Raw genomic sequence first — 71,793 nt, 5'->3', positions numbered from 1 at the left:
GAGGATTCAGATTAAGACGAAGCCAATAATTAAATGTTCTCTGCCAGGTCCGAGTTTCCACAGATGGAAGGCAGGCCTCGAGTCGCAATGCTGCGTTTGGAACACAGGGGGGGACACCGAGTATTTGCCTTAGAAATTTGGACTGGACAGTTTCAAGACTGGAGCAATGGGTCCCCGTCCAGATTTGCGCCCCGTACAGTAACTGCGCCAGAGGTTTTGCTTGATAAACTTCCAGGGCTGCTGGGATGTATCTGCCCCCCTTCGTATAGAAGAAGCGGGACAGCATCTTGGTGCTTTGAGCAGCTTTTTCTTTGGCACATTTTTGGTGGACATCCCAGGACCCGGTCGACTGGAAAACGATACCCAGATATTTGAAGGCTTTGACTTGTTCAATTGTCTGGTTATCCATCCTCCAGCTGTACTGTCTGTGTTTCCTTGCAAAAACCATGATTTTGGTTTTCTGATAGTTTATTGCAAGTTGCTCTCTTCTACAGTATGCTGAGAATTCATCTATGAGCCTATTTAAACCTATTCTTGTTCGGGATAGGAGTATCGCATCGTCAGCGTACAAAAGCACTGATATTGCTTTGTCAGCCAGTTTGGGGGCGTGGAAGTCCGGAGATGACAAACAGTTAACCATATCATTGATGTAGATGTTGAATAGAACTGGAGCCAGGATACAGCCTTGCTTGACCCCCTTACTGACAGGAACTGGTCCTATAAGATGGCCATTTAACGAAGTTCTTACATGCAGCACCGTGTCTTTGTATAAACAGCTGATCAGAAATAATAGTCTTTTGTCTATGCTAGAGGTGCTCAATTTGTCCCAGAGTCTTACACGTGGAATTGAATCGAAAGCAGCCTTTAGATCAATAAAGGCTGCATATAACACCCCACGGGATTTTTTGGCATATTTGTCAATTAAATAGGCTAGGGTGAAGCAATGGTCTATGGTGGATCTGCCTTGCCTGAAACCCGCTTGCTCTTCCGCTAGAATAGCTTCAGTTTCCAGCCAGCTAGTTAGCTTGGTATAAAGATGTTTGGCATATAGTTTGCTGAGTATAGGCAGAAGGCTGATTGGTCTATAACTCGCCGGATCTGTCATGGGACCTTTTTTGTAGATTGGGATAATTATTGCCTCAGTCCAACCATCTGGGAGTAAACCCGTTGAGTCGATCCAAGAAAATAAAGACGCCAGCAGGGGGGCCCACCAGCTAATGTTGGACTTCAGAAGTTCGGCAGGGATGTAATCATTCCCTGGGGCCTTGTTGTTCTTTAATTGTACGATTAAGTTCTCAACTTCCTTCGGAGTTACTGCTGGCCAATGAGGTAGGTCCTCCAGTTGAATGCATAGTTTGTAATGTTGGGCTTCCTGGTCATAGAACAAAGATTGAAAATGGCGCAACCACTCCATTGGTTCCACTGTACAGATGGAATTAGTGCGCTCCTGGTCCAGTAGACCAGATATGGTTCGCCAAAAGCAAGTAGTATCTTTCTCGTGCGATGCCTTAACCAACCTGTGCCATGCGGCTCTTTCAGCTTCCAGTTTCTTTCTCCTTAATAATTGTTTATACGACCGTCTCAGATAAATATAAGCATTAAGTAGGAGAGCAGTCCCTGATTTCCTGTATCTCCGGTAGGCTGTTCTCATTTGTCTCCTTGTTTGCCTGCACTCCAGGTCAAACCAGCTAGCTCCGTCCTTTGCCCTCTTTGTAGCGGAGCTATGTATCACTGTTGTTAAATGGGGTTTCAATCTTTCCAAGAGTAATTTAAAGCGTTCCATAATCGCAGCTGCTGAATTTCCTGATACAATAGCGGAGCGAATAAGCTTTAACTCCACTGACTGAAGAAGGAGGGTTAGGTTTTCATTCAATATTGGGGACCATTTGAGTCTTTTGGGGGCTGGTATATCCAAATTTACAGAAGGTATATATTGTGGCTCGGCAATAGAATAGTCAAAAGGCCCGCCTGCAAGCTCTAAAATTAGAGGTAGGTGATCACTCAGAGTATTATGGCCCACTTGAAACTTCCTTATAAAGCTGTGAGCAAATCTTGAGATTAAGATATAGTCTATAACACTTCCCCCAGCCTTGGAGAAATGGGTATATTCCCCGGGGCGGTCCCCCTCTATATTGCCGTTTAATATCAGCAGTTCCCTCCGTCTAGCAGCCTGCACTAAGCAGAGACCTGGGAAATTACTTCTACTATCTTTGGACAGACGTGTCGCGCCAATATCCGTCTGTTCTTCAGTGTCCAAAAATTGGTTGAAATGAGTGTGTAGACTGTTGTCATCTGTTCCTATACGAGCGTTGAAATCTCCACACACAATGGTCAGGGCAGACGGGTAAGTAGATTCGAGTGGCTCTAAAAACGCCTCTAGCTCAGCCCATGTAGCCTTAACAACGGGTTTTTTTTGGCCTGGGGGGATATAGACATTGACCAGCAAGAGAATAGTTCTCTTGAAGCTAAGTAGGGCGGCTGTTGCTAAAGAGTTGCAGCTGGGTAGGGCTGTTAGGGAGTGCGCTAGCTCCGTGGAAATGAAGCAAGCTAGGCCACCACTAGATCTGCCGCCCCTTTGAGATGGAGAGGCAGGCAGGTAGTGGCAGTTATACCCATTAAGAAATATAGGGTCATTCTGCCATGTCTCCTGAAAGAAGATGATGTCAAATTGCTTAAGGTAACACAAAAATTGTTGATTATTTTTCTTGGCGTGCCAGCCCGCGATATTCCAGGACAGCACTTTTAGGCCCCGGGCCCTTCGGGGGGCTGGATCTATGTCACCACCATGTCCAGCAATTCTTTGGTGTCTAAAAAAACACACCCGTTGGTTCTTTTCGAGGCTGGCTGCTTGGAGAGAGTGTAGTGATCCTCTTTTCTTGGTGATTTGGGGCTAGATTTTGGAGTTGGGGGGGAAGCTAATTCATTCGGAGACAATTTAAGATAGCTGTGCCAGGAGCTTTGAGGTTTCACACCTTGCTTTGGTCTTACTTTATTGTACATCACAGGGGGCTCTGATTGTAATTCCACGTCCACACATTTAAAGGTGCCTCCCACTGTCTTCTTATCCACCAGACATTTGGGAGATATAGGCTGCACATAAGGGTCCTTCATTGTCTCACCTTGATCATCCTTTTTTTCTAGTCTGCTTCGAAGTAAATCAAATCTTTTCAGGATCTCAGTTTGAGCTGGAGAACGCAGTGACCAGAATCGCTTTATCAGCGAGAGTTCTTCCTCCCAAACGGAGTCCTCACTGTCCCACGTGGGAGGCTCGACGCCAGTTGGGTGTGAGGCTTCCTTTTTTTCATTTGGTGCTGTTTGGTGGGGATGATCCTGCTGGAACTTATGCTTTCTATTTCGATGGTTTTGGTGGTTGGTTTTTTCCCTTTTGTGAACTTCCACTCCTATGCTCTTGGGCCCTATCAGAGGGGTTGCAGGTGCTCTATTTTCAAATATTCTTAACAGAACTATTCTTTCTTTTTTGAATAGGTTTTTAGCTCTAAAAATGAAACTGGCCAGATTATGATCTAAAAAAGTAATCAGTGCTCGTACCGAGCAATCATCTTGATGTAGATACTCTATAGCGGCTATGTCAGTTGCTTTTACTACCCCCGGTAAAATGCCACTTATAATAGACAAAAAGTGGTCTGTACGGTCCAACCCTGCGTAAAATCTAGGCGGTTTAGGGTAATTAGCAAAGACAAGCTTTTGTGGGATTAGGACTAAACTCCATTCTCTTTTGGGACACAACATCTGTCGAACTTGAGAGGAGTGGTTCCCCTCGATAGTTTGGGTCGCCTGCTCACCTCTGTCTACTGATTCTGTGCTGGCCATGAGGGGACTCTGGGGCGATATGACTGCAGATGGATCAGTTCCTTTGTCCCAGCTCGGTGTTGATTCTTCAGAACTTGATTTAGATTCTTTTATGGGTGTATCTACTTTACGTGTCTCTTTGATGGCACTCGACTTGGATTTGTTTTTTCCACTTGTAGAAAGGGATGGAAGAAGGTTAAAGAGCTTCTGCCAATATTTTTTACAGGTACGGTGAGTTGTCTTAAGCCGCCTTAGGTTTTTCATGTTTTTGCTTTTCTTCCTCTTAGGCTCAGCTTTTTTCCTCCGAGGTTTACTGGGGAGTGGTGGATCCGGGCTGGCTAGGGGATTTGTATTCTGGTCTGAAGCGCTCACATGTTGTTTGAAGTTATCCACTAGGGTCAGGAGCAGCCCGTTTGTTATCGCTAGAAATTTTTTAACGTTAAGGAGATCCTTAGAGATCTGGTATATCTGCTCCTGAAGATGATCACCCCACATTTCTGTTCCACAGTCATTGGCTTTCACCCAGTGGGATGAAAGATTACCTCCAAGTTCCAGCGGTGACAAATGAGGGATACTCTCATTCAGAGTTCTCTTGCTCGAGTCTTTTTGGGGAAAGTAGCTGGTAATTTTACTTTGTCTCCTTCGTCGTTCCATCGGCCTCTGTGGTGAATTAGGCAGAATTCCTTGGTCCTTGTAATTTTTCCTGGTGAGGACCATAGTGGGTATATAGGTATATATGGATGTATAGTAGGGGGTGCTTGCTTACCGGCGGCTTATCTTTTGTTCTAAGCTGGAGTAAACAGTAGCAGAGGTGCCGATTTATGGAAGTTTATGGAAGTTGCCTCCTGAACCTCTCCAACCTCTCCAACCTGTTTAGTTCTCCAGCTATTTACATCGGGACTTGTGAGGTATCAATCATTTGAAATGTTAGAAAATATTACTGGTCTTAAGCTTCTATATTGTGCCTTGTTTCGTTTAAAGTTCAGCTAGGTCTTTCTCCCTCATTCAACATCCTCACGACGTAACCAATAAGGTAGCTAGGCAGTATAACGAAGCAGAAAAAAGAAAACAAAAGTCCCTTGTAATAATTATCGGGTTGAACTTGCCTTGTGTTTCTTGGGGTTATAGCAGCTTCAATTCCTTCCCTTTTTTTTTTATAGATAAAAAGCTCGGCGTCTTCCGAAGGAGTAGTTGGCCTCCCCCGTCTGCTAATTACCAGCTTCGTGAAGAATTCGTGTCCATGAGTAAAAGCAGAAACATTCCAGTGAACAAAATGGAACATGAAGCCTATGGACATAGAGAAGTAGCCATTCATAACTTGATCCTCCATGAACTTGTCTAATCCTCTTTGAAAGCCGAGTTGGTGGTATGCTACAACAGTGGCAAGAGTCTTGATAGCACAAGGATGGAAGAACGAGGAAATCCCAGCGAAAGAACAGTGGCGAGAAAAATTGATGAGCTATGCAGAGTTGGCTAAATTGACATACAAACTGCGGGACAAGGGCAACTGTGACTTTAAGGAAGAATGGGAGCTTTTTACAAATTATCTAAAAAGACAACAGAATGAACTGAAATCCTTGGCAGGTTTTGAATAAACATACACAGATTTATTGGTTGATAACATGGTAGATAGATAATGTAGGGATATGTATAATTTTGTAACATGCAGAGAGTAATATGTGCTGAGAAATCAGAGAGAGGAGCTGAGGGAAGTCTCTGGGGGAGGGAAGGAGGGTTTGATTGGGGGGGAAGGGGGAAAATAAGGAATATGATCTGTTTTTATACTTTGTTATGTTGAAATTGCTAATAAAAACTTTTATTTAAAAAAAGAAAGCCAAATTGGTGGACATCCTGTGGGAGTGAGTTCCACAGTTTAACTGTGCTGTGAGTAGTTGTTCTTGCTTTAGTCTGTCTTGAATCCTTCAACATTCAGCTTCATTCAACATCCTCAAGTTCTAGCGCTATGAGAAAGAAAGAAAAGCTTTCCACTGCCTATTTTCTCCATACCGTTTAATTATTTTATTCACTTCTATCATGTCACCTCTGTCGGTTTCAGTTTCTCTCGTTTCCTCATTTTCCTAATCTTCTGCTTGCCATGTTTTTGCATCCGTTTCAGACCCACACACACACTCACAAAAATCCCCCAGCATTTTAGCTAGTGCTTTTGATACATATTTTTTTCACAAGCATTTCCCCCTATTATAATACACATTTGCATTTATGCACATTTCCCCCTAATATATGCAGTTGGCGCACACTTTTTTGCTTGGAGAGCCGTGTTGCAAAATTCAGAGAAGTATGAATTTCAAAGAATACCTGCATTTTTGGCTTGCCGTGCCTGTTTTCCCGGATGTGCAAATGAGTTAGACTTGCATTAAAATGTGAAATGAATGAACTTTCTCCTTCCTATCTAGAGCAACAGGAGCTCTTAGTGTCCTTGGAGCTTATGGGGAAGAACTTCTTGGCAGATTTCCCCTTCCCCGGACCCTTTGGGGTGTGCTCAACTTTGACCACAATCCCCTTTGTCCCCTGGAAAAGCCACCTTCCCACCCCCCCAGCCCCTCTCCCAACCCTCTGTGGCTGATGCAAAGCATTCCCCAGGAGGGGGGTGGAACACATCTGCTTGGCACTTTGCACGACATCAATGGGGTTTGGTGCACAAGGGAGTCAGAGACACAGCATTAATGTTTAATTTGCTCTAAGCAGCTCATCTCTTGCTTAAGCGCCCGGCAGGCGATGCAGAAGGTCCCTCAGCAACAGCGGTGCAGAGGCAAAGGCGGAAGATTAGCACGCCTGCCTGGCGCTTTGATTGGGATAGACACAAACAGGGAGCCCAAAGGTGGCCTTCGCTCACCAACAGCAGGCCAGTCGCCCAGGAAGAGTGACAAGCCGATCCCAACCACAGCTGGAGGTTTATGCAGGTCCAGGCCAGCTCACCTCTTGAAAAAGAAGAAACATTTCACATTTTTTAAAAAATATCTCCTGCATCCTTAGGACAACATAAGAAGACTCCTGCTGCATATTCCTAGATTTCCATCAACCATTCTTCCTTCCATTTCTGTGCACAGAGAATCCTGGCTGCTGTAGTCCCCTACATAAATACTGTTGAAGCTTCCTTAGGGATTTCGCTGTCTAGTATCCCCGGCAAGGAGGATCTTGGAATATGCAGCGATGGCAAAAATTGACGGCACTGATAAAAGACATAAACTCCGAATCTTTTAAAGAAGACTGCAAACCCTTTCTAGGCTGTGAAAGAAAGTTATTTCCCTTATGCAAAGATCGCAGAGGGGTTTGAAGTATAAGAAAATAGCAGAATGTATTAAGAGGCACGCTAGAGAGGGTGAAATTAGATAAGATGGAACCTTAAAAAGCAATTGTATGTGATCTGAGTTATAAACATTGACGTCGGGTGAGCGGGAAGCCGCTAGTTTGTTGAATTGGAATATAATTGTTGAGTAGCAAATTTAACTTCCTATATGGAAAAAAAGAATAAAATATTATTATTAAAAAAGAAGAAGAGCCCCGCTGCTGGATCAGGCCAGTGGCCCATTGAACCCAGCATCCTGTTCTCACAGTGGCCAACCAGATGCCCCCATGGGAAGCTTGCAAGCAGGATTCGAGCACAAGAGCCCTCTCCCCTCCTGTGGTTTCCAGCAACTGGGATTTGGAACATTGCTGCCTCCCACTGTGGAGGTCACAAGGGACATGGGTGGCGCTGTGGGTTAAACCACAGAGCCTAGGACTTGCTAATCAGAAGGTCGGCGGTTTGAATCCCCATGATGGGGTGAGCTCCCGTTGCTCAGTCCCTGCTCCTGCCAACCTAGCTCCTGCCAACCTAGTTCGAAAGCACCTTAAAGTGCAAGTAGATAAATAGGTACCACTCCGGCGGGAAGGTAAACGGCGTTTCCGTGCACTGCTCTGGTTCGCCAGAAGCAGCTTAGTCATGCTGGCCACATGACCCGGAAGCTGTACACCAGCTCCCTCGGCCAATAAAGCGAGATGAGCGCCGCAACCCCAGTCATCCGCGATTGTGGAGGCCGAGCGCAGCCATCATGGGCTAGCCTTCTCCTCCAGGAATTTGTCAGCTTCTCTTCTAAAGCCACCCAGGTTGGTGGTCATCACTGCCTTCTGTGGGAGTTCGTTCCACAGTTCAACTATCTGCTGTGTAAAAGAAGCATTTTCCTTTCTCTGCATCTGGAATCTTCCAGCAAGAAGGTTCCCCTGAATTTGGTGAAAATGAGACAGCCATCTTCCTCCTCGTGCTGGAAAAATGCAACCTGTGCTGCTGAGAGAAGTAGTGTGACTCATGCAACACGTTGGTGATTAATATACACAGAACAATAATTATACATACTTTATCAACCTTCCGAGAAAAAGACAAAACTTTAAACAAAGCCACAAAGACTTGCGAACTACCCAGCCTAAAATAAACTCATAATGTCTGGTTCGCAAGACTTTGTGGCTTTGTTTAATGTTTTGTATTTTTCTCGGAAGGTTGATAAAGTATGTACATATAATTATTGTTCTGTGTATATTAATCGCCAACGTGTTGCAGGAATCCTCCTCCTTGTGGGCAGTGAAGCCCCCAGATTGGTTTGGCTCTTAACATTCCTTTTAAAAAAAAGTGAGACAAGCAACCAACAAGGGCCTATGAATACCCCCAATTGCCGTTTGCCAACAAACTCTTTGTCACGCTCAGAGTTTGCCAGAGATAGAAAGCTGAGGACAGGTTTGGTGGGAGGGGAGGTGTCAAAGATGGAGGACAGAACTATGGGAGGGTGGAGATTTGTCAAATGCACTGTGCCCCCACCCAGTCAGAAGCTTGGATTTTATTTTTTGGCTGGGGTTTGTGGGGCCAGAGGCAGGAAGCACTGAGCCAAAAAGACTGGGCATGCCAAGTATAGGAGTCAAAAACCTCTGAGGCTCTCCCCCCCCCCAACAAAAAAAATCAGGGGCCTTTTAAAAACAGATCCTTTCCTTTGCCTCAAATACTGAAACAGGAGCTGGTTTCTACATCAGGGACAGAGGGGTTGAGAACAACTCTCCCTCTTGGTTTTTGCCAAAGTTGGTTGGCCTGCGGGGGCCATTTTTGCTGCTGACTGCGTACCCAGATTGGCTGGGGGCTCTGGCATGGGCTAGTTCAAGATGTGCTGACCACAATTTGGGACACTGCCTTGTCTGAACATTTCTCCCAGGGTTCTAAGAGGGGTTACCAAATGAGACCATTTTGGTGTGGTATGGCCTCCATTTACATGAATTATATATACAGTGGTACCTCGGGTTAAGAACTTAATTCGTTCTGGAGGTCCGTTCTTAACCTGAAACTGTTCTTAACCTGAGGTACCACTTTAGCGAATGGGGCCTCCCGCTGCCGCGGCACGATTTCTGTTCTCATCCTGAGGTAAAGTTCTTAACCCGAGGTATTATTTCCGGGTTAGCGGAGTGTGTAACCTGAAGCGTCTGTAACCTGAGGTACCACTGTATATAAATTGGGGGCTGGATGGCCCCTGAAACACGCCTCTGCATGGCGAGGCAACCTTAGCGATGCCCCTGCCCTGAATCTATTCTATTATGATGCCTGCAAGAGTGTGCTGCAGCTTCTGCTTGTTTTATCCCAACTGCAGTAATATGCTGAATCTGGTTATAACATCATTGGAATGGGACCCAAAGCCTCATCCAGTCCAGCCCCCGGCAATGAAGGAATCCCAGCTAAGTTGTCTTGCTACTGTTTGTCTTGTTTGCATGTTGTTTTTTGAAAACTCAATAACCACAATTTTATTTTTTTAAGTGTGCTGACCACACCCATTCCTGACTTGAAGGTTTGAGCAGCAATGATATCCCCATGCTCCAGTTTTCCTTGGGTGGCTTCCAGGTCTGCTAGCTCAGAGAGTTCTGCCCTGTGGCATCTGCAGGGAAAGGGAATGGAACGCGGCCATTTAGGGCCAGACTGTCGGTTTGGGCAGTTTGTCTCTGTTGGGCCCTGAAGCATAAGCTGAAAGTGCATCACTTATGCTTTGAAGACAGGTGCTTAACTTAGAACAATGATCTGCGTGCACAGTGTCCCCCGGTCCTTGGAAGGCAGAACGTTGCAGCATTCAAGGCTTTTTAGTTTAGAGAAAAGGCGAGTGAGAGATGACACGAGAGTAAAACTTTAGGTGGCATTGGAGAAAGGGAAAGGTTTTTCTCCCTGTCTCCTAGAGGTTGTGGACAGCCAATGGAAGCTGAACACTTGAAGATTCAGGACAGAGAAGTCTTTCTTCACATAGTTAAACTGTGGAACTCCCTCCCACAGGCGGCTGCGATGCCTTGGCTTCTCCTTGCTGTCAAACTTTGGATTTCAAGCTCCTAAGTCCCATGGACTGCAAGAAGATCAAACCTCTCCATTCTGAAGGAAATCAGCCCTGAGTGCTCACTGGAAGGACAGATCCTGAAGCTGAGGCTCCAATACTTTGGCCACCTCATGAGAAGAGAAGACTCCCTGGAAAAGACCCTGATGTTGGGAAAGATGGAGGGCACTAGGAGAAGGGGATGACAGAGGATGAGATGGTTGGACAGTGTTCTCGAAGCTACCAGCATGAGTTTGACCAAGCTGCAGGAGGCAGTGGAAGACAGGAGTGCCTGGCGTGCTCTGGTCCATAGGGTCACGAAGAGTCGGACACGACTAAACGACAACAAAGAGTGCTTATTCAATGCCAGTCCTATTCAGAACAGACCCACTGAAGTTGCTAAACATGACCAATTTCGGATCATAAATTTCAACAGGCCTTAGATGGCCATCTGTCAGGGATTGTTTAGTTGTGATTCCTGTATGACGGGGGGTTGGACTAGATGGCCCCTGGGGTCCCTTCCAACTCTACAATTCCATAAATGCAACCCAAACCCATCTCTTTTGCTTGCACACATTGATGGTGACGCATTAAAAATATTATTGAAAGATGCATTTAATACATTTGGCTTCAGTCTGCCTGCACAGCTGTTTTAATCCAAGGCAGATGAGAGAGTTGGGGTGGGTGAGGGGAGAGAAGGAGTTGCTTCCCAAACTGGTTTTGTAAACTTCAAACAGCCTGGAAAGTCGCCAGTTATGTCAATCCCTTCTCTCCCCCCCCCAAAAAAAAGAAACCCACTGGTGTCCTCCATTCAAGATGTGGCAAACCTAAAAGATGCTAAATAAATAAATAAACCTCCCTGAGCTGGAAGTAAACAGAACACTGGTGGTTCTTTAATCCTATTCACGGTCCAAGCAAGATATACATTTTGAGCAACCAATAAAGAAAAAAAAACCCTGTGCTGCATTTCATCCAGCTGGGGAGCTGCAGGATCCCAGCTGGCAAAGTCGTGTCTGGTGCCAACAAGTCTTGAAGAGGTGCCATTCTTGAGGGGTGGGGTGGAGAACGACTCTACGCTGGCATGTCACCAGCACAACTCTGCCAGGGACAGGAGACCAAAGCAGGAAGCATCAAAGGTGAAGAAAGCTTGGCAAGGATGCTAAACGCTTGCAGCCCCTGGGTCCTGCCACCGATGGCAGAATAATATTATGCTGGCAAAAAGAAAAAGGGGCAATGCATTGCAAGGGTAGCCAGTGTGGCAGACTCCAGTAGGCCATGCCATGCTCCCACCAGCCATGGCACCATGCAGAGCTGATGGGAGCTGTAGTCCAACAAGATCTGGAAGACACCAGTTTGGGGAAGACTGGCCAAAAGGATGACCTGACCAGAAGCAACCAACATACATCATCCGGCTGTTCCTTGGAGGGGCTTGCTGTCCTCCCTGGTAAGAACTGGAGAGCCTGGCTGCTGGATGAGTTCCAAAGGGGCGCATCTAGCCCACCATCCTTCCCCCACAGTAGCCAACCAGATGCCCACAGTGCAACATCTCTCCCCTCTTGCGGTTCCCAGCAGCTTGCATTCCAAAGCATACTGCCTCCGACAGTGACTTCAAAGCAGACCCATTAGGGAAGGGCCACAGCTCACTGCCTTGAATGCAGAAGGTCCAGGTTCAATCCCCATCTCCAGGTAGGGCTGGGAGAGGCTCCTGTGCAAATCCCTGGAGAGCTGCTGCCAGCCAGTGTAGAAACTACTGAACTATATGGAATTAATTTCTGATTCAGTATAAGGGAAGCTTCCAATACAGTGGTACCTTGGGTTACATACGCTTCAGGTTGCAGACTCTGCTAACCCAGAAATATTACCTCAGGTTAAGAACTTTGCTTCAGAATGAGAAAAGCAGCAGGAGGCCCCATTAGCTAAAGTGGTGCTTCAGGTTAAGAACAGTTTCAGGTTAAGAATGGACCTCTGGAACGAATTAAGTTCTTAACCCGAGGTACCACTGTATTCCTTTTGCTGGCCTCTGCCACCAACATTGCAAGCCAGGTGTGCAAAGGTGAAGGGTGATTTAACGCTCAGGTCTACCCCCCCCCCGAAAAAAATCCCTGGGAACTATAGAATCATAGAATTGTTGAGTTGGAAGAGACCCTAAGGCTCATGTATCCCAACCCTCCTGTAGTTTCTCAAGAGCGATGGGAATTCCTAGAAATGGCAGAGTTGGAAGGGACCATGAGGGTCATCTAGTCCAACGCCCCACGATGCATGAATCTTTTTGACCAACGTAGGGCTCAAACCCACGAGTGTGAAATTAAGTGTTTCATGATCTCCAGGCTGAGCTGTTAGGTGATCTCCTCCTATCAACCTCACAGAAAATCTCCACTTCCTCAGGATCCCTTCCAGCTCTACAATTCTGACTCTATGATTTGCCCGCACTTCACTCTACATTGCAAATTTCCCACCCCAGTGGGAGACCTGGGTGGTTACAACATTTTTAGGGTACATCTGAATGAAATATGGACATATTGGGCAGATGTGTTGAAAACATGTGCATAAAACTAGCCGTGCCCAAATCCTAAGAATGAGGACTATTTTTTTCTTCTTCTCTCTCTCTCTGTTAAAAGAAGTCCTCCCATTTTTCCAGTTGGGGCAGCAATTCATTAAACAGGCAAGCTGCTTAACATGCTGACAGCACCAAAGCTAGTCATGGAAGCCATCAATCATTCCCAGCAGATGGCAAATGTATCTCCTTTCACCACAAATTGAGCAGCAAACATTCAGATTCATCACCAAGACAACATATTTAAATTCCCTTCAATTTTCCATGCAGACCTTCTTAACAAATTGCCAAGAGTGATGAAAATCAATATTGTCACCCAGAGAGGCAGAGACATTTGTGTTCTCGCCGTGGAGGCGGGTTTCAGACAAAGCGGAATGGCGGCCCCTCAAAAGTACAATGCTCACTTTGACAGCTCCCTTGTGCAGAGAGCAAAGAACTCCTAAATATTTAGGGTTTACATTTTTATCTGCACCCTTCCTCCAAAGAGTTCAGGGCAACCGGCATGCAATGGCTCTCTGCCATTTTATCTTCGAAACCACCCTGTGGAGCAGAGGTAGCCAACATTATTGGATCTGCCAGATGTTGCAGGCTACAAGTCCCATGATCCCTGACCATTGGCCATGCTGGCTGAGGCTGATGGGAATTGTAGTCCCAAGTAGCCTGACACCACTCTGGCTGCTCCTAGCTAAGCTAGGCTAAGCTAGATAAGGATAGTGACTGGCCTAAGGTCACTAAGTGAGTTTCAGGGCCAAATGCATGTTTCTGGTCATAGTCCAGCATCCAAGCAAATCCACAGTGTGGTGTAGTGGTTAAGAGCGGTAGTCTCGTAATCTGGGGAACCGGGTTCGCATCTCCGCTCCTCCACATGCAGCTGCTGGGTGACCTTGGGCTAGACACACTTCTCTGAAGTCTCTCAGCCCCACTCACCTCACAGAGTGTTTGTTGTGGGGGAGGAAGGGAAAGGAGAATGTTAGCCGCTTTGAGACTCCTTTGGGTAGTGGTAAAGCGGGATATTAAATCCAAACTCCTCTTCTTCTTCACGGTGCTACCTCAAGTACGATCCCGTGGCCAGTAGCCTAGTGGCGAGTTCCGAAATGCAGGGTTCCTTCACAATAGTCAGCCGCACACCCTCACTGCCATGCCCCCTTTATGAGATTATATGACCTTTTAAGATTACTGTATAATCTTTTAATTATACAATAATAATTAGGGTTGCACTGCATTGATCAACACAGATCTGCCTGTGTTGCCTTTCAGTTAGATCAATGATTTCCTCTGCACATACATGGGTAACTGATGGGGCGTGCTCAAATATCTTGCTTTGGAATGACTTGATGTGTTTTCCCTGAAGTTCCTCTGAACATAATAGAGCTTGTACGCCATTCTCTTGATTCGGAAGCACCTTGTTTTCAGTGTTCCTAAAGGCTTAGGTTTGGACCATGCACAACAACTGCTCAGTGATCTTCCCATGTGCTTTCTCCAGGGTGACCCTAGGAGTTGATCCTCAGACTTACCTCCTTTGACTGTGATTGGCAACCAAGGGCGAGAAGACTTCTCAGGGGCTAAAAAGCTCCCCTTTCATGAGACACTGGAGACAAGAGACCCTGCTGCAGACATAACAACACATATTAGAATCCCGGCAACCTCAGACTGCTACAAAGAACCAAGACCCAGTGTGTTAGAATCAGTTTCTGTGTCTACACAAGACATTCTCTTGAGTCCAGCAAAAGCCATTTTATGCTGCAAAATATGACGGGATTTTAAATCCGTCCTCTGATCCACCTTTTAAAAAGGTTGGAGCGACTGGTTCCGAAGTCCGCTTTCCCATTAAGACTCTATTCAGTGTGGGGATTTTACCTCTCTTGACACAACGAATGCACACCAAGTGACAGCGTAAGATTAAAAACTCTTTATTTTACAATTTTATAAAGCAGCTTTACATGAAGCACAAAGTTGATTGGTTTACTTTTTAATATATATATATATGTATATGTATATATAAACATAATAGGACCATTCCCACTGCAAAAAATCATGTCTTGCCCCATATAAAACTAACCTGTGCACATTGTGCTTAACCCACAAAGTCTGTACAGCTTTACAAAGGACTTGTTGCCCTCCAAAGGGCATCCTGTAAACAATTTATTGCATATTTAAACCCATGGTTCAAACCCCGCATGTAAAAAGGGAAGGAAAGAAATGAAAAAGAAAAAGGGGGGGTCAGAAATACAATTGCAAGGTGGACGAAAAGCAGCAATTTTCAGTGGAAGCCTCAAAAGGATGTAAAGAAAAACTCGACACCAGTTGTGCTTGTGTGTCGCACAATAGTGCAAAACGGGGGGAAAGGGTCGTGTCTACTCAGGAACAAAAGGCATTGGCTTCGCTCTGTGAACTTCAACACATTAGCCTCCATATTCATGACATCTCTTGTCCCCTACCTTTTTAAAATAAAAAAATAGAGAACTTGCAATACTAAACTTCGGTTTTGCCTCCTTGGAATTCCCTCATTGCTCATAGTTGGCCTCCAGACACAGCAACTTGGACATCCACCCCTCACACCCCATGTATACAAAGGAGGAAAAAAATTGCCCAGGGGCCCAATGTAGATGTGGCACCTGCAAAGGAAGGAAACTGGGAGTCTGCTGGGGCTCTTGTAATCCCCCTCCCTGCTCTCTTGTGAACTTCCCACCCTGATGCACGCACACTTTCCCCTTTTGGGAGCTAACCATGGTGCAATGTGTTGGATCGGCACCAAAACTAGCACATAATCTTGAATGAGTTTGCTGATCAGCTCCAAACTCTGGTTTGAAATAAATCTTTGTATGTTCAGAAGCCAAGCGGCTCGTGGCTCTGAAAAAGGAAATGAGGACCACTTTGCACTTTGAGGGGTTGGGGAGAGGTACAGGAGGATTGGGTTGTATCCAACTGAGCGACAAGAGGAGACCCACTGAAAGCAGCAGACATGATTCACTTAAGTTCACTGATTTTAACAGGTCTACTCTTGAGTATGACATAGTTGGATACAACCCGCTTTGTCCATATTGGGCCAAAGACAAGGTACTAAAATAATCAAGATCCCTATTTCTCAGAAGCCAATTCCCACTAAACACAGCCCACCTGAGATTCTGCTTCCCTGACCTCTATCACACCCGCCATGAGCAGCTAGTGAAAGGGTCACGTGGAGAGCAGCTGGTTGCCAATTTGAGCGCCAACTAGAACAGCACTCATTTCCCAAATACCAGCTTCCTCCGGTTGCCAATCTCGGGCCAACGAATATGACAAGCCTACACAAATCTGGAAGCCCTGGGAGTGCCACAGTGAGTCATAAGCACAGAACCATCAACCAGCCACAAATATACTCATTTCCTATTGCAAGAGGAAGTTATGGCCGCATGGTCAAGGCACTAACGCTCCACCTAAACAGTACCCCGAAAGTGTCTGTGCTGGCTGCTCCAAATCTGGTTGGCCACGGTCTCACTCTCACATCCAGAAGCAATTGCTAGAGAGGAAAGAGGCCCTGGAATCGACCACTTTGGTATCATCGCAACACAGACCAGCCCTTCCACAACTTGGTGCTCTCCAGAGGTTAGGGACTACAACTCCCATCAGCACAATATGCTAGCACAGTCATATGATGCTGAGGCTGTCTGTAGTCCAAAACATCTGGAGGCAACTGGCTTGGGGAGTGCAGTTCAATATGCTGGCTATCAGCACAGAAACCAACGTTCTCAAAGAGAACTGGAATTCTAAGGCTTCTCTCTTCTGGGACTTGAATTTACTCCCTCCCCACTTAACTCCTGACTCCTCAGATGCCCCTATTTTTCTCTTGGTAGTTTGCATACACTCCAGTCCCCCCCCCTTCAGAAACACATGCAGTCAGCAACAGCTGTACCCAAACTTTTGCTCTGGAAGAACCTGGGGGCCCCTCTAGAACAGCTTCTTACCAAGATCAGTGGAAGTGGAGGCCGACCTATGTAGGAGCCCTGGCTCGTACAACTGTGTTGCCAGCACCTAGGAATTCAAATGTTCTTCTAATGTACCAACAGACCAGCATGCCTCAGGGCAAGCTTCACCAACCTGGTGCCATGCAGATTATTTTTTTTGGGGGGGGGGAGTTATAGCCCAGAACATCTGAGAGTACCACGGCCCACATCTTTCCCCAGTAAAGCGATAGTGCAGGCTTCCGTGCTTCTGTATACACTGCAAGGCGAGCAAAGAAAAATGGCCAAGCTGAAATGCCTGGTTTCCTTGAAATGCACAAGTGTGGGATTTGAATATCTAAGGAATATCATTAGGAACAGAGGGGCAAGCTGCCAATGACATGGAATTCTGGGCAAGTTCAGGCAGCCTGCCAAAGCATCTACCAGCAGCAATTGTGCCTACTGAAAAGCCGCAGCAGGGTCATGGCCCCTCTGGATTCAGGGTAGCCAACATGGTGCCCTCTGAGTGTTGTTGAGACTCTGACTCCCATCATCACTGGCCATTGGGACATGCTGGCTGGGGCTGATGGGAACTGGAGTCCAATAATGGCTACCTCTGGTCTGGATTAGACCTCCCTAATCTGTAGGGTCCCCTGCTTGGATTTCTCCAACTACCAACTTCTCAGCAACTGGAAACGGGGAGTGTGGTTTGCCAAAGGCAGGGTATACCACACAGCACAAGACATTTGCGAGAGACGTAGTTTCTAAGCCTGGGAAGGGGATTTCCAAGCCAGAATCGAGCCACCACCTCATTAGCGCTCTTCCTGAGCCTTAATGGAAGCTCCACTGAACAAGCCTGGAAGATACAGTAGTATTGGAAAGAGAGGGCTGGTCCATGGAGAAAAAAAGGCATCTATTCCCATCTCTCTCAAGTGCAGCTTCCCAGCAGACTGTGCCCCTGGCTAGTTTTCACAATGGCGAAAAAAATGCCAAATGAATATCTGTGATCCCAATGAAAAAAAATTAATTTTTCGAAACAAGTGCTGTTGACCATGGTGCCGGCAGAAGTGGAATGACTTACAGAAAGACAAATATAAATACATACTCATTTCACTTCCCCAAAACAAAATAAACCATTTTAAAAAAACAAACCTCCCCTCCAACCACCAGTAGCAGTTTCAAGAGTGAGTTGCTGCAGAAAAACTTCCACAGTGTTCAAACATAATGATTATTTCCGGCCCCCTCACCCACATGAATTGTACCTCGTTTCAACAGTACCCTAGACTAGTTTTCTTCAGCTTGGTGCCCTCCAGATGTTTTGGGGGACAACTTCCAGCCAGCACAACCAGTGCTTGGAGATGGTAGGGGGTGGCACCCCAAACACCAAAAGGACAGGGCCTGAACCCCCAAGGGACAGAATGGCTTACATGGAAAGGAAACCCTGTAAAAACCAGATGTGGGGAACCTTTGGCCATCCAGATGTTGCTGAACGACAGCTTCCGTTGTCCCTGAGCCGCTGGCCATGCTTGCTGCGGCTGATGGGAGTTGTAGTTCGGCAGCACCCGGAGGGTCAAAGGTTCCCCACACCTGCTGTAAATGATCAGGAGGGAAAGAGCCTCCCGCTCTCACCGGAAGAGGTCTCAGCTCATCTGGAAGCAAGGAAAGGGCTTGGCCCAGCTTGAAAAGGTGGCGGCAGAACCAGTTTGAGAGAAGGTGACCACGTTTTTGTGCTGACAGCTGGTCCTGCTTGTGATGGTCGGTTGCTTATGGAACACAGTAAGAAAAACACCTTCGAACTTGCCCACTTGGAAGTCCCTGTGCAAGGAAATGGGAGTGGTACTTAGGCACAGACATCCCCTGCACCAGCTCTCCCGAGTAGCCACGCAGTTTTCACAGAAATTCCCAGTGAATCCTCACCACTAATAGTGTGTTGTTGTTGTTTTTTTAATCCCATTTGTACATCTTTAAAGAAACTGGACATTTGAAGTATTTCGCAATGTACAGAATTTCAACACAAACTGCTCTGAAATTTCCCACCAAAGGGAAATATATGTAGAATGAAATAAAGACGTCACCCACTCTCTGGGATAAGAGTTAAGAGAGATTTCTGGCATGGCACACTATTTTCCACTCCACCCCCAAGTGAAAATCCCATTTCTGCACCCATCAATTTTAAAAAAGAAAAAGAAAAAAAGAGAGAGGCCATATTCTACTTTTTCTGACCAATACTAGGCTATAAAACCATTATAGCTTTTGTGATTTCCCGCCACCCACCAGAAAACATTTTCTATTATGCACAAGTACCATAATGGACCGCTGTGGAAAAGTAAACAAGTTCGCTAAACTTTGTCCTTTGATCAGATGGCTGCTTTGTAATTTTACCTCCCCACTCTATAAAGGATTCATCCGCTGGAATGCAATCGTTTAAAAAAGATGAGTTTTAAGGATCACTTCTTTGAAAATAGAGTCTGTTCAAAAAAACAAAACACAAGTACGCACACACGCACACACACACACACGCACACACAGAGGGTTTGGGCACCACCTTCACTCTGCTTCAAAGATGGCGGCTGCCAAGCACCGCAGACGGGGGGAAACTCCATTTTGGTTGTGAGCTGGGCTCAATTGTGCTTCGCCCTGCCTCCTCGCAGGTAGCTCTTCCACCTCTTGACGAACTCTTTGAACAGGGGCGTCTCGTCGATGGTGCTGAGGAGCTGGAGCTGGTTGATGTGGGTGGTGTGATAGTCCCACCGGGCCAAGTTCGGGGCTGTCCCAAGCATGAAATGGCGGAGGTCATAGATGGTCCCTGAGCCCGTGTCGTAGAGAGGGAGCATGGCCTTGAGGGACTCCATGCCCCGCTCGTACAGGAGCTTGGCCTCCTTCCCCAGCTTCTCTCCCGCCGTCTCCTTCAAGTCGTACAGCCCAATGAGGGAATACATGAACCCGTTCAGGACAAAGGAGCTAGGCGACGTGGGGTACTCCTCGTACCAGTCGTGCTTGTTCATGAAGACGGCCTTCACGCCACGCTGCTCTGAGGAGAGCTTGTAAGGCGCCGTGGCCCGCAGAGCCGCACTGAGGAATGTGTGGTCTTTCGTCAGGAGGTAGGCCCGAACCAAGGTGGAAATGGCCTGGCCCTGTGCCATGGCAGAGTACCACCCGGGGTCCAGGGACTTGAAGCCTTCCCCCAGCTTCCGGGTCACCATGATCGGCCAACCACCCTTCTCATCCTGGTTCCTTACCAGCCAGTCGCTAGCGGCGAAAAAGGCCGCCATGTGGGCCGTGGCAGAGATGGTGATGTTGTCGATGAAGCCGTGCCCTTTCACCACCAAGCGGACCACCCTCTTGGGCATGATCTTAGTCTGCTTGACGGCCTTCGTGTTGGAGAGGCCGACCCCCTTCCTCAGGTCGGTCACAAGGTCTCGGGTGACCGTGCTCCAGCTAGTCCTGGGCCCGATGCCATAGTAAATGTCTCTATCCTTGAAAGCTATCAGCTGGGTGTTGGAGACGTAGTGCACGCGGAACAGCTGGTTCTTCTCTGTGGTCTCCAGGACCACCGAGATGCTCCCGTTGGTGATGAGCTTGAGGTCGAAGGAAATAATGAAGTCCCTCGTGTTCCCCAGCTGCAGAGAGGCGCCCTCGGAGTTTTCTGACGGGGAATACAAAGGGTAAGGGGTTGGTTATGGAGCAAAACTACAACACAGGACGGATCTTTCTTTCCCCCCTGAGTATTGACAGATAGGCATCAAGAAAGCAGCTTGCCAGCCACAACGCCTGTTCTCATGCACTGCCAAGGACATTCAAATCAATAGCATGAAATCAGCATTTCAACTTTGATTCTGTTCATTATTAATTAGTTACAAATGCAAGTATGGGCACCCTGGATCAAGCCAGAGCTCTGTCCAGTTCAAGGTTCTGTTCCCCACAACGGCCAGTTAGATGTTCCTGGTGAATAAGAACATAAGAAGAGCCTGCTGGATCAGGCCAGCGGTCCATCAAGTCCAGCTTGGTTGCTGGGCTGGATCAAAGCTCCACCCACCCCCAAGTCCAGCATCCTGCTCCCACACTGGCCTCTGAGAAGCCCAAGGATTACTCCGCGGCTGATGAAGCGGGAGAGGAGCACACCTTAGAGATCCAGCCTTCCTGGATGCTCCACTGACTACAAACGGAAGGGAGACTTTTACTGCTTTCGCCTTAGAGACCCCAGCCTAAGGCGCTGACTAAAATTACTTCGTTGCCTTTTAAAGTAATGGACTCATTAATTCTAATGGCTATTGATTAGTTGGGGAAAATACATTATGCCCCTATTAATGAGGCTGTCTTCATACAAAGCAAATTGGGGGGGGGTGTGGGAGAAAGAGAAGAAATGTTGCATATAATCATTAATTTTCTGGGTGTGGGGGAAAGAGAAGAAATGTTGCATATAATCATTAATTTTCTGGGCGGGTGGGGGAATGTTTCCCCCCGCACACACCTTTCAGCATGAAAAGAAATGGAATCATGGAGAAGTTAATGTGTGTGTTTATATAAAGCCACACCCTATGTCATGGGAATGTAAGGAAAGCCTTGCAGGATCCGGCCAGACCTACCGTCTCCCTTTGAACTGACCCACCTGGGACAACAAATTGCTTGACGTTTGTGAACCTGGACTTGTCCAGCACCGTCGTGACAGAGCTGCCTTTGGGTACCGTCCAGTCTGCAGTGTGGCTGTTTTGGTCCTTCTCCTCGGCCATCTCATACACCTCCACGTGAGGAGGCTTCTCGGTCAGGTTCTTGCTGTAGTGGCTGAGCCCATATTGGGCAATCTGGATGGGGTAGAAGTAGCCCTGTGGCCCCCACTGCGTCGAGAGTGGCACGCCTGTGAGACGGGGGCAGAAGACACAGCATAGGAATGTGAGCACAGCAGAAGAGCCCTGTGGGGTCAGACTAACCCCATGGCTCCCAATGTTTTTCAGGCCACCGCCCCCTTGGCTCCATAAGCTCATCCCCAGCAGGGCCAGCGATATCTGGTTTTCAACATTGTGATATATCAGCAGCTAAATACTACGGTATGCTGGTCTATCACAATGTTCTGGAATGTATCTCGGCTGCTTCTTCCTCCATCTGCCTGCCTGTGCCTTTGGCTGTCTGCAGGCAATCTGAGCTGGGAATACATCACGATCTGAACGCTATACCGGTTGCAGACAATTTACCAATATATCGCCCAGCTCTAATCCCCAGTGCCCCTCACCCTACTAAAAGCTTAATTCAGAGCCATGCTTTCCACGATCCACAAATGAATATAGAACTGCACCTAAGAATTGGGCAGTTCCGTACTAGTTCATCCAGCTTAGTATTGTCTACACTGACCAGCAGCAGCACTCCAGGATTTCAGGCGAGAGGCTCTCCCCAGCCCCACCTGGAGTTGCTGCCAGGGACTGAACCTGGGACCTTCTGCATGCAGAGCAGGTGGGTCTACCGCAGAGGTACGAAGGCCTTTCCCCTCGAGGCAGATCTAGTGTCACCCACTGTCAGCCCCACCAGCTGGACCCTCTTGCAGGCTTAGGCCTAACAACGGCTTCTCCCCTTAACACAGCAGTGTCTAGCTCGGAGAGTGGTTATGCCTCAAACCGAGCGTGACAGAAAGATTACCGAAACAAAATTAAAGAAAATGCATTTCCACGTATCATCCGCACTTCATAATGCCGATAAGTGTCTGTGATAGTCACTTGATGGATGTGTTTGCCTGAAGGGCAAAAGCGCCAGGGGAACTATTTAAAGAGCGCTATGTAATATCTCAAATGCTAAAAGATGCTTTGCTTATTAATGAAGAGGGGTCTCTGCGAGAGGCGCAGGCCTCGGGATCCGGGAGAGAGGCACCAGCCCTACGCCTGCTATAAAAGCTTCGCTTGCAGCTGTTAATTTAGAAAGATGACATGATTAAATTCTCCAGGTCACAGGACACCAGACAACACAATGACATTGTGGGAATGAGACAGGAGGAAACCTAAAATGAACTCCTTCACTGCCTTGCAATCTACTTGACAGGAGAGGCTCTCCGCTGAAGAAGTGATCCCACCAGACTAGGCTTGCAAGTAGTCGCCTGGGGTGAATAAGAAATCTCCTGCAGGCAACCAGGCCAGGAATATATATTTTTTTAGAAACGGTTGCTCTTTAGTTATTTATGGCTATATACATTAATAGTGATAATAAAAAAACTATATACTACTTCTAGTAGCTGGCTTCTAAGAGGTTTCCAGTGTAAAATCCTATCTATTTGCTATACAGTGGTACCTCGGGTTACATACGCTTCAGGTTACAGACTCCGCTAACCCAGAAATAGTACCTCGGGTTAAGAACTTTGCTTCAGGATGAGAACAGAAATGGTGTTCCGGTGGCACGGCAGCAGCAGGAGGCCCCATTAGCTAAAGTGGTGCTTCAGGTTAAGAACAGTTTCAGGTTAAGAATGGACCTCCGGAACGAATTAAGTACTTAACCTGAGGTACCACTGTACACTTAATGAGATATAACAGGCACACCCTATCTCTAATTTCCGGGGGGCGGGGGCGGGAATTGAAAACCTTTTGATTCAACAAGCTTTTTAAGATCAGGTGTTCATTCTGTGTAGTTTTTAAACCTGTTTCCAATATCATTTTATGATACTGGTACGAACCCTAGCTTAGCAATAGGAGCATCTGCTTTGCCTGAAGAAAACCCCATGTTCAGTTCTTGATGGCATTTCCAAGTGGGGCGGAAATAGAACCCTTAAACTCTGGAGAGCTGCTGCCAGTCAGTGTAGGCCGTACTGAGCTAAATGCACCAATGGTCTGGGCTCAGTATAAGGCAGCTTCCCAGGTCCCCAAGATATGTCTGCAAATTGCCTTGAGACATGTAAGCAAAAGGAGATTCATAATAATAAGCAGGACAGATAACAGGCTACATTGAAAAGGACATTCCCCCCAAAGGCAACAGATTTGGAAAATGATTTAAAATAGTTTACTAAAATGCAAGATAGGCTTTATCGTCTAGGAATGCTTGTAGGTAATAGAAAAGATAGATATTATCTGTTTTGTTTGCTTGTTTTCAGAAAAGCAACCCGAAAGCACACAAACGGAATCATGTGAATTCCGTGGCCAAGTTGAATCATGTCCTGAAATGTCAGGTTCTACTACTCACAGATATGTAGTAACTGTGGAGTATATCCCAAAAGCCCCAGCCAGCCGAGTCAACCATCAAGAATGATGGAAATTGCAGTATCTATAGGGCCACAAGCTCCCCTTCCTCCCCTGCAAAGAAGAAGAGCAACGAAAGACCCACCTTCGACGCCACTGATGCACTTCACTCTGTCCCGGACCTCCACATTGTAGCCCTCAAAAGACATGAAGACGCCATCCGGGTGGTAAGGTGCCCTCTGCGCGTACACTTTGGAGTAGCTGTGGGAGAACTCGAACCTGTCATACCCATCGTACTGGGCGACCTTCCCGTAGACCTCAAAGTACTTCTCCACCCAGGAGAAAGGCAGGAAGACCTCGTTCCCTTCCCTCCTGCCTTTGATGGTGTGCTCATCGTTGATCAGGCAGTCGATCTCCTCGTATTTCAGCCCCAGCGCCTTGTTCCCGTGGAAGCCCCCGACCACAGGGGGCGCCTTCTGCTGCTCTTGCGGGGAGGCCTCTTCGCTCTGCTGCTGCTGCTGCTGCTGCTGCTTGGCCGGGCCGTTCACATCCTTGTTGCTCTCCGAAGCGGCCACTCGCTTCTCCAGTCCGTCCGCTCGGAAGGCACTGCTAGGGCTACGCAGGAAGGGTGGGGCTGCCCTGTTGCTGGAGCATCTATTCCACAGCAGGACCGTGACCAGGGTGAACAGAACGCAGATGACGATCAAAGTCTTATAGTTGACCCGGGTCGCCAAGCAGCGCATATTCACACCATACCTGAAACAAACAAAGAAGGGCCAGAGGTTTCATTCCGATAGGCTTGCCTGTTTTCAGTTTTCCTGACGCATAACTCCTGACATGTCCTGGTTTTGGGGTTTAAAAATGGCGTTGGGGGGAATTTTGTCGAACCGGCAAAATGTCAGGGGAAACCCGGGTGTATGGCAACATGATGGAAAAAGCAGCGGAAACAGCTTAAAACCTACTATTTTGGGGTTAGATTTCCCACAAAAGTTCAACACTTTTGGTGTTTTCAACAACTTTCAACATTCGGAGGACTTGCCAGTGGGGAACTGGACACCTGGAAGAAAAATGCACAGATGTTCCATGGCTAACAAAGATGGCAGGTGCATCAAGGCAGAAAAGGTTCCTCAAGCACAGGGAATCTGAAAAGCACCAATACACACCGTAACCGGCTGAACCAAACGCTAGCATGCCCAGAAAAGCTCCCTCTCTTTGGCAAACGAGAAGGCTGCTTAGACAGAAAAGCCATTGTCCTTAATGCTATTCCCGCAATGAAAATAGTTTCTCCAGCCTTTAGTTTTCACAGTCATCTGGGGGGAGGGGTGGAACTTAGCTGGCTTGCGCTTTTGCCAATTCACACCAAGGGTGCTGGGCAGGTCAAGAGGGACTCTTGTGCTGGTGGCCTTGAATTGGGAAAGGAACCAAAGCCCCTTGGATGGAGCCCTGTTTGAGCTCTGCCATGCCGACAACTACATCTCCCCACTTGACCCTTCATTTGGCCTGTCTCAGTGACTTAAATAGGTACTTAAGGTTCAATTGGACATCTTCAACTCAACACAAGCTATAAAATATGTACTTGGGACGCAACTTGGCAAGCTATTTTGGAAAGGGTGACGAAGGAGGTGTTGGAAGAAAATGCACTGCTTCAGGCAAGCTAACCATTGCATAATTTGCTGTGTGTGTGTCTGCCTCACAGCTGTCCTGGAAAGACCCAGAGTTGCTTCCATTCCCACACAGAGCAAGATGATATCCAGAGCACATAGAAGGGGCAAGATAAACTCTCATCAGAGGCTCTTGACCTCTAGGGCTGGTCCACACATTGCTAAAGCACAGCAAGAAATACCTGACCCATTTCAAGCACACAGTGGGTCTTAGACTAGCGGCCCTCTATGCTGGGATCTTGCTCACCACACTAACAGTGTGCCCTACACTTGCTTGCTTGCTAATCTGAGCTTTATCTATTACGTACATTTACATCCCACCTCACACCCCTGCCCCCCCCCAAAGCAGTTGATAGATTATTCTCCCTATTTTATGCTCACAACAACCCTGCGAGATAGGTTTTAGGCTGAGATGGTTTGCTTGGCCCAAGGTCATAGCTTCATGGCTATGCAGAGATCTGAACCCTGGTCTTCCAGTTCCTAGTCCAACAAGGGCAGAGGTTCGCAAACGTTTTCAGGCCACTGCCCTCTTGGTTCCATAGTGCCCCCTCCCTTCCCCCGTAAAAGGCATTATTTATAATAGCAGTTTGCACAGCCCACTAAGGAAGACAGTAACAATCAGATTCAAAATAGTAAGAGTTAATTGCACATTTATTCAAAACCCAATTAAAATTGCTTAGTATAATCAATTCAACAAAACTGATGAACTTGTTCCAGTGATACCGGCTTTACAAAGCCTGATAGTCATATACACCTCCAGAGCCCCACTGCCATCCCCTTGCGTCTTACTGCCCCCTTAACCCATTGCCTGCCAGGGCCAGGGGGCAGTACCACCCACTTTGGGTTCTAACCACTACTCTACACTGTCCCAGCTAGGACACTGAGGCGGATTTGATACCACCTGCTACCCAAGACAGAAAGTGATGAAAGCAACCATCTACATGCTATCCTTTCACCTCAAAGGAAGAGAAGTTCGGGCTATGACATCAGTGGATATATACCTGCCCCCATCAGAGAGGTAACATCTCGCCAGTCTCAAGTTGATGGGACATTTGTTTATCCTTCATTCATTTCACAATTCCACACTGTGTTGGCTCCCACCCGGCTGTTTCACACTTAACAAGGAAAACATCCCATATTGTTGAAGAATACGGGGTATATCTAATTCTTTAAACAAAAAAAAACCACCAATTTCACTCTTACGGAAATACCAACAAGAATAAAAACATTTTCTGCAAAACTAAAAACACTCAAAAAATTTGCTGCTGTCTCTCATCCCACCTCCAGAGAAGGAAAAGAAAATATAAAACACATTTTGAATTTAGTTACATGAGCTACATTATAGGAGATAACACTGCCAGATTTCTATGTATCGTTATGTGCCTACACATCTTGCCTTGAGTGCAATTCTCTATAACCTTGTTGCTCACATGAGAAGATAAAAAAAAAGCGAGATGGGAAGCAGAAAAAACTTTGACAAAGCTTCCCTAAGTTGATTCCCTCATGATTTCTCCTTTAGAGCTGGCCTGTTCTCCCTCTCACTCTGTCTCCCACCCTGCTCTTTTTTCCTAGGGCTTGCTTTTAAAATATTGAAGACTGCTTGGGTTGTTGTTTTTGTTACTTATCCCACTTAGAGGCCCGGGCTTCAGGGATTTTGTTTGTTTTCCAGCATCCAGCTGTGATGGCTGCCGATGAGAGATGAGAAATCTTCTTGTTTGGAAGTGTGTGGTGTGGCGCTCAAAGGAGGAGAAGGAAGAACAGATCCTCTTTAACTATTCTGTTTGCAGGAAACAGCTACACGCAGGCAACAAACAGCCCACTGTTTCTCCACTGGCTTCGCTCCACCCCTAAATAAGTTAAGACCCTTGCAGTGAAAACACAGATGAAGAACTGAAGGAACAGGAAAAGCACTCAGAGAGACAGGCATCAGAATAGCACTTTCAGAGTCATCTCTTTTAATTTATAATATATAAGGGCAATGGATGTGCTTCCACATTCATGTGACTGTATGCTCACCTATAAAAAAAAATTCAGACACTCAAGGAGTAAGAAATATGACTTCTAGGTTTCCTGGAGGAGCCTGGAAGGGTTCTGAGCAGGCTTCCCCAAACTGGCACCCTCCATATGTTTTGGACCATAATTCCCATCAGCCAGGCAAGGCTATCCTAATACGTTCCAGGCATCAGCAGCCTTTAATCAAGAAGAAAAAAAAACCTCAGAATGCATTGACAGCATGGTTAGCTCAGTTGATAAAGCATAAGACTCTTAATCTCAGGGCTGTGGGTTTGAGCCCCACGTTGGGGGGAAAGATTTATGCATTGCAGGGGGTTGGGCTAGATGACCCTCATGGTCCCTTCCATCTCTACGGTTCTGTGGCCAGTGCATTTCCCTGGAACTCAAGATCAACTGGTTTAGACATAGAACTCGGTGGACCCATCCACTGAAGCTGAATGTTGGAAGGTTTGAGACCAGGGGCTGGATGCGGCCCAACCACCTTCTCAATCCGGCTCACGGACGGTCCAGGAATCAGCATGTTTTTACATGAGTAGAATGTGTGCTTTTATTTAAAATGCATCTCTGGGTTATTTGTGGGGCATAGGACTTCATTTTTATCTAAAAAAAAAAATTTAAAAATAGTCTGGCCCACCACATGGTCTGAGGGACAGTGGACCGGCCCATGGCTGAAAAAGGTTGCTGACCCCTGTTCGAGACAGATAAACAAGAAAGCCCATCTTCACACAGCACGTAGCTAACCTATGGAACTCACTCCCACAGGAGGCAGTGATGGCCACCAAGCTAGATGGCTTTAAAAGAGGGTTATACAAATGGAAGAGGGGGCTATTGATGGCTACATTCTGCCTCCACAGTTGGAGCCATAAATGCTTTTGAATGCCAGTCGCTGGAAACCGCAGGAGGGGAGAGGGCTTGCAGACTTCCCATTGAGGCCTCTGGTTGGCCCCTGCGAGAACAGGATGCTGGCCTAGATGGGCCATTGGCCTGATCCAGCAGGCTCATCTTAGGTTCTTATGCAGACTGCATGCCCTTTAGGATAGAATGCCTTATTCTAATTGTGTACAGAGTAATGTGCATGGACGGTCCTATATAAATGAACAACAAGGAGGAGAAGAACTAGGACTCCTTTGGCAGGAAGGGTCATCACTGGGTAGCTGCATACACAAGGTCCCCAGGTTCAGCTTCCATCATCTCAAGGTGCAGCTGGGAGAGACTTCCTGTCTGAAATGCAGGACAGGTGCTGCCCTTCAGAGTAGGAGACACTAGTCAATGGACCAACATTCTGCAGGTACAAGGCTGCTACAACGCAGGGGCACAGGGCACAGGGAGGGAGAGGAGCCCCTACCACACCTCTGTGTTTCACTGTTGCAGCTGGCTTTCTGCTCTCATCTAGATCCAGATCCAACATCGGCAGGCTTATTGCCACCATCCCACGCCGGTGACAATTCACCCTGCTTTTTCCCTTTTTTTTTTAAGGCTCATTCACCTGCATCCTTAATGGCAAATGAGATGGTGAACAGCTTGTACAATGTGTGGCCACTGTCAGAATTACATTAGCACTTCAAAGAAGTAGGCAATTGCCCTCCTTAGCATATATCAGAGACAGAGAGCGAGGGAGCTGAATTTATGAGTTCATCACCGGGTTGTGTGTGTGTCACAGCCATGCCAGAATCGTAGGCAAAGGTGTTTGGTCAGCAAAAGCTGTGCAAGGGTTCTGGGGATTTTTATGCTGAATTTACCAGAAATTAACTTAGAAATAGAGATACTCGCCTTTGGGTGATGTGCCTGGTTATAGCCGAACCAGAGCCTCCATTTGCAAAATCAACTTGCAGACTTGTTTTTCCTGAAAGAGTGCAATGAAGACACTTGATGTCAACAAGCAGGGAGTTCCAAGGTCTTTGAGCTGTCACAATAACAAAATTGGTTTCTTACAAATGCGGAACCAATATTATGAGATACCCAGAACAGTGACAGTTCCCTATATCAGAGTGGTCAAGTGAGCCTATCTGGGGTAAGGAGATCTTGGCTCCAAGTTAAGGACTCTGTATACTAATAGTAACACCCTGAACATGGCTGGGTAGCAAACAGGTAACCAGTGCAGATCTCTGAGCAGAGGTGTTACATGCTGACGGGGTCACACTCCTAACTTAGGTCTGTTAACTTCAATAGGCCTACTGTGAGTAGAATGAATGTTAGATGCTCCCTGCCTTGTAAAGCTCTTCTGCTCCCCTACAGATCACAGTGGGCTATATGGATCGGGCAAAAAGATTCCATTCCACTTATTTACCTATCAGTGATCCACTGGAGGCAATTCAGGTGGTGCAAAACACCAGAGCAGCTTCTTAAGGCTTAAAATAAAGCATGTTTCCAAAATGAACAGCCAAATGAGTCCATGTTTCTGCAGGCGCCTCACCACAATGTTCTTTTGGATGCAAGGAGGAGGGGGGAACAGCCTTTAAATGCAAAGATCAGGGATTTCTGCTACACCTAGATAAGGCCCTTGTTTACTCTCAAGAATCTGGGCCAGTCTAATCTGGCTCTGAAATGAACACAGAGGCCACCAAGCCCGGGGCTTGGCAAAGGAGAGATACATGCAGAAGCAGTGTTTTTATAAGCCCCAGGAACGGGAGATTGGCACTTGGAGGGTCCGTCCAAAGCAGCATTTCCTTCCTCATCCTCCCACTATCTGCACTGCTCTTAGCAAGCCTGAGTATTAAGGGATTCGCCAAGCAACTAGCACATGCATGGATGCTTTTTTAAAAAAACACACCCCACAACCGAGTACAGAAAGAGACTCATTTTACCCCAGCACACAGAAATGCTCCCAAGTTATTGTGGAAGCACCACAATGCAGGGCTCCTTCCATCAGCTCTGCCGAAAGCCCAGCTCCATCAGGCACCTCCTACCCATGAACTGTGCCAGCTGGTCATTGTAAGAATAGCTGTTTAAGAATTGGTGTCTGAGTTTGCATTTTTCCTCTTCCCTCCCTGTCCTTTTCCCCGTGTGTGTGTGTGTGTGTGTGTGTGTGTGTGTGTGTGTGTTTTCACACGTAGAGAGCCAATGCAACATCATGATTAGAGTGTTGCACCAGGACTTGGGAGATCAGGGTTCAAATCCCCACCTAGCCACGAAGCTCTCAGGTTGGTCACTGCTATCTCAACCAACCTCACAGGGTTGTTGTGGGGATTAAATGAGAAGTGGGGGAACCTTGTACACCACCCTTGAGCTCCTTGGAGGAAATGCTGGGATATAAATGCAATAAAGAAATGCTAACTCAGTAGAACTGTCTATACCAGGGGTGGGAAATCTTTGGCTTCCTGGGGGTTGCTGTATTACAAAACACATCATCCCTGGCCACAATTGTAATTCAGCAGCATCAGGCAGGCCAAGCATTCCCCACGCCTGGTTCACACTAACTGGAAGCAGTGCCCTAGGGCAGGGACCAACCCAACCATGAGGCAAGGTGAGACCAACGCCCCCAGCAGCAGATTTTTCTGTCCCCTTGTTCCTGATGTAGCTCTTCCCTGCCTCCTTCTTCCCTGGTAGGGAGGGGAGCACTATTTTGGGGTCCTCCTCAGGTACCAAAGCATCTTGGGGCAGCTTTGCCCAGAGCTTGAGACAGGAGGCAAGATTATGTAATGATTTCGCATGAACTCCTGGGGCATTAAAATATCCAAATAGTGTTCAGCTGTTTCTCTCTGGAAAGGAAAAAACGCTGATTTGAATGCAAATGCCTAATTAATGGCTTATTTACAATTAATCTGCCTTTTAATCTTTCTGCAGCTAGCATTTTAAATGCATCTTGACTTGATAAAGACCCAGAGCAGAATTTTAAACAATGCACTGATTTTCTTTGTGCAGTGGAGGAAGAAAAAAAGTTATAATACCATACAAATACAAATGAACAGTGTTACGATAATTGAATCTACGTAGGGGCTTTCTGTGCTGGCTGACTCTTTAGAACAGATTTACTATTTAATTACGGCTGTTAGCCATATTCCATCTGTGTAGCATTTGAAAGAAACACCCATAAGTTGTTTAGCAGAATGACAGAGTGCCCAGGAATGGTTCTGCAATTTTGTGATGGCAATCCAACGCAGTCGTTAGCAAGAGGTCCCTTCGAGCACCTAATTTAAAAGTGAAACATCAGCAGATCTCTACCAAATATTGAATTTTTTCCCTTAATAGAAATCATTGTGAATTTCAATACTGAGTCCCTACATCACAAGTTATCAACAAGCAGCAGGCAAGACATTTATTCAGGTTTCTTCCTTTGGTGTGCATGAGGGGTTGTGTTGTTGTTTTTTTGCTATGTACCCAGACTTAGTTGTTGGTGACCTAGCCATACACACAGCTTCCTAAAGTCATATGCTGATTTGTCAGAAAAATCTTTGCTTTCTCTAAACCTCATGGCTGCCTCTGCTAAAGGCTAGGAAACCCAAGAAGAGCAACTCATCTGGTCTCTTTTCACAAGCTGTGGGGATGGACTGATGGGCACAGAAGGGGCTGCAGGAAGAGAAATGTGACCAGGGCTGCTGTACCTGGCACTCAGTGTGGAAGGACTAACCTCAGAAAACTGAACTGGAACATGCCACTTTCCCAACCTGGTGCCCTCCAGATGTTTTGGCTGCAACTCTTATCAGCTCCCCCGCCCCAGCCAACACACTTCGTTGATGCTGGCGCTGCTAGGAGTTGTAGTCCTAAACATCTGGAGGGCAGAAGATTGGCAAATGGAACCATAGATCTAAGACTGAACTGAGACTGCTTTGCCAGAAACAGAGTACAGTACGATCGCCTCTAACATGCATTTAACTTGCGCACTTTCAACCACATGTGGTGGAAGGCTGGCTGAAATTCTGCAAGTTAAATGCAAGCGAGGCAGAAAGCTTAAAAGCTATTTTTGTGCCAGGGCTACCCAGTGCAAAAAAAGAAAGAAAAAGGGAGCTTTTAAACTCTCTGCCTTGCTTGGGGGGGGGGCAAGGCCCACTCAGTGGCTGGCTCCAGAAGGCGAGAGATGCTTCCCAGGAGCGGTTTGATTATACTAATTTTTACATATATGCAGAACCCTGGGAACGGAGTGCCTGCGTAAGATGCAAAACTGCCTAACCCTGTTCCACAGCGAAAAATTCCCTCCTCCCAGGTAGACCCATTTTGCTCCTCTGGCAAACCTCCACCTGCTCTGTCAAAGCACTCTGCCGAACGCCCATTTCAAGCCCATTCATTCATTCACACACACAGAGCCAGCATGGGACACATTAACACTGCACTAAGATCGCACTCCAAAAGACATTAGGCCCGAGGTGTATAAATTCAGGGCCAGTGAAATGTTGCCAACTCCGGTCTGAGGCATCTTAAAAAAAATATAAAAAATCTGCAATGCTATTGAAATGCTCTTTTCCCAGCGTCTAGATCTCAAGGGGTGGTTTGAGCTATTGCTAAAACTGAACGTGAACAATTCCAAACCACCACAGCTAGAATCCACTCACCTTGAGAAACACAAAGTGCAAAACGGAGGTGCCCAACTCAAAACACTGGACCTCTGTGCAGACAGAGCCACAAAGTATTCAGACAAATGGGAGACTCCTTTCTTTGAACTCAGTCGCTGCCTATCTAACATGCTGTGAGATTTATTTATTTATGTTTGTAAGTTTTTCTTATTTCGTTTTATAACGTATAGAAAACAGAAGAGGACAGGGATAACAACAGGTGAAAATTAAAAGATGAAAAACAAAACTATAAGCACACAGAATGAGTACAGTTGCACATGGGTTAAAAGAACAAAGTTCAAGTAAAGAATACTGTATCAGTGTTATCTGGTTAGCAAATATGGTTCCAGATTTGCCAGGGCTGTCTTGAAAATGATGGTTCTGTTGTATGTGTCATTAAAAAAAAAATGCCAAATCATATAAAAAGTGGCTGGAGGTTCTAATCCTTGTCAAAATTGCAAATTATGTGCAATTTTCTCCTTGCTGTGAGATTCTGAACCATGTTGGTTCGTGTACTGGGGTGGGGTGGGGTGGGGAAATGGGAGTGAACGGAAATGGCTGTCGTAATTATGAGCCCATTTAGTGTGGAGCCTAATAAATCTACTTGCTCTCCAGATGGATTAGACTATTAAGCCCCCCACCCCGTTTTGCTAATGGCACAAACAAGAACCCCAAACTCTGCCAGCTGCTTGCAAATGCACTACGAGGCCCCCTTGAAGCCAGCAAAGCACCACATTGTTGCTTCGGAGATTGATGAAGGAAGTCTCCGCAACAGATGAAAGACTTTAGCGCTGTTTCGTCAGCTTCGCTGCACCCCTATTTATAGACCAGGCGCAAGTCCCCAAACAGCCGCCTTGGTAAACCTCATTAACTGCCCTCCAAGGGGTGCAAAGCTGCACCTATTATTGCTATTTATAAAGCTTATTCTGTGCTTTCTTCAATGTATACCATGCCACCTGCCTTTCAAGGTAGAACCCAAGGGGGCGTCACCATGACACCATGTGACTGTGTAAGGTGTTCCATTCGCCTGCCAAAATGGCCCATTGAGGGAGCTCAGATGCAAGCCCCCCAAGCCGTGGGGCAGCTTGGGTGACAGGAATGGTAAATCAAAACATCTCGAGGGCATTACACATTGATGTAGGTTCCTCTTCAGCAAGCGGCAAGGCTGGCTTCATTCCAGGTTTATCTAAACAGCTGATGGGAGAAATTCCTTTCACCACACCTCAAAAAGGATATTGTAGAGTTGGAAAAGGTTCAGGAAAGGGCAGCCAACACGATCAAGGGGGTGGAGCAACTTCCCTGTGAAGAAAGGTTGCAGCGTTGGGGACTGTTTGCATGAGAAAAGGGCAAGAGGCAACATGCAAGAAATTTATTAAAAATGTGCACTGCACAGAGAATGTGGATAGAGAAAAGATTTTCTCCTCTCATAACGCTGGAACTTGTGGATATCCAATGAAGCTGAATGTTTGAAGATTCAGGACAGATCAAAAAAGAGAAAGCCCTTCACGTAGTACAGTGGTACCTCAGGTTAAGAACTTAATTCGTTCTGGAGGTCCGTTCTTAACCTGAAACTGTTCTTAACCTGAAGCACCACTTTAGCTAATGGGGCCTCCCGCTGCCACCGCTGCACGATTTCTGTTCTCATCCTGAAACAAAGTTCTTAACCCGAGGTACTATTTCTGGGTTAGCGGAGTCTGTAACCTGAAGCATATGTAACCTAAACATATGTAACCTGAGGTACCACTGTATAGAGTTAAACAATGAAACTCACTCACACAGTGGCCACCAACCTAGATGGCTCTAAAAGAGGATTGGGTGAATTCAGGGGGGAGAAGGCAATCAATAGCTACTAGCCAGGATGGCTATGCTCTGCCTCCACAGGTGGGAGGCAGCAACGCCCCTAAATACCAGTTGTTGGAAACCAAAAGGAGGGGAGAGGGCTCTTGTGCTCGAATCCTGCTTGTGGGCTTCCCATTGGGGCATCTGGTTGGCCAGTATGATGCTGGACTAGATGGGCTACTGGCCTGACCCAGCAGGGCTCTTCTTACATTCTGGTTAAGTTCACCCCATGCTCTAAACACCTCTGTGCAGATCTACTCTCTTGCAAACAATATGGCCACCACGTTCTCTCTGCAGCAGCTGCCAAAGCACCAAGAATGACTCAAGGAGCAACAGCCAGCCGCTGGGGGGGGGGGGGATCAGCATAATGGCCTCAGGTAACCTCAACGAATGGGATTGCTTGGGATGGGCACACACACCCTGCAATGACAGCTGTCACTTAAACAGAAAGGAAGGGGAATGAATACATTACCGGAGGTTCCAGCCTGCCTCCAGGAATATCACAGGTGGCATTTATCGAATGTGTGGGAGTTACTTAGCAGCTCCATATCTTAACCTTGACGTTGCCTGGAAATCTCTGGAAACAAAAGGCTTGTTTACAGGCTGCTCAGAAGATGCTCAGCTGTGATACTGCAGCACGTCGTGCTGCATTTGAGTTGGGGGGGAGAGATACAGGCATCAAAAGCAATCAATAACCAGCCCCCTGTGCCTGAGGTTACAGAAGCCTCCTAAGAATGAGTAAACTACAGGGTGGAGTCACCTCCATTGTGGGAATCTCCTTTGCCATTGGAGAGAGATGGGGAGACAAACTCCTTGAAGAGCAGCTGGTCCTGCAAACCTCCAGCATTAAGGGCTGCTCTGAAATCCACTGAAAAATGACATTCAGATGAAGCTGCCTTCTACTGAACCTCTGTTCACCTAGCTCAGTACTGTCTACACCAGGGATCAGCAAACTTTTTCAGAGGGGGCCGGTTCACTGTCCCTCAGACCTTGTGGGGGCCGGACTATATTTTGGAGAAAAAAATGAACGAATTCCCATGCTCCACAAATAACCCAGAGATGCATTTTAAATAAAAGCACACATTCTACTCATATAAAAACACACTGATTCTCAGACTGTCCGCGGCCCGGATTTAGAAGGCAATTGGGCCAAATCCGGCCCCCAGGCCTTAGTTTGCCTAGCGATGGTCTACACTGAGTGGTGGCTGCTCTTCAGGGCTTCAGAAAAGGGGCTTTGGCAGGTCTACCTGGAGATGCTGTGGAGAAGGCTACAGACCTTTCGTATGCAAATCCCTCCTGAGTCAGAACAGGATCGGCTCTCTCCCAGGGTCTTGAGCAAAGTCTTCCCCTGCTAGCAATGTAGACAATTTTGCCTGGAACATTCTCTGTACAAATCCTGTACTCTGCCACCAAGGCACAGTACCTCCCCACCCACAGCTGTGCAAGCGTGAGAGCCACTGTGTTGTAGCGATTAGAGGGCTGGACCAAGACCAGGGAGAGACGAAGGTTCAAATCCCCCCTTGGCCATAAAGCTCACCTGGTGACCCTGGGTCATTCACTGCCTCTCAGTCGACCTACCTCACAGGGGTGTCATGGGGATTAAATGAGGAGGGGGAGAACCATGCACACAGCCTTGAGCTCCTTGGAGACCGTGGTGGGATATCAATGCATTAAGTAATAAAATAATAAAGTGGAGATTAAGAAGGGCAGGATCGCACAGAAGTAGTTCTGTTAGCACAAAGGAATGCCCCCTTCTCTCTCTTGCTGCAACCTCAAAATCTGTGCTGGGTTGTCCCACCAACAAATCTGAGGAAGGGCACACAGGGAGAGGAGAGGCAGTTCCACTACATAAACAGAAATGTTTGTGCTAAGAGAGGTACAGTAGGACCTTGGTTCTCAAATGCCGAAAACCCAGAGGTAAGTGTTCTGGTTTTTGAACGTTTTTCAGAAGCTGAACGTCCAACAAGGATTCTGTTTGAGAGCAGGAAGCTCCTGCAGCCAATCAGAAGCCACACCTTGGTTTTCGAACGTTTCAGAAGTCGAATTGACTTCCGGAATGGATTACATTTGAGAACCAAGGTACGGTTGTACTTTGCTGGATACTTCCTGAAATCACCTGTGTGCTATACCAATAAAATCACAATCAGATCCCTTTGCCAGCACCAGCCTGTGAGTGGCCCAGGAGGCAAAGCACAGAATCATAGGATTGTTGAGTAGAAGGGTCCAGAAAGGTCAATCTAATCCAACCCCCTGCAATGCAGGAATCACAACTAAAGAAGCCCTGATAGATAACCAGCCAATCTCTGTTTAGAAACCGCCAATGGAGAGGAATCCACCACCTTCCAAGGGAACAGGTCTTACTGTCAGAAAGGCTTGCCTTCCAGACCCCAGACCCTTTTGGTCAGCCTTCTCTGCACACATTCCAGCTTGTCAATAAACTGTGGAACGCAAAACTGAACACGGCATTCCAGATGTAGTCCGACCAAGATGGAATAGAGTGAAACCATTACTTCCCTTGATCTGGACACTAGACTGCCATTGATGCAGCCAAGGACTGCTTGCATGTAGTCTTTGAAGGGGGGGGGGAGAGAAGGAAGCAAGGCAGCACCTTTCAGGCCCACTCACAACACCTGCACATTTGGTACAATTTCAGAAAGCGGGGAGGCACTACACACAAGCAGCTATACACTTTCTGACATTGCACTGATGGGGGCAATCTTGTGTCCCACCCAATACGGGTTAGAGGGAAGGAGTGGTCATTTGAACAGGGATTGCCTCCCAAGTGTATCCTCCTGCCACCCAGAAGGATGGGGATAATGTTGGGCTACATTACAGGGCTGTAAGCATCCCTGAGAATATACTGTAGGAGAAGCATTTGTAATATCCTCTCCAAAATACTTTTAGCGGGTGAGCTAACACCACCCGGTCAATTTGTTATTACGGTCTGGTTAATTTTCAAATCTGATGTTTTAAAACCTTATTTTAGGCACTGTTACCCGCCGCGAGGATTTTGGAGAAGGAAGAGTTACGAAGCCTAAGCAAGCCAATCTTTTAAAAGAAAAATAATCCACGGTTTCATGCCAATGCATTTAATTATCTCTTTCTGCAGACTTCTTTACACTGTTTGCACACTGGGAGGTTTTTTTACAAAAAATTTTTTTGGCGGGGGGGGGGAGAGAAGAGGTATGAGAAAGATAACTGCTGTAAGAATTGATACATTTCAGGTCCCCCTTTCCTCCAAAGCCCATGGATTTCACTTAATTCAGAGCCCCGTGGCTGCTAGATCATGTGTAAGTGCTCTGCGCATCAAGAATTCTTAAAGCACTCCGCTCAGATACAAATTGCATTATTTTTATTGATTTTTACATTACGGTGAGATTTGCTTCTGCAGTAATCGCAGAGGTTTCGGGAACAATTAAAAGCGTTCCCAATTTTCCACCAGCAATGGAATGATTATTTTTCATGACTGAAGTGTCATTTTAATAAAAAGAGCTGCTATAATTCATACCGCTGGAACTTGCAAATAATTACCACTATCCGTTATAGGCCAATACATCCAGAAATTAGTAATAAGGCAGAGCATCCAAGAGCTGTCTCTCTTTGCCAGGCAGCACAGCCCACAGATCTTTTTAAATACTGTAGCTGTTTAAGAATTCTAAATACATATTTACAGCCAATATAAAGAACATTGTAAATCGTGGCTTGCTTTATTGCGCTGGGCAGGGATGGAGCGGGATAAGATCTGGTCCAGGAGTCTCTGCTAAAATGGGAGGGATGGTGTGGTTCCAGGTACCTTGAAGCAGGGGGCGCTGGGAGGCCATGCCTTGAAAGATCCATCTCTAGACCAGACCCAGAAGATTTTGAGAGGATCCCAATATCCTCTTTTTAGGGCAAGGTGCTGAAACAGATGGTAGGCATTCAGTTACTCCTGGATGACCACTGAGTATCCAGACACCTCAAGGGTGGAGAAAGGTATGGGCATCTACCATAATTTTTTGGTATGAGTGCCTTCCCAACCTTCTAACCATTTTAAATCATTGCAATAAAATCATGATCATTTGTTTCTGGGGCATTTTACAAAAATTCACACACTGTTGAAGGGTGAGTACAGTGGTACCTCGGGTTAAGTACTTAATTCGTTCCGGAGGTCCTTTCTTAACCTGAAACAGTTCCTAACCTGAAGCACCACTTTAGCTAATGGGGGCTCCTGCTGCCACCGTGCCGCCGGAGCACGATTTCTGTTCTCATCCTGAAGCAAAGTTCTTAACCTGAAGCACTATTTCTGGGTTAGCGGAGTCTGTAACCTGAAGTGCATGTAACCCGAGGTACCACTGTACAGAAATTCCATAAATGATACAGTAGGCAAGAGTTCACGTAGGTTAAGGTGCCGAGGTTAATGTAGAACGCAGGAAGCTGTTTTTTACTGAGTCAGGCCACTAGTCCATCTAGCTCAGTCAGTACTGTCTACACTGACCGGCAGCAGCTCTCCAGAGTCTTAGGCAAGGGCTCTCCCAGCCCTACCTGGAGACACTGGGGACATTCTGCATGCAAAGCAGGTGCTCTGTGCTACTGTATGGCCCTTCTCCAGCATCTCTGGCACCTGCAGGAACTCCAGTTGAAAGAGATTGAGTGCTATTTGTTACTGAATGCTTCTGTTACATAGTAGGGATGGGAGGGAAAAAACCCAGACTCAGTGTGCATTCACATTTTCTGAAATACTATGCAAACCTAAACACAGTCATCTTTCAGAATTCACACTTTCAATTTTTATTCAATATAGTTCAAAGATGCAAATAAACTGGGGGGGGGATGCAAATATTAGTGAAAATAACATGCAAAAATGTTTGGGTGGAAATTGCTTTGCAACAATGTGAATATTAGGCAAAACTGCATGTAAAACAATTATTAGGATAACCTGTACTGAAATGTTGATAGGGAAATTTTACTCGGGAAAATTGGCACTGACTGATGAATTTTTGTGAGTTTTTTTTAATGCAAACTGATGGGGCAGTATGGAGAACTGAACTTAGGACCGGCAAAATGGTGGAGAAAAAGCAAAATCCAGACGTGCCCCTCCCTATTACACAGCACATCCCACCCACCTGCATCCGCCAAGATCAGTGCCAAGCTAAGGTAGATTTCCTGTCAACGAAAGAAGGTAGTTTTATTCGTCTTGTGGGTTATCTATATTAAATGATGCAGAGAGGAGGAAGAACTCGAGAACTTGTGCCAACACACTTGCTCACAGTACAACGCCTCTTCCCAGAACAACTGGCACCCTGCTCCTGACTACCACTGCTTACTGGCAAAAAAGAAAAAGAGCTAACCTGATCACTTCCAAGCCTGCTGCCCTTTTCCCCTGGAGGAGGCAAAGTGTTGCACTGTATTTAGTACTCATCGATTTGCAAGCTTGGAGGGGATTGCAAGCGCGTCAGAAACCAATGCCTAACGACCGCTCTATATACAAGCCTATAGTCCCCCGTAAGAGCATCATTAGCCTAACAAAAATGCATGCAAAAATATGTGCTGGAACAGACAACGCGACGTCTCCATCCGTAATCTTGATCACATAAATATGAAAGAAAGAAAGAGGGAAATTATAAATGCGCCTGTTGGCAGGAGAGCCCGAAAACTTCTCAGAAATTATACAAGACTTTATCCATCGTGCATGCACCATATCCATCACTGTGTGCAGCTTTTTAATTAAAACTCCTCCAGCTAAGAAAGTTAGTAAAGAGACTTGCCTTGCCATTTAGCAAATATGCCCATGAGCGACACACATGGAGTTATGCAAACGCCGAAGGACTACTTCCAGGAATAACTTTGAAATGAAGCAAGGGTTGGGACACAGGCACACACATACACACACACAGAGAGAGAGGAGTCTTGATCAACTGCCAACTGGTTAAAAGGAGGATTTAGTCATGAACTCCACATTAGCACAACCATGACTAGGTGCACCGAACTTGGAGTAAGCTGAGCTCCAGCCCGCTGACACACCCAGACTTTGCAGGAACAACTCCTCTGTGCAGCTGAAAAGAATCTGGGAGCATTAAAATTTAGCAGTTTAAAGTTTAACCACTTGCTGAGAACAAGCCCTTTGGAGCTCAGATTGTTGTGGGCGAGGCTCAAACCACAGAGCCGCAGGCAGATCTCTGTGGCAGGAGGCATGAAGAAGGAGAAGGAAGTTCAGAAAAGGGCGACCTAAATGATCCAAGGGATGAAGGTTACAGCAAATGGGACCTGTTAGTTTGAGAAGAGGAGACACGGCAGAAGTTTGTAAAATTATGCACGGCATGGAGAAAGTGGATAAAGGCAAGGTTCCCCCACCCCCAAATAACACCAGAACTCAGAGACATCCAGTGAAGCTGAAGATTCAGAAAGGATAAAAGAAAGGACTTCATCATGCAACCCACAGTTAAACTATGGAACTCACTCCTGCAGGAGGCAGCAATGGCCACCAATTTTGACGGCTTTAAAAGAGGATTGGGCAAATTCCCAGAGGAGACGGCTATCAAAGGCTGCTGCTAGCCACAATGGCTCTGCTCTGCCTCCACAGTTGGAGACAGCAATGCTTCTGAATGCTAATTGCTGGAAAGCACAGGAGAGGAGACGGCCCTTGCACTCAGGTCCTGCTTGTGGGTTTCCCATTGGGGCATCTGGTTGGCCTCTGAGAACAGGATGCTGGACTAGATCTGCCATTGGTCTGTTCTAGCAGCCAACCTCACCTTATGTTCCTAAGAGAGAGAGAAGCCAGCTCCTGTCTACCAAACAGAACGTCGGCAGTTCCAGTATAGTTTCTTCTGTTGCTGCTGCTGCTGCTGCTATGAGATTGTTCAATGGCATCTGTATGTTTTTAACTATGGTTATTTGTGCAGCTGCTTTATTTTAATTTTTAAAAGTATTTTTAGGCCATCTGTGATTCTATCCCAGAAAGGGCGCGGTACAAATAAATATGCTATGTATGTATAAATAAATAAATGAAATGCTGAACACCACTACCTGCTTGCACTTGGGAGTCAATGGCAACTCCTATGGAAGATGCAGGATTTGGCTTGAGCTTTACTTGGTCCAGCAAAACAAGCTAGGTTTTCCAAAACGGGGCAGATAAGTTTCAAGTCCTCAGGGAAGTGTGAATAAATATGCTGGCCTGGATGACCTTTCCAAAAGAGAAAAATGCTGATTGTAAAAAGAAAAAGAAAAGAAAAGAACTGCATGGAGAGAGTTGCTGACAACTCAGAAAGCATAAATACATAAATATTTTCATTTCATAATGTACCGGGGGGGGGGGAACTACTTTGAAGAGCCAGCCTTGAAACGATATTGGGGTTGGGGAGTTAATATTAGCAGAGTTGCTTTCAAAATGTCTCCTGCCTTCCGACAAGTGACAACGAACCTGGAAAAGGCTGCTATGCAGAAAGTTAATAATAGCCTCCAGCCAAGGGAGCTTTTCATCAGTTGGTTCTCCCTCCCTCCTCTCCCCTTGGTTTTAGGAACCATCACCGCCATAGCTATGTGTGGGCGAACCTTTGGTCTTTCCATATTGGACCACCATCATAGCAAATGTTTGGTCTTTCCTAATAGGATCAGCTATATTTGGTTTCCTTTGAAATTATACAGCATTACAGCAGGGCCTCCATTCTTATAAGCGCCTGAACTATTAAAGGTAAAGGGACCCCTGACCATTAGGCCTAGTCGTGACCGACTCTGGGGTTGCGGCGCTCATCTCGCTTTATTGGCCGAGGGAGCCGGCGTACAGCTTCTGGGTCATGTGGCCAGCATGACTAAGCCACTTCTGGCAAACCAGAACAGCGCACGGAAACACCGTTTACCTTCCCGCCAGAGCGGTACCTATTTATCTACTTGCACTGGTGTGCTTTCGAACTGCTAGGTTGGCAGGAGCAGGGACCGAGCAATGGGAGCTCACCCCATCGCGGGGATTCGACTTTCTGATTGGCAGCCTGAACTATTAGGTGCCCCCATTATCTGGGCTGATAATGCACAGGACTTCGAGTCTCTGACTAACGGCAAGAGCTTCCATTCATCCCAGAGAAGCAGCACTGTCTTACATTACCAAGACAGGATTCTCCACCCCAATTCAAATACTGCTCTTTTCAGGGTCTTTGTGTTAAGAATCTCTCTCGTTCCTATAGCAGGGCCCAGAAATATAGCGGCGTGGCAGTTTCCAGAAGAACTGCAGGAGGAGCGTCAGCCTGGACGCTGCCCCTGCAAATCCAGATAGGCTCCCACCTTCCCAGGGAAACTGCTGAGCCAAAGCCATGAGGCAAGACAACGAGTTAGTCTCTGTGGAAATTTCCAGGCACACATGTTGGAACGGTCTTGCTTAGACTTGTTTTTTATGCCGAAGGAAAGAAAATGAGCGATGTGTTCTAAGCCGTTTGCAAAGAGTCGATCTGCAAGCCTGGAAAAGAAACAACAGTTTTTTAAGAGTGTGGCAGGGAGAGAAGCAGGAATTCCACAATGTAGGAAGAGGAAAGTGAGAAGAAGAGTGAGGGGTTGCTGGAAACAGAAGCTGAGCTCACGGATATGAGCCTCATCTTTGCAATTCTCTGGACCATCTTATGCTGAGAGTTGTTAGCAGGGCACTATTCCCCCTTCCCACAGCTACAGTTCTCAAGAGTTTTCTGGGGAAAAGGACTGATTGTTAAACCACTCTGGGAATTGTCACTCTTGTGAGGGGAACAGGGGCTTCACAACAACTCTCATCATCTTTACCAAACTACAGTTCCCAGGATCCTATATAGGGGGAAGCCATGGCTGTTTAGAGTGGTATGATACTGGTTTAAATTTATAGGGCTGGTGAGGTTGACAACTGCCAATTGCTTTTGCCCCATACAGCACACTTCCTCTTGGCACACAGCTAACTCCTTGGCCTGTGCTTGTTCAGACTGCTTCCTGCCCAAAATCTTGAAAAGCCGCTGTCCTTTAGTGTAGACCAGTGGTTCCCAAACTGTTAATGGCAACCCCGTCACCCTTGGTTCCATAAACAGCTCCTGCCCTTCGCTATAAAAACATCATTCATAATAGTGTTTGGCACAACCCATTAAGAAGATAATAACACAATACCATTCAGAACAGTAACAATTAATTGCACATTTATTTAAAATCCAGTTGAAAGTATTTGGTTTACTTAATTCAACAAAACTGATGAACTTGATCAAGAGATACCAGCATTTCCAAGTCTGACAGTTATTTAGCAAGAATATTAGATACCACATTTAGTAACTAATTCAGTAAATTCTTAATGTCCAGGATTGGCTTGTTGAAGTGATAAAGGTTTCCCTATGTCTGGTTTAAAGTAACTTAGCAGGAGTCTTAAATCACCATGTTTAGTAATTGGCAGCTGATTTCTTTGCTTGAAGAGAAGTCGGATGACCACATGAAAACCACATTTCATCAAATACGATGTTGGAAATGCAACAAGGAGCTTCTTAACCGCCGACCATAGTGCGGGATAGCATTCAGAAATTTCCTTTCTGCAACCAAAACTCTTAAACCTTGGCTTCAGCTCAATGTCATTTTGTAGCTCAATTAGTTCTTCCTCCACTACCCTATCTTGTGACCTCGCTGTGAATTGCAACAAACTCAGAATTGTGAATGGAAACAAATGTGACCAGAGGAGATACTGTAGCTTGGAAATTGCCAACAGCACTGAAACTTAAAATATGAAGCAAGGGAGGTGTTTCGCTCTAGGCTCTAGCTTGGTCAATTGTAAAAAAGTGAACAATGCACTAAGAGGGTCACACCTCCAGAGCCCCCCTGCTACCCACTTGCTTTTTCATGCCTCTCTGGGTGATCCCTGTGGGTCAGTACTGCTCACATGGGAACCACGGGTATAAGACAGATCTGATGAATCACTGGCATGATTTGGAATAAGGAAGCTTCCTATATTCCTATCTTTGTGAAATCCTTCCCTTTTAAGGAGGATTGTGCCGGACTCCTAGTCCAGAGTGCCAGTGTGGTGTAGTGGTTAAGAGGGGTGGACTCGTAATCTGGTGAACCGGGTTCGCGTTTCCGCTCCTTCACATGCAGCTGCTGGGTAACCTTGGGCCAGTCACACTTCTCTGAAGTCTCTCAGCCCCACTCACCTCACAGAGTGTTTGTTGTGGGGGAGGAAGGGAAAGGAGAATGTTAGCCGCTTTGAGACAACTTTGGGTAGTGATAAAGCGGGATATCAAATCCAAACTCCTCCTCCTCCTCTTCTTCTTCTTCCACCCCTTGGCTACCCGACTCAAAGCACAGCTTTCCCTGGTGAAACAGCCTCCCTATCCAGGCCAACTCCCCAGTTACCAGTCTGCTCGGCTCTCGTGACAGGTGGGCGAGCTTATTTAGAAACTGATGCCACCAATGCTAATAGGTTCTTCCAATAAATCTATTTTTAATTGGGACACCAAGATTGGAATCTCGGAACTCCAAAATGGGATCAAACAGGTCAAGTGCCAACCCAGCCAACCCACCCACAGGACGTTCCGGGCTTTGGAGCCAATCGGAAGGGATTTATACACCCCTTGCACACAAGCCTAAGCAAAGCATGGATTTCACAGTGCACGGGAAAGTGTGGATTAACCACTGAAATGCAACTAGAACTAAAAACATCCAGTGAAGATTCTTCACCACCCATCTGGGGGCAGAAGAAACGTCATTTGATAACCTTCCCTCCAGTGGCAATTCTAATGACAAGCTGCAAGCTGGCACATCAACTGCTGCTTGTTTCCTAAGCCCCATTTGACACAGAAGTCTCTGAATGGCACCCCACGCCATGAGAAGCCTCTGGCTGACTGTAGCAGCTGCAACATGAAGGCACCCAAGAGGCAAAGAGACCCATTTCTGAGCACTTGGATGCAACATCAAGGATGGAGGGCGTGGTACTCTGAAAACACAGGATCATATAGGGTCATCTAGCCCAACCCCTTGCAATGCAGGAATCTCAACTAAAGCACCCAGGACAGGTGGCCATCCAGCCTCTGCTTAAAAACATGCAGTGAAGGAAAGTCCACAACCTCCCAAAGGAGCTTGTTCCACTGACAAACAGCTCTTACTGTCAGAAAGTTCTTCCTGATGTTTCGTTGAAATCTTGGAAGCCAATGGTTTGAGTCCTACCCTCCAGAGTAGGAGAAAACAAGCTTGTTCCCTCTTCCATGTGAAAGCCCTTGATATACAGTGGTACCTCGGGTTACATACGCTTCAGGTTACAGACTCCGCTAACCCAGAAATAGTATCTCGGGTTAAGAACTTTGCTTCAGGATGAGAACAGAACTCGTGCTCCGCAGCATGGCAGCAGCAGGAGGCCCCATTAGCTAAAGTGGTGCTTCAGGTTAAGAACAGTTTCAGGTTAAGAACGGACCTCCGGAAAGAATTAAGTACTTAACCCGAGGTACCACTGTATTTGAAAATGGGTATCCTATCTCCTCTCAATCTCCTCTTCTCCAGGCTAAACATACCCAGCTCCTTCCACAGTTCCTCATAAGGCTTGGTTTCCAGACCTGTGATCTTCTTACCCTCATTTGCACACGGTTCCAGCTTGTCAATATCCTTCTTAAACCGTGGCATCCAGAACTGGACACAGTATTCCAGGTGTGGTCTGACCACATTGATAGGGACAGTGCTGACCCCCTCCCCAATCCATCAAGCACTTGTACCATCACATAAGACCAGGGACAGCCTGGGGTGCCTTCACAGTGCAGGCAAAATGCCCCGCCAGCCCCCTCATCCTGTAGATCTGGGCTCCCTCCCTGCTGCCAGCCCTGGAACTACAATTGCACCCTTGCCCACAGCTGTGCTCACACTGCTGCCATGCCAGCGGCAGGGGCTCAGCAGTAGCAGTGAGGGCAAGGGATCTGTGGCACAGGTAAAGTCCTGGCAGAGCTGGCAACAGCACAACAGCAGGGATGGAATCTGCCCCCTGAGGCAAATTTATTCACCTCGCCTCACTGAAGCACTGGTCTTACCTAAGACGAGGCCCGTCTAGTCCAGCATTCTGTTCTCACAGTGGCCACCCAGATGCCTTTGGAAAGCCATGAGTCAAACAGCACTTTGCCCATCTGCAGTTCTCAGCAGGTGGTATTCAGAAGCACAACCCTTCTGATCATAGAAGCAGAGCATTGTGGCTAGTAATCATGGGTAGCCTTGTCTTCCCATGAATCTCTCCAATTCTCTTTTAAAGCCATCCAAGTTGTCTGCTCAAAGCTTTCAAGAACAACACCCAATCTATCCTTTTGCTTGTGGCAAAAATATTAGGCATGCAGATATATCACACACACATATATAGTACATATTTATACCCTTTTCAGTTCAAGTCAACAACCCCTTCTTCCCTGCTGCTGCATGCTGGGCACAGATATTTTTAACTAGCCCGTGTTCTCGTCCTTCACCATATTAACAAATTCAGTGTCACTTAAGATGTATTAAATTCTGCAATATAGCAAGCAGTCTGATGCTTTGGGGTGGGGGTTAAATGAATAATTCATGAAGGCAAGAACAGTTTACACAAAGCATTGCGATTTTGCAATCATCCCTCCCCTCTCTCTTTCCCCCACCCTCAAAGATGCCCCGCAAGACTACACTTAAGGCAATCAAGTCTCTGATATGGTCCTTTTGACAGCAAAATGATTTTCAGCAAGCAACACGTTCATCATAATGTTGAGCATATCCATCAGGCTTTTTTATTTAAAAAAAAGCATGCCCAGGACAGGGGTCTATGAATAAGACTGCTTTCCCTCAGTGGGATTCAATCCAATCCGCTTCTAAATATGTATAATGCCATAACATTAAAGCTCTGTAGATTGCCATCAGTCCTCCTGCAGTTTAATTTCATCAACCTTCGAAATTCAGATCAGCAAGCACTTTCATCCACAAAAGACACCTCAGAATTGAGGCTCCATAAGCAGGCTGCAAAATGCACTTATAGGATGCATTTTAAACCTACAGCAGAAGGGAGGGGGGAGTTTGTCTGCAGATTAAATACACATACTGGAACTTCGTTTGTTGCAGGTTAATATGAAGCCCATGATCGGTTGATGTTTTGGAATTATGCTAAGTCTGAACCCAAACAGATTCTTCCGCAAAGAACATAGCAAGTACCTGATGAAAAATTCCAAAATACTGGCTGAATTGTTCAGGTATGGAATGCAAGTGAACACCACAATTCTAATTCTAACAACGATTTACTGGTTTTCCAGGAAAAAACTTCATTACTTTTTTAGCCAAGCAGTTAAGATGAACAAATGTATCACACTTTTCTCCTTTTGAAAATAAGGAATTTTGAACATTTAAAAACATAAGTTATTTGGCAATGCTATACAGCTTCACAGGGCACAGAAAGTGTGTTGATTCTGCCCACACAAGGTCACTATTTAAAATGCCCTGTTAAAGAATAATAATATCCAATTTTGAAAAGAAAAATAAACACATTGGAGATTTTAAACAGAAAATGACAAGGCTATCATATGGGACATTAGATTAAAGAGTTTCTTTGTCAGTCTTAATTCCTGCTTCCAACCCCATCCTCCTATTAAGCTATAAACATGGAAGGGAATTGAACTGACATCTGAAACCACACTGCCTAGGTTCAGTGTTTTAATTTCGCTTCCTAGACTCTTGTGGGGAAGGTTCCTCCACACCATTATAAGCAGTTCTCTCAAGTTAAGCACTGTGGTTAAAAAACTGCCAAAGACGACTAATTCTCTAGAAATGGTAATCACAGCTCATACGCTTTCAAGAATCTTCATGCTTTGTTATGTTTCATTTTGTTTAAATTTGGTGGTCTTGTAATACGGATGGCCCTATGAAATTTTCAACTTTTAAAAGGGAACATTACCTTGCAATCCCATTGCTAGCAGCAATTAAACTGAGATTTTGGACAGTTAACACTTATGAACCTGAACAAGTAGATTCACGTTTGGTTCAGGAAGGCTCTCAGGTCGCAAGAGGGAAATCAGTAATTGCATGTTGCAGCATACCTGTAATTGCTGCTTACCTGCCTAGACCGTCAATTTCACCAGTTAGCACGTGTTAAAAGGGGGGGGGGGCGTTTTGCAAACCGTGCTTCTCTCCCACCCTCCCTGCTGCAAATCTGCTTACGGAATTCTGAATTATATGCACAACAGACCCCCAACTCAATAGTATCATCACACTACTATAACTCCGTGTGGATTATCAGCCTGTCCTTGCTTCCACCACAAGCTCCTTCTCCACATGACCTAAGCAGCTGGAAAGTTTTATTAACACGGAATGAACATTAACTATTTAAATGCCAAGCAGCAGGAGGGGCCATCCTATGTGATTTCAGAGCATCTCCAGTCCAGTCTGGCGGGGGGGGGGGAGTTCAGACAAAAACCGAGACGGACAGAGGATGATTTGATTAAGACCATCTTACCTTAAGTCAAAAGGAGGCCTCTAAACACTAATGCATCTCTGAATCCAAGCTTTTAAGAAGGTTTCCAGTAACCATCTGGGGGAATAAAAATAAATAAAGATAGTTAAGATCCCCCGAATATGTGTTTTGCTGTCTGCAACTCCTCCTCCTCGGCAGCAGCGGCGGCTCCCTTCTGCTCTCAAAGGCAGCCCCGCTGATATGTTTCAAGGCTTGACACGGGAAACTCAAAAAGGGATCAAGCGCATAAATGTCATTTCCTCAAGGCAGCTGCTTCAGCTGCAAAGGAGTTTAATCTGCTTGGCCTGCCGCAATCCTACCTAATTGAAGATTTAATCCCAGCAGCTGCCCGGTGGTGTCATAAAAGGCAGGGCTTTCATTAAACGTTTTGGGATTCAAATCCCCCAACCATATTTAAAGGATTCTTGCTTTAAATAAACAGTTACAGATTTCTACTCAAAAGTCTACATTTTTTTAAAAGGGTGGGTGGTGGGGAAGAGAGATTTAAAAACCAAAGAAAAAACTAGCACAAGCCTGTCGGGCCAAGCTCTCTGCTCTTGGAACAAGTTATCCTCATCTCTTCTACTTCTGAGCACAGGAACAGATGGAGCCTGAAAAAGTTTGGCTTGCAGATCCCAAGTAAAGGAGAGGTCCTTCCTCTGCCCCTGCAATGGCCAAGATTTTCCATCATCTGCATATTTCTCAAGGCACAAGGGCAAAAAACTGAAGCGGGGTGTGCAAAGCAGAGAGGAAAAATTATTTGTCACAAAGTGGACTGCAAAAAGAGAATTCCATGCTCCAGTGTTGAAACTACAGAAAAATGAAGGCAGCCCAATGATCTAAGGTAGCACAGAACTGGAAAACAAACTTTCAGTAATGTCATTTTGTACTTATTAACCTCATTCCAAAAACCTGGATGGGTGTGTGCACATTTTTCACAAAACCTCTTTTTTAAAGTCTTTTTTCACCATCTTGCCCCACTCCAGGCGGCAAAATTGCTGCCATTTTCCAATATGCAAAATGCATTCTTCTCATCTTGTTGAAACATCCCTAAGGTAGTAATAGACACACACACACAAAAAAAATGTAACACCCATTAAAAATTATGCCCAATATAGTCAAAGTCTATGTGCCATTTCTCCGCTTTAACCCTTTTGCTAGAAGCTCAATTTAATAAACAAAGGCAGCTTTAATAATTCAGATCTCACTTTGCAAAAAGATGCAAGGGGGCTGTCAGGATCTTCCTGCAGCACAGTACATTTCTCCAGCCTCTCTGAGGCTTTGCATATATTTAAGTCTGTGTGTCTTGCTTTTGGAATGCTGATAACTTCAGTGTTCTTTTCTGCTCTTTAAAGGATTAAACGTAACCACGCAGGCATCTTTATTAGTGCATCAGGCACCATTAAATTGTTAAGGTTCTCTTCCAGGGCTGGAGAAAAGAAAAAGCTATAGCTATTAAAATTAAAATAAAAAAGTCCTCACAACCAAGTGTTTGGTGGTTTGTTTTTTGTATTTTTTTTACAGCATTTCTTATATAATTTGGAGCAAAGAAACAGAACCAAGGAAAAAGAGGCTTCAGCTGCTGTAAACACTGATATGTGGGTTTTTAATGATTACAGCCCAGCAGTATAACATCTTCCCCAAAGACACACAATTGTGATTGATGTTATTTTAAAAAAAGAGTCCTCTTTCCATTGCCTAAGAAAGCATTCCCCCAACATGCTCCCATTCTTTCAACCATCTTTAGCTTTCAGTGAAAAATTCATCACTAGAGAAGCACATCATCAATTGCTACCATCCCCAAAAACAGACACCTTAAGCCAAGATTACCTGAATTCCATAGCTAATCTGTGGCCCTCCAGATAGTGATGGACTCCAACTTCCAGCATTGCTGACCACTCACTAGTCTGGTTGGCCGGGAATGATAGGAGACTAAAAACCTCTGGCGGGCCACAGATATTCCCCACCTGAAGGCCCCCCCCTTTTTTGGGGGGGGAGCTCAGTCCTAGAGTGCCTGCATTGCATGCAAAATGTTCCCTGGCATCTCCAGGTAGGGAAATGCAAGAGAAGCTTGTCTGAAACCCTAGAGAGTTGCTGCCAGCCAGAGTTGACAATACTAAGCTAGATGTCTCCAATCAGCTAGAATCAAAACCTTTAGGCTCCCTCTGCCTTCAAGCAAATAATTCTTCAGGTGCCCTTGGACAGTTTCCATTAACGGCTCGGTGGAAGACTGGGAAAGGAAAGAGGACAATTTCCCCATGTTCAGCTAGATTCTGCCCATTCTATTTCTCCCTGAAAATGAGGGGAAAGGCAGCATTTCGGGTCTAATCCAATTTAGGATTTGCTTTGTCAGAACATACGCACACAGAGACCAGAAGAAACACAATTCGCTTTATGAAGCTCAAGCCATCAGAAGCAAAGAGTGACACAGTCTGCTGGTCCAGTCCCCAGCGTTTTTCTGTTAGAAGGAAGAAACTTTGCAAGAGAGAGAGGGAAAGCCTTTTATCCACAAGGCAAGGGACAGGACATGGAAAAACTCTGCCCCTAATCCGCCAGGAACATCTCCTGCACACGTCCCGTCCGTTTAAAAGGCCCTGCAAAGGACCCAAGTTCCCAATAAATTGTGCAGCTAAAGATTAAGATCTACTTATCAGATCACAGCATCGTAGATAAAGCCAGGAGGTTACTGGTTTTAGCTTACTTTGAAATACATTGGTTTTATTTTATTTTATTACACGGGCAACGATATGTTTCTTTTTAACTAGAGAGTTCAGTTTCAAGCAGTCTGTATGGACAGAATCCAATTAAATCTTCTAAGTAGAAGGTAGCTTTCACACCCATGAAAAATATATCAAAGGGAGAAGCAGAGTTCATAATTGCTTGGATATTCATCCAGCAAAGATGGCTTCTCTACCAAGAAGAACATTCATTTTCCTTGATCTTGTAAGCCCTGGTTTCATTTATGCCTCAGCTAGGCTCTTTATATTCTCATGTTAACAATGGGAGACTCGGGGGAAAATCTGAAGATAAATTCCATCTGGATCCCCAGTGCCCAAAGTAGGTAGCTCCTACGCATTGTTGGGAGAGTTAATATGATATGTTTCCACTGTTACAATACTCAGCTCTGGTTGACCAGCTGTAAGGCAGGGGTCAGAAACTCATAAGAGTAGACAAGACTTGTGGAAAGACAAGTTAAGCAGGCTTGGGTGGATTTGGACATAAGATAATAGAATGGTAGAGTTGGAAGGGTCACAAAGGGTCATCTAGACCAACCCCCTAAAATGCAGGAATTACAGACATGTGATAGGAAAAACTACTCCCCAATTTGTTTGCCTAAATTGGTACTAGTCACTGCTTAACCTTGGGCCAGATCGAACCCAGCAAACTTTTATTTATTTTAATATTTTAAAGCCATGCTTTCATATAAAACATCACAAGGCGGCATATAACCTGAAAACACAGTGCTATGATAAGAACGTTAAACGTATCAGTGGGAGCTGGTTTTCAAAGAATGTCTTCTTTCCATACATTAACAGCTCACCTTTCATCCATCATGGAACCCAATTTGGTACAGAGCCGGGGTGGAGAACCCCTGGACCCCCAGATGCTGCCAGCCAGACTACAACTCCCATCAGGCTTAGCAAGCACAGAAAATGGTCAGGGATCATGGGAGTTGTAGTCCAGCAACATCGGGAGGTCCAAAATGCCCCCAGCACCAGGGTAGAAAGCACAATAATTAAAAGACATTTTGTCTGAGTGCCTGAAATCAGCTGGAGTTGAAATGGAGGTCGTGCCTGTTACTGGTGTGAATGCCACGTTGCACAAGGCTTTTAAGAGAAGAGTTCACCGCATATATCACACTTAAGCGAGGCATTCCAAGATGTGTTAGAAATGGCTTTAAAAGCTGCACATACATCATTCTCAGAAACAGCCGACACTTTCCAGAAATCCAGCTCCTTTACTTTACTTTCTCGGAGGAGACATTCTCCAGCAACCTTCTTTCCCCCCAATCCAGAAACGTAGTTTTAAAAACAAATCACGGGTCGGTATTTATTTTAAGTCAGAAACTGAAGCGCCCCAAAGCCTCAACTAGTTTTTCCCACTTGCAACTTCATGCTGCAATTGACTCTCAACTTCGTACAGTCTATGAGATTTCAGAAACTGTAAACACGCTGACTTTTCAAACACTTTAGCTGTTAGTGAAATCATGAATTAATTAGCACCCTTCCAACCGTAAGAACCCAAAAAGCACTTTAAATTTTAATACAGTACAGCAAAATGCAACTGGAGTTGTTTTCCCTCCGCCTGCATTTCCCATCTAACCTAAAACCACTCCATTTGGAAGAGAAATGTCAAAGATCTTTAAAAGGGGGCCCAATCAGGAGGAGGAAGGGATCTTTTGAGAGTCAAAGGAGACATGATAGGAGTGCCAAAAAACAAAAACAAAAATTCATCTCTCTTTCATAATGCTAAAACTCAGGGCAATCCAATGAAGCTGAACGCTCTGCACAGTTAAACTCAGGAACTCTCTCCAAGAGTAAGCAGTCACAGACACCAACCTGGATGACTTTAGAAGAAGAAGAGACAAATTCAGGGTCCATATGGCTATTAGTGACTACTAGCCACAATGGCTATGTCCAGCCTCCAAGTTGGAGCCATTATGCCTCTACATGCCAGTTGCCACTGCCCTCTGATCCTTCCTGTAGGTTTCCCATAGTTGGCATTTGGTGAGCAGTGTCAGAAACTCAAGACACGGTGCCAAATAGCAGCTTAAATCTAGGTTATGGTTGCCAATGGAATGTCTATTCACCAGGGGGCTTGGGCCAGATGATTCCAACGCTACGTTTCTATGGTCTCAACTACATTGCTTGACTGTAGCTTGCTCTTACAACAATTCACTTGTCCGAGAATGCAAGGAGAAGAAACATATACAGTGGAAATGGAATTAACTATGGAGTAAGGAAGAGGTTTTTGAACTGTGGTTGCCAACCTGGTGCCCAGAAATTCGCAACTGGACCAGCACCAGAAACAAAATGCGCCTGGCTAATTTATATCACTGTGGTGGGCTACTGTAAGAACAGGACTGGATGGACCGCTGGTCTGATCCAGCACATTCATCTTATGTTCTTAGCGGAGAGACTCCTTGTCATCCCTTAATGGTTGAATCATATCAACCCCAAGGAGTTGTAATTATTGTTCCTCTTGAGCAGGGATCAGCAAACTTTTTCAGCAGGCGGCCAGTCCACTGTCCCTCAGACCTTGTGGGGGGGCAGGACTATATTGGGGGGGGTGAACGAATTCCTACGCCCCACAAATAACCCAGAAATGCATTTTCAATAAAAGCACACATTCTACTCATGTAAAAACACGCTGATTCCCGGACCGTCCGCAGGTCGGATTAGAAGGCGATTGGGCCGGATCTGGCCCCTGGGTCTTAGTTTGCCTACCCATGCTATTGAGGAATTCATGAATGGCCAATGAGTTTTCAGGGAGCATTAATTCTGCTTGGATTCCAGGCTAAGGCACGAGGAGAAACCTGCAGAATTGTTTAAATGACATACCCCTCCCTTTTTAGCGCTTATAAGAGCACAGAAGATGGCTTACAGGAAAGTTTAAATGGATGCAACTAATACCAAGGGCTCTGGAAAAAGGGCAACCAAAAGACCCATTCCTGTGCCCTGGAGCGGTGTTTCGCATTTTACCACTTCAACAAAAAGTGCTGCCACCCTCCTACTCCTGCCATTTCTGTGAGCCCTTGCTGCACCCAACACTGGAGAAGCAGCACTGCCATCGGAACACATTTTGGGTAAATTGCATAGATTTGGGGTGATACCTTGCCCCAAATGGACATGAACATGCCCAAAATGGGTGGCACTTCTTCACGATTGGTGGAGGTGGCAGAGCACCTATGGCTGGTCAGGCTCTGCCTGTGCCCCCCCCCCGCCCCACTGATCTTCAAAGTAAAACATTACATGAATAAGGGCCACACACAACAATGTGGGAGGAAGCAGGTGCTCCAAATTTCCTTGTCCTAATGCTTCTAATAGAACCCAGAAACGAACAGGAAGCCATTGCAAATGATACAGATCTGGAATGCAATGATCTATGAAGCAACTAGATTTTGCACCAGCTATAGTTTCTAGTGCGGGTCCAAAATTTGCTTCCCCATTTCTCAGGGCCATTGCGCCCCCCGCCCCCACTGCCAACCGAAGAGTCATTTAAAAAACAAGCTATCAAAGGGTCCAGCAGAAACCGGCACACTCCACCTGTCCAAGGCTGTCTAAGTCTCAAAATTGGGCCTGAACCCAGATTGGAAAGGCTCCAGAATTGTAACAGGGCAGTATAGCACAGCAGAGCTATCTGGTTGTTCAAGCAAACAACTGAAATACAACCTGCTTTAAATTAGTACGCGTGAGCTAACACTCAGTAATGACGTTAGCCATGAAAATGCATCTAGGCTATTTCTAGGAAGTAAAATGTAGAATCTACCAAGCTCCGTGCCAGCACGCAAGGGCACACAATGGATTATTTAGAATATTTATATCCTGCCATTCCAACATAAAATTCATCAAAAAACAAATATAGTAAGAATGCACCATAAAAAGCACTAACAAAAAACCCCCACAACTTCCTTCCTAGGACTGGAGACTTACTTTTTGAAATGGAAACTCGGGGTCTCAGTTAAGACTTAAAGAATGCACTTTTTTTTTGCAATTCAAAGTGTAAGACAATTAAGAAGAACTGGAGGAGCTAATACCTTCCAAACTTCTTAAAAGCTAGCAGAGGCTAAAGGCCAGCCCATTAATGTCTTCTAGAACAGAGGAGGCGGGGGCAGGGAGAGAGTTTACATCTGCAGCCCAGGATTATGCATTCAAATAAGCCATAAAGCCCATCTCCAGAATTTCCTACGAAAACCCTGTACAAATATTCGTGGCTCAGATCTAATACAACCCAATGCCACCTTTCCAGACGAAAATTCCTTTGAGGCAGCTTACGTATTAAAATAAAGAGGCCGCCAACAGAGTTAAAGAGGGTGTGCGTTTATGTGTGCGCTCCCAAAGAACACCAACAAATTCTGTACAACATAGTCGATAAAAGTCCGTGGAGAAAGAACCTCACAGCTGACAAACACTGCCTACTTAAAACCCACCCAAAACAGCTTTCCCCAAAGTTGGAAGACTCGGCACAGTTAAAAGGAAGTCCTTCTTCATGCAGCGCATAGCTAAACTATGGAACTCCCTCCCACAGGACGCAGTGATGGCTACCAACCTAAATGGGCTTTTAAAAAGGATTGGACAAATTCATAGAGGAGATGGCTATTGATGGCTACTAGCTATGATAGCTATGCTCTGCCTCCACAGCTGGGAAGCAGTAATGCGTCTAAATACCAGCTGCAGGAAACCACAGGAGAGGAGAGTTGTTCTTGCCCTTGGGTCCTGCTTTCTCATAATGGGCACCTAGTGGGCAACTGTGAGAATGGAATAATAATAATAATAATAATAATAATTTTTTTTATTTATTTATATCCCACCCTCCTCAGCCGAAGCCGGGCTCAGAGCGGCCAACAATAATAAAAGTAACACAACATTCTAAAATCAATTCATTTTAAAATCAATTCAAAATCAAATTCATGGCAACAATTGGGCTAGAGTTCTATGAGGATTACCAAAGGAGGGGGTCAGACTGTGCCTTGGAAAAAGGCCTGGTGGAACAGCTCTGTCTTGCAGGCCCTGCGGAAAGATGTCAAGTCCCGCAGGGCCCCAGTCTCTTGTGACAGAGCGCTCCACCAGATCGGGGCCACAGCTGAGAAAGCCCTGGCTCTGGTTGAGGCCAGCCTAACCTCCCTGTGGCCCGGGACCGCCAAGATGTTTTTGTTTGAAGACCGTAAGGTCCTCCATGGGACATACCAGGAGAGGCGGTCCCGTAGGTACAAGGGTCCTAGGCTGTATAGGGCTTTAAAGGTTAAAACCAGCACCTTAAACCTGATCCTGTACTCCACCAGGAGCCAGTGCAGCTGGTATAGCACCGGGTGAATGTGATCCCGCTGCGAGGACCCTGTAAGGAGTCTCGCCACGGCATTATGCACCCGCTGGAGTTTCTGGGTCAGTCTCAAGGGCAGGATGCTAGACTAAGTGGCTCATTTTGAATTTGAGCAGAAGAGCACCCTTCTCTCCTGCGGTTTCTAGCAACTGGTATTCAGAAGCATTGCTACCTCCAACTGTGGAGGCAGAGGATAGCGATTGTCGCTAGTAGCCATTGCTAGCCCTCTTCCTCCATGAAGCAGATGCCTCACCCCCCTGGTACAGCCACAAGAACCAAAAGCTCTTGAATAATACTGATCGCAAAGTATTGGAAGACACAGGATCTACCCACACTGGAAGAATGGCAGATTAAAGTAATGGACTACATGGAATTGGCAGAAATGACTGGCAGAATCCGTGACCAGGGAGAAGAGTCGGTGGAAGAGGATTGGAAGAAATTTAAAGACTACTTACAGAAATACTGTAAAATTAAGGAATGTTAAAATGATGTCGGATGGAAAATAAGTGGTATTGGCAAAAAGATTATTAAGAATATGCAAATATGGATTGACAATGGTTGAAAATACATAGTTATAATAGGTTAAGATATTGAGTAAAGATAAATGATAGAGGGTAAGGATTTGCTGAAAGGAATTTTAAACGGGAATACAAAAGGGGAGGTGTGAGGAAGTCAGGAAACAAGTAAATGAATTATAAGACATGAAATACTGATTTTTCTTTTTTTTAACTGTTTTTCACTTTTTATGTGTTTTGTTTTTGGTATTTTTGTATCCTTTTTTTCCTTTTTTCTATTATGGCTATGGGAGTTGTAGTCCAAAACAACTGGAGGACACCTGGTTGAGAAATAAAGGTAAAGGTAAAGGGACCCCTGACCATTAGGTCCAGTCGTGGTTGGGTCTGGGGTTGCGGCGCTCATCTCGCTTTATTGACCGAGGGAGCTGGCGTACAGCTTCCGGGTCATGTGGCTAGCATGACAAAGCCGCTTCTGGCAAACCAGAGCAGTGCACGGAAACGCTGTTTACCTTCCCGCTGGAGTGGTACCTATTTATCTACTTGCACTCTGACGTGCTTTTGAACTGCTAGGTTGGCAGGAGCAGGGACTGAGAATGGGAGCTCACCCCGTTGCAGGGATTCAAACTTTCTATTTTCTATGTTTAAATTTTGTAATCTTTTATCGTCTGTAAAATTCCAATAAATATATTTTTTTAAAAAAACAAAAGCTCTTGAATAAAATGTAGAACTCTGCACTGAGCCCTGAATATAAGGTTTTGAGCAGACAACCGAAAAGTCTGTTTCCGCCAGAGTCTGGGGGGAAAAAACGAATGGAAACATACCCAATCACTTCCGAGAATTAATCACTTAAGCAGTGCATCCATTAAACAGGAAATGTGTCCAGGTTCACACATGACAGACAGAAGCAGGAGGTGTGGAAGCCAGTCAGATGCCAGGCTGCTGTCTAGTTTAAATACCAAGCCTGACAAGGCATCAGCTGATCTCCAAGCTGAACAAATCTCATTGCCATCTGAAAAAGCGGAGGGGGGGTGGGGAAGAGTCCTGAGCACTCCCAAAATATGAGAGCATCCAACGTTCCTTGTTCTGCTGAGCTGGAACAGATAAAAGGATTTGCTTTGAGAAGCCTAATTCCAGAGTAAAACAGCGAGCTTCGTGGCCTAGAAAACGCTGCATTTTTAATGAGTCCTCTGCCTCAAATGGGGGGGGGGGGGAGAGAACCACTCCTCTAAACATAGCCCAGAAGGAGGAGGTTTCAGGGCAGGGTGAGAGAATGAAATTGCCTGCTGAAAATTCAGCGAGAAAGCCTCCCGAATTCGGAGGCAGAAGGTTGTGGTGGAAGGAGCTGGTAGCTGCCATCCCAGCAGGCTGCCTTCGATGGGAAGGATGGGAAGCAGGGCTGACCTCCATCTGTGCCACTGAAAGGCCCGTTCAATCATGCTGGGCTTCTTGCCACTGAACTGTTTCCATTCCTGCTGAATATAAGAACCATTTAGCTTTTAAGGACCGATACCAGAGTTTGCTTTTCTTCCCCTCTTCCCTCCCTGTCCCTCTCACCTTGTATGCAGTGTCTTTTAGACTGTTAAGCCGGTGCGTAGAGACTGTATTGTTTTCACAAACTATGCATGTAAATCATACCAAGAGCCACTTTTCCGGCTGAAGAATGGGATACAGAGGCTCTAAATAATAATAATAAATACTGAATTGTTCAAAGGCTTTTGGAGGTTAAGGCTGCAATCCTACGCACCAGGACATATGGTCCTCCAGGTGTTGTTGGACTACCAGCTCCCATCATCCCTAGCCATTGGCCGTGTTTGCTGTGGCTGATGCTGTGCACAGTGGGGACCTTGTTCTGAGTAAAGAGGCGTAAGATGGCTCATGATGGATAGCTCAGTCAGAGCATGAGACTCTTAATCTCCAAGTCGTGGGTTTGAGCCCCACGTTGGGCAAAAGATTCCTGCATTCCTGGGGGTGAGGCTAGATGACCCTCGTGGTCCCTTCCAACTCTACAATAATGATTCTGTGATTCTAAGACTTCAGTGCCAAGCTCCTCAGTGTTGCCACGTGCTTGCAATCACAACAGAACAATGCTGGAAAGCCAGTGTGGCATACAGTGGTACCTCGGGTTAAGTACTTAATTCATTCCGGTCTGTTCTTAACCTGAAGCTGTTCTTAACCTGAAGCACCACTTTAGCTAATGGGGCCTCCTGCTGCCACTGTGCTGCTGCTGCACGATTTCTGTTCTCATCCTGAAGCAAAGTTCTTAACCTGAGGTACTATTTCTGGGTTAGCGGAGTCTGTAACCTGAAGCGTATGTAACCCGAGGTACCACTGTACAGGTTAGAGTGCTGGACTAGGACCTGGGAGACCAGGGTTCAAACCCCCTACTCAGCCATGAAGTTCACTTTGTGACCTTGGGCCAGTCACCGCCTCTGTGTTGTTATGGGGTGCATGGGTGTGGAAAACAGGTATGCCACTTTGCACCCCTAAGAGGAATAGGTGGGCTTTAAATGCCGCAAATAAAATATATGCTTGGATAGCACATGTGGAAACTGAGAGACAGGAAAGCACCCATTTCCCATTTAAGCAGCGCTGCTGTTGTGCTGATCGCTAATGAAGTTGCCATTTTCAAACAAACACACACACACATTATCCCCCCCTTACAAAGGAACATTGATAAAATAATCATGACTTAAAAAATAGCTGACCTACTTTACACAGCCACCTAGGACTCAAGATGCGCTGGCATCCACCATCGTGCATTAATCATTGCACCAACAGGACATGCCCCCCGTGGCAGGCTGGGAGTTCGCTCCTCCTCACTTGCTAAGGCAGCTTCACAAACCCAACTAAAGCCCGGAGCCAGCTGTCCGAGCCCGTCGCAGACATGTTACTATTTAATTCATAAAAAGCTGCGGCAGCATCTGTGTTGGAATGGAGCTTAGCGCTTCTTTTGAGTACCAGCCAGGGAGCTTCTCGGGTTTGCCGTAGCTAGAGGGGCAAGAACACAGTGAAGAATTCCCAGGATACTAAAGAAGAGGTTGCTGCAGATTAGGAGTTTGACTCTTACCTGTTAGAAATACTAATAATTAATAATAATAATAATAATAATAATAATAATAAGGTGGCAACTCCAGGCATACAGAAGTCAGAAACACACGCTTGTAAGAATATAATTGGGGCCTGCTGCAGACTGCCCATCTGGTTCGGCATCCAGTTTTCACCAGCATGATGCCTGTGGCAAAATTTGAGCACAAGAACACTCTCCCCTATAGTGGTGTCCAACAATTGCTATTCAGAAACATGGCTGTGGGCAGAGCATTGCCATCATAGCTAGTCACCAGTGATAGCCTTTCTCCTCCTGTGAATTTGTCTAATCCTCCTTCAAAGCCATTCAAGTTGGTAGCCATCACTGTCTCCTGTGGAAGTGAGTTCCATAGTAACTATGTGCTGCATGAATTTTGTCTGCCCTGGATCTTCCGGCATTCAGTTTCGTAAGATATCAAATAGGTTTAGCGTTATGAATTTTGTCCAAGCATAAAGGTGTCCCAAGCATCTACAATTAAAAATCAGGGCTTGGGCAAGTGTGACAGCAGGACATGCCACCATAAAGGCTGGCCCAAACAAATTTCCACAAGTCATCCAACCTCAATGAAAGGCTCTAGCAAAGCTCCACTAACAAGGCAGCTCTTTCTAACAGTCACCACTTGGTTGCACGGAGATGAAGAGAAATTGCAAGAGCTGACTAATGCATGATCTTTGCTTGCTTCAAATCCACAGCCCAAGGCCACAACTGTGGATTCTGCAGGTGCAACGGCACCTTTGAAGTCTCCTTTTGATGTCCAAGAAGCCTCTAAGCTCCCCCTACTTGCTCTCTCCCGCTAACCCTCTTGGTCTTGAGGTGGGGAGGCAGTTACTTTATTATCCCTTGAACTGTATGTGGGACTGAAGGAGATTGCTGGAAGAGTGATGCTCTTTCCCACTTCTTTCAACTCTCTGGGCTTTCCAAGGCTCTGAGAATACTTATATGGAAGAAAGCAGATTCGTAAAGTGTTCAGTATGGCCAACAAATCTACACAGAATCACCTTTCCTTAACCAGGCGAGTTGGTGTCCCTTAATATCTGTGGCAGGGAAAGAGGGCAGGTTCCGCTCTTGATTACAATTCAGAGACAGTTCACCTGAAGAACTGTCAGAGCTGTTCAACAGTGGAGCCAACTCCCTCGGGAGGCTGTGGACTCTCCTTCACTGGAGGTGTTCAAGCAGAGGTTAGATGGCCATCTGTCTTGGATGCTTTAATCGAGATTCCTGCATTGAAGGGGGTTGAACTAGATGGCCCTTGGGGTCCCTTCCAACTCTACGATTCCATGAAGCCTAGCTGTTCCTTGTAAAATAAAGTGATTTCGCTTCTCTGTTGGCAAGAGAGCAGGAAACGCAGAGGTAAGAAAATGGTTCTCGTATTTTATTCTCCTTGCATGTTGTTTGGAAAAGCATCCTCATCTGAGAAGGTAACATAAAGAGGAGATTTATGCCTTAAAAAGGAGAAAAGCTTCTTACAATTCAAAGACAATGCTGGGGAGAGAGTAGGAGATTAGTCCCATAGATTGAGATGTGGAGGATGGATAACACAGACTTCCGGATAGGACTAAACAGAAAGGAGAAAGGGGAAGTGGGAAAGGGAAGCATTAAGGCATTATAACCAAGAAGCTATTTGCTAAAGCTGTTTTGGGGAGTTTGGTTAGGTGCCAAAAACTGTCTTTGTTTAGAAGGATTGGAACTTCCAGAAGGCTGAGGAAGAGGGCTTATCAACATTGTCTACCGCACCAGCACTGTCCCCTTCTGTTGCTGGTTCGTCTCCTCTAGAGGAGAGAAAAGGAAGCCACTGGAAGCCATCTAACCTGTAGAGAGGGCCCTTCCCCTTGGAACCTCCAGAGAGGTTAAAAGCTCTTTCTGCACCCAACACAAAACAGCTCTCTGCCTTGTGTGCACTTAAATTGCACAATTTCAACCAGCTGGCCTTCTACCGTGCAAGGTCGCAATCGCACAAGTTAAATGTGCATAAATTGTGATCTCACTATATAAATAAACCAATTTATTTGGTTTCCCTGTATCCCCCCCCCCAGCTCCTCACGTACATAATCCTTGCAATCATTAATATATGTATTATCTCCATCCAAAAGGATTGTGGAAGGCTATCTTTAGCACAGATTCTTAGGCATGCTTACTGCACTAAAGGAAAATCCACCAGAAAAGTAATCACTTATTATTTCTGCTACTTGGCTTAGTTTGTAATTCCATTCTCTGCACAGATTTTCATTTGACCTTATTATTCCTGCAGAAATAATAATGACTACAAAAAGAAGAGTTACTGCAGAACAGGTTGACACAACTTGAGACCGTCAACCGAGCACAGCCCTCTAGCAGCAAAACACACCTGGTACCTTGAAAAACAACATCTGGTTGGTCACAGGTTCTCTTGACTGGCTACTGGACAAAACTGAAGCTAGCAAACCGATTCCTCTGTGATTTTATCAACCTAAAGCAGGGTTGTGATTTTTTTCTTGATTTATTGTTTTATCTTTTGTAAACCGCTTTGAGGGTTGTTGTTTTTTTACAACCAAGCCAATGGCCCATCTAGTCCAGCATCATGTTCTCACAGTGGCAGACCAGCTGCCTGTAGGAAACCAATAAGCAGGATTCAAGCACAAGAGCGGTCTAGTAATTAGCCACTATAGCAAGGCAGAACTCCCAGATACAAGGTAGTACACTCCTGCACAATGGATGCTAGGGACTAAGGCTGGGTATCGTCCCAAAACGTGGTATCGGTTTCATTGTTTTTGACCTGGCAATATATTGTGAATCATTGGGGGGGGGGGTGCACGCATGTGCGGTGCAAAAATCACAATGTGGGGAAAACTGTGAAGCCAGCCAATGCCTCTACATCGTTCCATCCTTATTTCAGACATGGTGATATATCAGTATATTGTGGTATTTAGCTGGTGATATATCATGCTGCTGAAAACCAGGGATTGCCAAGCCTTATTAGGGACTCACAGTAAGTGCCTATCTCCATCATGCTCTCCTTGAAAGTTCTCCAGGAGTATCCTTAGCTAGACACTATTGGAAAGCAGAGTGCTGAACCTGATGGGCACTTGATCCAGTCCAGTATAGCCAACCCTTCTGCTTGTTTTGCATCATGCAAGGCTTTGTTTGCACCAGCGCCTAGAGGACTGCAAATTGATTAGAGGGGGCAGCATACTGTTTGCAGCAGAGTGGATGACCTAGAGAACGTCTGCCTGCAAGTGGATGTGGAACATAGCAAACTGACACAGCTCCACACTCCGTTCAGCTCAGACGGGTTGCAGGGGGTGGGGACTGTTGAGAAAGGGGAGTCTAATAAGAGAAAGGTAAGTGGCCAGGTTTGAAAACAAGATGTGCAGCTACGAGAGCAACCAGGTCACACCCGGCCACACTACGGAAAGCACCCTGATAGAATCAGCATTGTAAACAGAAGTGCTATTGTCAAAGAATCGATCCGATAATAAAAAGAGCTAAGGGACAATTGTCTTGCAGAAAATTACTGCCAAGGGCTGCCAGATCCAGGCTCTGTGCGTCTTTCTGGGCTATCGGCCAGCTGCTAATCATTATAGGGCCTCGGCTAATTTTGAGCTCTGCAAATAAACTGCACAACACCATGGCCTGCGCAAAGTTCTCTCCTACCACGTCTTATTAAACCCTGCTGTGTGCTTTAGCTAACCTACAGCTTGTCCACAGAGGCTGCAATATTAATGCAAACATCAGGGAGCCACTGAAGCTTCACCAGACACACCTGTTAACACGACTGGTGTGTATTTTCCTCCTGAAAAACGGAAGCCAGTACATTAATTTTGTCTCGCATCTCACGCCAAGGGCAGAAAACGGAGTGCAGATTAAAAGACTAAGAAGCCCATTTGCTAACCTTCTAGTGCTGCCGCAGTTTAACATTTATACAGCACCGTGTGCTAGACACTGTACATAAGACACACACAAGCCTTGCAGTGGAGGGTGGAGGAGAGCTCACAGGCTATGTTAGCCAGACAAAGAGATGAATGGCGAGAGCGGTCCACAATGGTAATAGAGAATCAGGTGTCAAAGGAGGCCAAGAAACAGAAGTGTGAGTGTGCATCATCATAATGGGGACACAGGTGGCGCTGTGGGTTAAACCACAGAGCCTAGGACTTGGCAGTTCAAATCCCTGCGACGGGGTGAGCTCCCATTGCTCGGCCCCTGCTCCTGCCAACCTAGCAGTTCGAAAGCACGTCAAAGTGCAAGTAGATAAATAGGTACTGCTCCGGCGGGAAGGTAAACAGCGCTTCCGTGCACTGCTCTGGTTTGCCAGATGCATCTTAGTCATGCTGGCCACATGACCCAGAAGCTGTACGCCGGCTCCCTCGGCCAATAAAGCGAGATGAGCGCCACAACCCCAGAGTCGGCCACGACTGGACCTAATGGTCAGGGGTCCCTTTACCTTTATCTAATAATAATAATAATAATAATAATAATAATAATAATAATAATGGTAACAACAACAACAATAATAATAAATGTCAAAAGGCAGTCATGGAGTCTGTGTGCAGTAGAGGGAACAAGGAGGGTTGCTAAGGAGTGACTCTGCACCACATACACTGGGGCAACAGAAGTGAAGCTGGATCCTTCAACAAAATGTTGCAGCATGCCATGATTTTGTTCAGAGACCCAGTTGCCTCATTGCATCCCTGCTCCTCCCCCACAGTCAGTCAGTATTCTATACCCATGGAACAGAGCTGGTTCTTATTGGTCGGTGGGAGGCTCTGTGTTGTGAGGTTGACCCCTATGCCCAGCCCAAGCTATATTAAAATATTTAGATTTGTCCACTCATGTCTATAGGTAACTCCCATTTCCACCTCCGGAATTCACCTACCTAGACAATAAAAGGGGTCTATTTTATCCTTTTAATATCCAGGTAACTTCTCTCCTCCTTTTTCCAGCCTACTCCACTGCATCCCCCTCCCACCCAGTTCCCATCTTTTCCCCTCTTAGTCAGCCAACGTTCCATGTCATGGAGTCCTTACGCCAAAAGTGGTCCTGCCCTCCAGAGATTTTGGACTACATCTCCCATCATCCTTGCCCATTGTCTGTGCTGGTTGAGCTTGATGAGCGCTGTTGTCCAAACAACCTGGAGGGCTTCACATTGTCTACCCTGCCTTATGCTGCTGTTTTGGAGTTCCCCTTATAGACTTTCCTTATTAAGGAAACCTTGAGGTTAACCAGAGTCTTCAGTGCTGCCTCCCTTGTGTTAGGGTGATGTAGTTTTGGCTGCATTACAATGTGAATACAGGAAGACTTGAATCAGAAATATAGAGGACGATGGGCTGCAACATCAGGGGTGAGAACCTTGGAGTTAATGTTGGGTGCCACAAGGCAGTGCAATTCTATCACAACGCATTTATCATAATGCAGGTATTGTGGCGCTGTTTCTTCATCCTATAAAAAGCATGATTTGCTGCCAATCAATGGCTAAATCAGTCATCAAACCACTGTTCACATCATGCCTAGTTAAAGGAGATTGTCATTTTCGGCCAGGATTCTAGACTAGCATCACGGCAAACGACATCACACCTAGCGCAAAATGTTATATATTTCTTAAAGTGCTTTGTTCAGTTCTCAAGCCAGCATCAACCATCAACAGAAGAATAGACTGCTTGCTGTCAGTTCTCTCCAGGACAAAGCCCTGCATTTATCAATCAGCTGTGCAAGAAAAGCACAGCAGCAAGTATTTCCAGAAATACCAAAGCGACACTGACCCATTTTGGCTGGAGGAAGAGGAGACCTGAATTCCTCAGGCTGTGCTTCCCACCATCCAGGATAAGTATTCGGGTGCCGCTCAATATGTGAGCAAACTGCTTAAGCAAATTTATTGACTGCATTTATATCCTCTTCTCCAAGGAGCTCAAGGTGGCATACATGGTTCTTTCTCCAAGTCCTCGTTTGATCCGCACAACCCCCCTGTGAGGTAGGTGAGGCGGAGAGGCAGTGACTGGCCCAGGGTCACCCAGTGAGCTTTGTGGCTGAGCAAGGATTTGAACTCTCGTCTGCCAGGTCATAGTCTAACACTGCAACCACTACACCACACTGGCTCTCAAATTGCAAAAGCAATTTCATGTAAGAAATATTAATGAAACTGCCTCTGATTAGTCTTGCTGTGTGCACATGTGTTGAGAAGCCACAAATGCCCAAATTCAGAGATTCTTTGGTGCAGAATGATAATGCGCTGCCATCAACTCATAGGTGCCACATTATTAATAGTACTTAGCATTTATACAGCAGTTGAACATGTTCAAAGTGTTCTGTGTATATTATCAAATGTGACCTCAAAAGCACTGTAGGTATTACTATTCTCAAACCTAGTAAGCACATGCAAGAGGCAAGATTTCAACCAGGGATTCTTAAGGTTCCCCTGTCAGCATATTGGTTACTACCAATGTTAGAAATTAGCTAGGTGCCAGGCACATTTTGCAATGGGCATGGGTGCAACTGGATCTCTTGATGCTGGGCTGGCGACTGACATCTCCATCTGGCTGGCCCTTTCAGCTAAGGCTGCCGTACATCCAGACATAGCCAGAGTACAGCAGTCAGAAATTTGAATTTGAGATTTTGAAAAAGGAAAGAAAAAAGCAACTTTGGCTAAAAATAAAATAAAAACAAAAACTTTTGTGTCCAGATTTTCACTTTTTGAAATATGGCAACCCTAGGTAAGCGGAGCTTATTTACTGCATTTATATCCCATCTTTTTCTCCAAGGTGTACATGGTTCGCCCCCCCCCCCCCAGTTAATCCCTACAACGATCCTGAGGTGGGTTACGAGGCTGTGGCTGGCCCAAGGTCACCCAGTGAGCTTCCTGACTGAGTAGAGATTTAAACCTGATCTCCAATATCCTAGTGCAACACTCTAACCACTACACCACACTGGCTTCCTAGAGTACTTCCGCTATGGGGTAGCTATATAAATTAAGTAGGTAAATAAATAAGGGGAAAGCAAAATGTCACTTTAAAAAAGGTCTGAAATATTTTCCTTGAAGCTTGAATTTGTTTTATTTGCTTTGAGATTTTCTTCTTTAAAATACAAAGTGGTATAAAAATAATAACAAAAGGTGCCTAGACATTTCATTGTAGTGACCATAACTTAGGTTTAAGGTGCCATTTGGCAATTAGCTTATTTATCTGAGTTTCTAACACTGCCAGTCAGCATAGCTGTATGATGCTACATCTGAAGGGAATATGGATGTGTTGAGCGCTGCATCTGATGGGAGTTGTCATCCAAAACATCTGGAAGGCTCCAGGTTGATGAAGACTGTGCCACACTATACCAGTTCTAGGAATTCTTATTCCTACATGGAAATACTTTCCCCACACAAGTCTGGAAAGATGCAAGACCTAAGCACACATTGCCGTCACCTACAATACAGACCATTCACAGCATTTCCAACACTGGACAGCAGCGCCACTTTATAAAACCACATCCCCCCCCCCCCACATTGTGACACCCACGGCTCCCCAAAGAACACTTGGCATCGTTTTTGGTAATAGGTGCTAAATTAAGACCAGGAGAGCTGCCTTTGTTTTTCAAACAGCTCCTCTCCAGCTAACTCATGCAACACCATTTTTTCACAAGGTTTGCTTTGCTGCCTTGGTCCTGAGAGTGCAGGTGCTGGCACCACACAAAGAGCTATTCACAAACTTGATCCCAAGCCCAGACTACACCTGCACAGCAGTGAAACAAAGACAAAGGCGCAGCTCTTTTGGCCAGGTGGGCAACCTTGGAGATTGCAAGTTAACAACCCCCAGAAAGTGTGCATCACTTCATACCTAGTTAAGTCAGGCTTGCAAATTATCTGCACTCCAGTTTACTAATGCACCATAAATTCTTCCATATGCTTTGCTAATTACCTTTCTCAGGGTTGCTAAATTTTCATCCTTTAGGCCACACAATGCACCAGCAACAAACCCAGCTGTTTAACAATGATGCGAGCATCGACATCCCAAGTGCACAACATCTTTTTTCTGTGAAATTCCAAAAGCTCTGCTCTCCATTTCGAATCTAAATTCTCAGAGACTGCAGCCAAAGAAATGTGAACTTCACATGGAAAAGGAAAGGAACAGATAGAGTATCCATTCAAAGACTCAAAGACAGTGCAACGGGTGCAGCTGAGACTACCCAAAAAATAAAGTCCCAGGCAACCCCAAAATTCAAAGTGTTCCTTCCAGCTAGAATCATACAAGGCCAGGACACAGTGGATGGAAATCTTGCTAGCCACTGGATTTGCCCATTCAGACATATTCAGACCCTGACATATCTCCTTCTCCTACACACCACAAAAAAACCTGCAAGTTTTTGGCTGTTACCAGACCAAAACTGTTATCTCTGCAGTCACCTTAAGAATGTACGAGTTTTGCTAGATCAGGCCGATGCCCCTTCTGGTCCAGCATCCTGTGGCCAACCAGACGGCCCAAAGGGAAACCGGCAAGCAAGACCTGAGCACATGAGCACTGTCCCCTTCTATGGTTTCCAGCAACTGTATTCAGAAGCATTCCTGCCTCCAACCTTGGAGGCACAGCATAGCCATCATGGCTAGTAGCCACTGATAACCACCTCACATCAATCACAACTAGAGGAGTCTTTCCCAACCTGGTGCTGTCCAGCCATTGTAGACTACAACTCCCATCAGTGTCAGCCAGCACAGCCATAAGGTCTACTCCAGCACAGCCAGCGTCTGATGGGAGTTGTAGTCCAAGACTGCTAACGGGCAACAGGTTGAGGAAAGCTTGGGTGCCCTAGAGTCAGGCAGAGCACTGAAAGAAACATATTTTGAGGCTTGTTTTGTTTTTTTACATTGTAAGGCTCTTGGGGCAGACTCCTGCCTCCCTTTGCAAAGGGCTACCTGCACATTGACACAGCCAACACTAACACAGCTGTTACCCACCATGTTTCCTGAGGGGAAGAAAAAGAGTTATCTAGAAGCACCCCAAAAAAAAACCCTGACTCCTGGGGCAAGGAAAGGGAAGAGCTCAGCAAAGGCCAGCTGCGCTTGTTGTGCATTGGGGGGCAGCCATGGGTCCAGCCCAGTCCCAGAAGGAAGGCCAGACCCTAACCATGTCTGTTATGAAGGGGGTGGGCAGAGCACCCCTCCAAGAAAACAAAGCCCTTTTTCTCAGAAAAAGGTACCTCCTCTCTCTCTCATTTGTATATATAATTTTAGAGGAGGGAATGGAAAGAGAACCCCCCTCAACTTCCACCTATAGTAAAAAGGGGGGGACTGTCCCTCAAACACATAAGGTAGGAAAGTTACTGGGAGAGAGCAAGCCCCCCACAGACACCCCCCAATCCTTTCCTGGACTTGCTGGCCTCCTCTAACCCCCTCCCCAAATACTGAGAAGACCTCCCTCCCCAAACACCCCCAAAAGTGGAGACACCCCTCCCCAGGAGGCAAAAGGGAGACCCACCCCTTTCCTTCTTCCAACCCACCCACCCCATTTGGCTCTTCCAGGGGAGAAAAGGGCGCCGCACCCACAAACACAGCACCCCACTTTTGACTGGCTGCCCTACCGCCTCACCCTCTTACCTGCGCGGACGGGTCCTTGAAACACAGGGTTTTTTTCCGCTCCCCTCCGTTCTCCTCTGGGGCAGCCCGGCCCAGGCAGCCACTCAGCAGGAGAGAAAGAGAGTGAATGAGCGCGCGCGGAGAGCAGCAGCAGCAGCCTCGGCGAGGAGACGCCGCCCCCTTCCGACTTCCCGCGAGAGCCACACAGGCAAGGAGAGGGCGGGGCCGCAAGCGAGAGCCCTCGCGCCGTCAATCAAGCCAAGGCACCCGTCTATTTGACGTGTGCAAGGATGGGAGGGACGGAGGCCCTAGCAGTTGCTCTCTACTCCTCCCCTCCAGCTCTTCGGCACGGAAGCCCAATCACAACACGCTAACTGCTTGGCCAATCACGAGTTGCTCCGCCTCTGCCAGGGCAAAAGAGGGGAGGAAAGAGAGGGAGAGGGAGAGGCGGGCCTAGGGTAGAAGAGCCGGCCAATCGTGAGAGCGGTTAGCGGCGCTTTAGCCAATCGGATGACGCGGAGGTCTGCGCGTTCTCTCTCTCTCTCGCTCTCGCGCTCGCTCTCTCTCTCTCGCCTTGATTTGGAGCCCGCAAAGTGATGTTTTGCTTCATTTTCACCTGTGTAAAGGGAGGAAGGATTGGATGGATGGAGAACCAGCTTGGGGGGAAAGGGGTGTAAAGGGTCGGGGACCAGCTGAAATGTGGGGTGCAGGCAGCAAGCATGCTGTCCTTCTCAGCACTGATTTGCATATGCAAATTAATGCAAAAAGTGTCATTTTACTTGGTTCTGAAGATGTGGAACTAGAAACAGCAAATGCATAGGGCGGTAGTCAGAGTTGAGCCAAGTCAGCCACATCCATTAATGTCAGTGGGGTAGTCTGAATGCGGCTGACTTTGGCTGCAGCCCATAGGTTGGAGAAAAGGGCGTTACCACGGTGGCTGGGCCCTTCCACGCCCTTTGCAGCCTCATCCAAATGTACGCTTACTAGCTGCATACCCTCCAACATTTCTTCAATGAATATAGGGACATCCTATGAAGACTCCCTGGAAAAGACCCTGATGTTGGGAAAGATGGAGGGCACAAGGAGAAGGGGACGACAGAGGACGAGATGGTTGGACAGTGTTCTCGAAGCTACGAACATGAGTGTGACCAAGCTGCAGGAGGCAGTGGAAGACAGGAGTGCCTGGCATGCTCTGGTCCATGGGGTCACGAAGAGTCGGAAACGACTAAACAACAACAACAATTTCATGATGATGATAATTATATTTATACCCCCACCCATCTGACTGGGTTGCCGCACTACTCTGGGCAGCTTCCAACATATATAAAAACATAATAAAATATTAAATATTAATAAACTTCCCAATACAGGGCTGCCTTCAGATGGCTTGGGAGTCAGATAATTCCATAATACCCATATTTCTCTGATGCAAATTTGGACATCAAAAGGGAAAGCAGGACATTCTGGGATAAAATCAG

General features: G+C 46.1%; 1 protein-coding gene across 4 annotated transcripts; it reads right to left on the bottom strand.

Moving 5' to 3' along the window:
- Positions 1 to 14,584: 14,584 nt before the first annotated feature.
- GLCE (glucuronic acid epimerase) lies at positions 14,585 to 70,473 on the bottom strand. 4 transcript variants are annotated; one of them, XM_082198510.1, is made up of 6 exons: positions 70,337 to 70,473; positions 49,153 to 49,227; positions 34,048 to 34,217; positions 23,904 to 24,514; positions 21,220 to 21,465; positions 14,585 to 20,256 (listed from the first exon to the last, which is right to left on the bottom strand). In XM_082198510.1, exons 4-6 carry the CDS (start codon positions 24,499 to 24,501, stop codon positions 19,232 to 19,234), a joined length of 1,869 nt encoding a protein of 622 aa, XP_082054636.1. In that variant the 5' UTR covers positions 24,502 to 24,514; positions 34,048 to 34,217; positions 49,153 to 49,227; positions 70,337 to 70,473; the 3' UTR covers positions 14,585 to 19,231. The 4 variants fall into 4 exon arrangements, with proteins under 4 accessions (XP_082054636.1, XP_082054635.1, XP_082054637.1 ...); XM_082198509.1 differs by lacking the exon at positions 34,048 to 34,217; XM_082198511.1 differs by lacking the exons at positions 49,153 to 49,227; positions 70,337 to 70,473 and adding an exon at positions 35,230 to 35,326.
- Between the last annotated feature and the right edge of the window lie 1,320 nt (positions 70,474 to 71,793).

The sequence above is a fragment of the Podarcis vaucheri genome (genome assembly GCF_965113315.1).
Source record: "Podarcis vaucheri genome assembly, chromosome: 14".
Lineage (NCBI taxonomy): Eukaryota > Metazoa > Chordata > Lepidosauria > Squamata > Lacertidae > Podarcis > Podarcis vaucheri.
Note: the sequence above shows the minus strand (reverse complement) of the source record. Positions and strands in the feature narration are given on the sequence as shown.

Bases quoted from the DNA above. Each gene is read 5' to 3' on its own strand.
- GLCE (XM_082198510.1), bottom strand. From the start codon at position 24,501: ATGCGCTGCTTGGCGACCCGGGTCAACTATAAGACTTTGATCGTCATC. The intron at 21,466-23,903 runs GTGGGTCTTTCG...CCCGTCTCACAG, and splicing joins GTGCATCAGTGGCGTCGAAG to GCGTGCCACTCTCGACGCAG. The intron at 20,257-21,219 runs GTGGGTCAGTTC...ATTCCCCGTCAG, and splicing joins CAAGCAATTTGTTGTCCCAG to AAAACTCCGAGGGCGCCTCT.